The 72089-nt window shown below is 45.8% G+C and overlaps 3 protein-coding genes across 3 annotated transcripts; all 3 read left to right on the top strand.

Moving 5' to 3' along the window:
• The first annotated feature begins 20274 nt into the window (after positions 1–20274).
• LOC110607960 (receptor-like protein 47) lies at positions 20275–21862 on the top strand. Its single transcript, XM_021747138.1, has 3 exons — positions 20275–20494; positions 20747–20916; positions 21185–21862. The coding sequence occupies exons 1-3, from the start codon at positions 20275–20277 to the stop codon at positions 21860–21862; spliced, it is 1068 nt and encodes a 355-aa protein (XP_021602830.1).
• Positions 21863–33800: 11938 nt separating this feature from the next.
• LOC110608372 (receptor-like protein 9DC3) lies at positions 33801–34340 on the top strand. The gene has a single exon (XM_021747592.1). It carries the CDS (start codon positions 33801–33803, stop codon positions 34338–34340), a length of 540 nt encoding a protein of 179 aa, XP_021603284.1.
• A 1007-nt stretch (positions 34341–35347) lies between these two features.
• Positions 35348–36242, top strand: LOC110608370 (receptor-like protein 7). The gene is made up of 2 exons (XM_021747590.1): positions 35348–35488; positions 35595–36242. The coding sequence occupies exons 1-2, from the start codon at positions 35348–35350 to the stop codon at positions 36240–36242; spliced, it is 789 nt and encodes a 262-aa protein (XP_021603282.1).
• The last annotated feature ends 35847 nt before the right edge of the window (positions 36243–72089 follow it).

The following is a 72089-nucleotide window of genomic DNA, read 5'->3' as shown; positions in this document are numbered from 1 at the left end:
GAAACATGCTGTTGTCCGTGCAAGACACACTCCCTTATGCGGCCTTCCACAGCTCACACAGTTGACTCTCCCTCTACCAGAACGTGAACCAACACCATACCCCAGACTAGCCTTTCGTCCCTGCCACAACCTGTCTTTCTTCGCCTTTCGACGGCCTCTACCCTTCTTTTGCTCTCGTTTTGCAGCTGTGCTCAGAATGGAGGGCTCAACTTCTCCTGAACTTGAGGTCTGAGAATCCTTCGTCTGCACATCATCTTCCGAGTTGCCCATCCTTTCTTCATTCATATTCACTTGCACACCTACATCCCTCCTTCGCATATCCATCCTCTCTTCTCGCCTGCTGTCTCCGGACACTCTTCCTTGCTCCAGTCCTTCTTTGTTTCCCTCTCGCAACATCGCAGGGTTCCTTGAGGCTTCCTTACTGCCAACTCCTCCTGACTGCACCCCTGGCAGAACGGGAGAAAAGGTGTCCGTACCTTCCCACTCAGACGGATCTGACTCCACAAACTGACTCGCACTTTGCATCAGCACTCTTCTGAAACACAACAGGCACACAGGCACACATCAGCTTCACCTCATGTGAACAAAACACAAAACACAGGAACCTAGGGTCCATGTAGCAAACACATGAACTCTAAAACATATATCTCATGGATGATCCTGTCACCAAAAGCCCTCAATCTAGCATAACATGTCATGACCAACTGTGCCAAAGGCCATACCTGGTCTCTCAACTCATCTTATATCATAACATAGGCATAGCGAGGACTAAGGGATCAGTCAACAGCCATCATACCAACAGACATGCACATGCATCAAACATGGCAGCGCACATCATCAAGCAAGACATGACTCCTCAGCCTATCCTAGTGGACATGATCTTTCTCTCGATCTTTCTTATTGTGCTTGCCTTCCTAAAGACACAAACCTCTTTCCGATGTGAGATACTGCTCATCCCTGAGCATCTTTGCTCATGACACCGTACTCAACACCGTACTCAAGAGGCCCTATGCTCTGATACCATCTATAACAGCCCGGAAACCGATACCCCTCTGTAACGGCTCCAAACTGCTCGGCGCTAGGATCCAGATCGGCTTAAGGCCGCCTAGACCCGTAGCAAGCCTGCTACTGAACTCTGGGTACCTGCTCAATCCCATACATGAGCCAACTAAACACTAGCTTTGAAAACATTTTCTATAAAACTACCAGGCTTAACCTTAAAATCACAACCTTCAAGGCCGACACCAGTGATCTACTACCACACTCAACCTCTATGCACTATGTCTGAAAACATAGAACCCACTCTCTCAGGGTCAGCATATCACAGGTTAGTCTTGAAGTCTGTTCTGGGTCAAGGGATTTACCCTTTCTTCCCTCTCAGATGGGTCAAGGGATTTTATACCCTTTCTTCCCTGATCACTGGAGTTTTAGAAACACAGCATATGTTAAGCCTAGCTTGACACATTTCTCATCAAGAAACGGAAAACAGGACACATGCAGACACTAGGGATTCAGCACACACTGGGCAAAGCACAATTCTAGACATTATCTCATTATACTCTTTACCACAAGCTCTTTCCATGCATAACCTGTATACACATCATGTCCACAACTATACTATACAACATACAAACATACAGAACATAGCCTATCATCCTTAATCGTTACATCATAAACATATACATCAAGCCTCTTTCATATCTATACATCAAGCTTCTTTACAAGCCACTGTATCAAAACCTAGCTATGCTAGTACAGCCAAACACGGCAACTCATGCTCACTCTGCTTTTCTCATAGCTCACTCTGCTGACTCTGCTTTTCTCATAGCTCACTCTGCTGAACTCTGGCCCTGCAAAACTGGGGTTATGGGAATGGGGTGAGCTACAAGAGCCCAGTGAGTAGAAACCATAAAACAGTTCATTCATTATATGCTTTCATGGAATGTGTCACAACACAAACATCTCACATCTCGGATTAGACATGATCCCAGAACTCCCTCTATCGGTGCCCGGTCCCTACGGACTCCCAGGTCACTACATGTACTAGAGCCCGACCCCTAACTACAGAGCTCCCAAAGGTCTTATCTAGCCATAACAGGTAGCGGGCTACTGAGATCGCCTTGGTCCATCCCATCAACAATAATAATGCAATGCAACATATTCGTGATCTCTAATGCAATACAACCTAGTCTCACATGGCATTCATGATGCGTGTCTCATGCTCATACTGTCATGCGCTGTACTCATTAACTTGAAAACATGCATAGTTAGGTCTACTCACCTGAAGCCAAGCTGTGACTAACTCTGGGCCAACTCTCACACTGGAGCTAAACACCTCGCCTCAGGTCCGAGCCTACACAGGTGGACGTACATGAGGTGCCAAACAATGCTCACATAACTCTAAAACAACTCTTAAACACCTTCCCAAAAACCCCCTAAAAGATCCTAGAACAATCATGCAAAGCATGCAAAAGAAGGCTGGGCAGGACACGTTCGGCGGCAGGTTCAGCGGCCGAATGTCCTCTCCAGAGACGAAACTCGCCTACTTTCGGCGGCCGAATCTCCTCTTTCGGCTGCCGAAGCCTTCGGGGGCAAGGTTCGGGGGCCAAAACATACTCTAGAGACGAAAGTCTCCACCTTCGGCGGCACCTTCGGCGGCCGAACCTCCCCTCCAGAGACGAAAGTCCAATCCTTCGGGGGCAGGTTGAGGCAGCCGAAACCACCTCCTCACCACGTTCGGCGGCCGAACCCTTCTTCGGCGGCCGAAGCTGGGTTCTCCAGTTAGGCAGAACCTAGCTCACCTCATGCACAACTTCCCCCAAACCTCACTCACCATGCATCTCAACACACATAGCAAGCATATACTCAAAGATATGCACAAAGGGGTCCAAAACTACCTAAAAACCCCAACAAACAACACCCATAACACATAAACATACTCATGCAGAAAAACCCTCAAAAACATCCTTTTACACCTCACCATGCAACTCTCCCTTTCCCTCCATAAAACTTGCTTAAAACACTAGAAAACATAAGGATCAACACTTACCTCTTGGCTGGTGTGATCCTCGCTTCAAATCATGGAGAAACCAAGCTCCTCAAGCTTCAAGCTCCACACCTTCCTCTTGTTACTCAAAACCTTCAAACCCAAGTAAAAACTCATGAAAACCTTACAAGATTTGAGAAAAACACCATGAAAACCTCCCAAGAAGAGCATAACCTCACCTTTGACTACCAAGAGAGCTTCCAACACCCTCCATGGCCGGTCAAAGGGGCTTAAATAGGTGGCCAACCGCCTTTCCTTCGGCTGCCGAAACTGCATGCAAAACCATGCAACATTCGGCGGCCTAACGTGACGTTTAGGAAGCCGAACCTATAGCACTTTCGGCGGCCGAACATTACCTTCGGCGGCCGAACCTGCATTCTGCCTCCTTGGTCTTTTCTCTTCAAAACTCATTCCCTTTCCTTTCAAAACCATAAAACATGGAAAAACATGGTAGAAAACCTTGGAGAACACTGCAGTTTACCCTTGCAATACCCCTCCAAAATGAATCCGACATCCGAGATTCCACCGGACGGTAGGAATTCCGATGCCTGCACGAGCCGGGTATTACACTACGGGTCCCGGCGGCCTTAAGTCGACCCGGATCCTAGCGTCGGTAGCGGTCCGATTTTCGGGTCGTTACAGAATGGTATCAGAGCCCTAGGTTCATATGGTCGGACCTAGAGTGTCGGGCTCATAGATGTTATAGAAGGTCAAGCACAATAGGAAAGATCATGTCCACTAGGATAGGATGTGGAGTCCTGTCTTGCATGATGATGTGAAATGCAATGATGATAAGCATGTGCATTAATGATATGCTATGATATGTGATGTATGTGATGCGGGTTCATGTGTGCCCACATGAACCATATGATGCTAATGTTTATGTGTTGTGCATTGTTTTTCAGAAAACAGGATGAGAGGAACTCGTCGATCAGCAAGATTGACTGGAGTACCACCTGAGGATGAGGGCATGAGCGCCCGTCCTCCAGCATTGCCTAGGGCAATGTCTAGTAGGTCTAACCGAGAAAGAGCAGCAAGAGACCCTAGAAGGTCGTTGGATCTGGGTAGAAGTAGATCAGTCAGAGGAACAGTTCAGGGAGGAATGTCTGAGAGCATGGGGGATGATATGGATGTAGAGCAGAGAAGAGATGGCAGTCTGGGAGTTAGCATGTCAGAGGAAGGTATGGGAGAGTCCCAAGGAGGCACTCAGGCCTCGGGATTTGTACAGCCACCTCACTACCCACATTTCTCACAACATCTCGGGTATTCGATGGGAGGTACATCGGATTACCCTAGTTTCACCCCTTATCCCACACAGATGCCATACCCACCATACTACCCACCATACTCCCAGTACCCAATGTATCCACCTCCACCCTACTATCCAAATCCAGCAAATCCTACCTCAGAAAATGTTGCACCTCCTCCTCCTCCAGCAGAACCAGCAGCCCCGGTTACTCAACCTTCTAGACCTAGCTCAGCCAGTGGGAGCAAGGCCAAGATGACCGATTACATGAAACTGGGTGCTCCTCAGTATGAAAAAGGGGATGACCCATTTGTGTATCTTGAAAGGGTTAAAGTAATCACAGATGAGATTGGGGCTGATGACAGTAGAGCCATTCAGATGGCCGGGTTCACGCTTAAGTGCAAGAAGGCACGGGAGTGGTTCAAGAATTATGTGAACCCGAGAGCGGACAGCATGACTTGGGAAGAGTTTGCAAATGAGTTTGCAGGATGGGCTTTTCCCGATAGTTCAAGGGAGCTGAAGATGATAGAGTTTGAACAGTTTAGGCAGACGGATGAAATGAGTGTGGAGGAGTACACCGACAGATTTATGGAGCTGTTGCCTTTTTCTGGGCAGAGTCTGGATACAGATTCGAAGAGGTCAAGGAGGTATGTCATGAAACTTCATTCCAGGTATTCCTCCTTGATTCAGTCAGTGGACAGGGAGAGCTTCCATGCCATAGTGGATATGGCCAGGAAAATGGAGGCCAGTGCCATCGTTCAGGGGACAGTTAAGCAGTCAATGGCATAGTCTTCCGGTTCTAGAACTCCGGGTGGGGGAAGATTAGATCCCTCTATCCTGAGTGCAGCAGCTTCGGGCAGTAAGAGATGGGGTAAGCCCAAGGGTAAGAAGAACAAGTTCTGGAATAAAGTCAAGTCCAGTCTGGGATTTGGGAGTGGCTCAAGCTCTGGTGCGGATAATGCAGTTTGTGCGAGGTGTGGTAAGCCACACAGGGGAGTATGTCGGTTTGGGACGAACGCCTGTTTCAGATGTGGTCAGGAGGGGCATATGGCTCGAGATTGTCCAAGAGCAGTCCCGATGGCTCAGTCCCAGCAGACAGCTTCAGGCAGTGTAGCGCAGCCAGCAGCTCCAGCCATGACTCAGGCCAGTGGCAGAGGCAGAGGGAGAGGAGCAGCCTCTTCTTCAGCGGGTTTCAGAGGTGAAGGTCCATCAGCTCCAGCACGGATCTTCACAATGACACAGCAGGAGGCAGATGCATCTAACACTGTGGTGGCAGGTAACTTAATTATTGGTTGTTCGGATGTGTATGCCTTGATGGACCCTGGTGCATCTCATTCTTTTATTGCTCCGAGAGCCGTGGGGAGGTTAGGTCTGATGACTTCTGGGTTAGAGTGTCCTCTCTGGGTCAGTGGACCCAAGTGTGATCCATCTGTGGCAGAGTCAGTCTGCCAGTGTAGTCCTGTATTTGTTGAGGGAAGATGCTTGTCCGCCGACCTAGTGGTTCTAGATTTGACAGATTTTGATGTCATTCTAGGGATGGACTGGCTATCTACCCATGGTGCTACCTTGGACTGCAGGGACAAGGTAGTCAGGTTCAGAGATCAGGATGGGTTTGAGTTTGTCTTCAGAGGAGACAGGAGGGGTACACCTAGAGGTCTGATATCAGCTCTTCAGGCTCGTAGGTTGCTCAGGAGGGGATGTCAGGGGTATTTGGCTCATGTGAGAGAGCTTAGCAGTCAGGTCAGAGAGCCCGCCTCGGTGCCAGTGGTTAGAGAGTTCTTAGATGTGTTCCCAGACGAGCTGCCAGGTTTACCACCTGCTAGGGAGATAGAGTTCGAGATAGAGTTGGTGCCTGGAACCCGACCGATCTCTATCCCTCCCTACAGGATGGCGCCAGCAGAATTGAAAGAGTTGAAGGAGCAGTTGCAGGAGCTGGTAGACAAGGGCTTCATCCGACCGAGTACCTCACCCTGGGGTGCTCCAGTTTTGTTTGTGAGAAAGAAGGATGGATCCCTTAGGCTTTGTATCGACTACAGGCAGTTGAACAAAGTCACTACCAAGAACAAGTACCCATTGCCAAGGATCGACGATCTATTCGACCAGCTAGCAGGAGCGGGTTGTTTCTCCAAAATAGATCTGAGGTCCGGGTATCATCAGTTGAGGATCAGAGAAGAGGATGTACCAAAGACAGCTTTCAGGACCAGATATGGGCATTTTGAGTTCCTTGTGATGCCGTTCGGGTTAACTAACGGCCCTGCAGCATTCATGGACCTCATGAACCGAGTGTTTAGCCAGTACCTGGATCACTTCGTTATTGTCTTCATAGATGATATCTTGGTGTATTCCAGGAATGCAGAGGAGCATGCCCATCATCTGAGGTTGGTTCTACAGACCTTGAGGGAACATGGCTTGTATGCCAAGTTCTCCAAGTGTGAGTTCTGGCTGAGGAGTATTTCATTCTTGGGGCATGTAGTGTCAGAGAATGGGATAGAGGTAGACCCAAAGAAGGTAGAAGCTGTGGCTAACTGGCCTAGACCCACTTCAGTGACAGAGATCAGGAGTTTCTTGGGTTTGGCTAGTTACTACAGGAGGTTCGTTCAGGACTTCTCAAAGATAGCAGCTCCTCTGACCAGACTAACCAGGAAGAATCAGAAGTTTCTGTGGACCGACCAGTGCGAAGAGAGTTTTGAAGAGCTTAAGAAGAGGTTGACTTCAGCACCAGTTTTAGCTCTGCCATCTAGTGGTGAGGACTTTACAGTCTTTTGTGATGCGTCCCGCGTGGGACTGGGTTGTGTGCTTATGCAGAATGAGAGGGTGATTGCTTATGCTTCTAGACAGCTGAAGAAGCATGAGTTGAATTACCCCACACATGACCTTGAGATGGCAGCAGTAATCTTTGCACTCAAGATGTGGAGGCACTACCTCTATGGGGTTAAATGTGAGATCTTTACAGATCATAAGAGCCTGCAATACATCCTGAGTCAAAGAGACTTGAATTTGAGACAGAGGAGATGGGTAGAGTTGCTGAGTGACTATGATTGCAAGATTCAGTATCATCCGGGTAAGGCGAATGTTGTGGCAGACGCCCTAAGCTGGAAGTCACTAGGCAGTCTATCCCACATCATGGCAGAGAGGAGACCAGTGGTGAAGGAGTTTTACAAGCTCATTAATGAAGGTCTACAGTTGGAGTTGTCTGGTACAGGTGCCTTGGTCGCTCAGATGAAAGTGACACCCGTGTTTCTGGAGCAGGTGGCTCAGAAACAGCATGAGGACCCAGAGTTAGTGAAGATTGCCAGGACTGTTCAGTCAGGCAAGGACAGTGAGTTTAGATTTGACAGTAAGGGGATCCTCCGCTATGGGAGTCGTTTATGTGTACCAGATGACATAGGGCTAAAAGGAGACATTATGAGAGAGGCTCATAATGCAAGATACAGCATTCACCCCGGAGCCACCAAGATGTATCAAGATCTGAAGAAAGTTTACTGGTGGCCAGCTATGAAGAAAGAAGTGGCATAGTTTGTGTCAGCCTGCGAAGTATGTCAGAGGGTGAAGCTGGAACATCAGAAGCCGGCTGGAATGCTTAACCCGCTACCTATTCCAGAGTGGAAATGGGAGAATATAGCTATGGACTTCGTAGTGGGGTTACCGGCGACGTCCAATAGATTGGACTCCATATGGGTGATTGTGGACAGACTCACCAAATCTGCCCACTTCATCCCTGTCAGGAGTGGCTATTCCGTGGACAAGTTGGCGCAGGTGTACAATGATGAGATAGTCAGACTGCATGGGGTTCCTGTTTCTATAGTGTCAGATAGAGGGCCCCAGTTCACCTCCAGGTTTTGGCGGAGTCTGCAAGATGCCATGGGTACCAGGTTAGATTTTAGCACTTCCTTCCATCCACAGACAGATGGACAGTCAGAGAGGACCATCCAGACCATAGAAGATATGCTGAGGATGTGTGTGCTGGACTTTGGCGGTTCTTGGAGGCAACATCTACCCTTGGTGGAGTTTGCCTACAATAACAGCCATCATGCTAGCATCGGGATGGCTCCATATGAAGCTTTATATGGAAGGAAGTGCAGGTCACCTGTTTGCTGGGAAGAAGTTGGAGAAAAGGCCTTGGCAGGGCCTGAGCTAGTAGAGATCACCAGCAGGGTAGTGCCCTTAATCAGAGAAAGAATCAAGACTGCTGCAAGCAGACAGAAGAGTTATGCAGACATCCGCAGAAGGCAAGTAGAGTTTCAGGAGGGGGATCTGGTATTGCTTAAGGTGTCTCCAATGAAAGGAGTGGTTCAGTTCGGGAAGAAAGGTAAGCTGGCTCCGCGGTACATCGGACCCTTTGAAGTCTTGCAAAAGATTGGGAATGTATCGTACAAGCTGGATTTACCTGCTTCAATGGAGAGAATCCATCCGGTTTTCCATGTTTCTATGTTGAGAAAATTCGTGTCAGATCCGGGCAAGGTTCTTAGTGAGCCTGATGTGGAGATCCAAGAGGATCTCACCTATGTTGAGCAGCCAGTACGGATCCTAGACACCCAGATCAGGAAGCTGAGAAACAAGGAAATCCCGATGGTGAAAGTCCTGTGGAACCACCACAATATGGAAGAATGCACCTGGGAGACACGGGAGTCCATGCTCCAGCAGTACCCTTATCTTTTCTAAGGTTAGTTTATTGTGAGTTTATGTGCTTTATGTGTATGATATCTTATATGTATGCCATGCATGTGCTAGTTGAGGAACATTCGGGGACGAATGTTCTTAAGGGGGGGAGAATGTAATGCCCGGCTAGACTCCGGTATCGAAATTCCTACCGTCCGGCGGAATTTCGGATGTCGGGAACCTCTAGAAGGGTAAAAATCATGTTTTTGTAAAATGTTTTCATGAATTTTAATGTTTTAAGTATGAAATTAAATAAGTCTTTGCATGAAAAGTCCTTGGAGGAAAACCCAAGTTCGGCCGCCGAAAGTCAAGTTCGGCCGCCGAACATGCATGCGTTTTGGAGGCACGTTAGGCCCCCGAAAGCATGAGTGAGGGAAGTCCAGGTTCGGCCGCCGAAACTCTAGTTCGGCCTCCGAACATGGCATGCATGCGGAAGCACTTTCGGCCCCCGAACGTGGCCTGGCCAGCCACCTATAAAAGGGTCACTTGACCGAAATGGGCGAGCTTTCTCCCATTTTCGGCCACAGCTAGCTTCCGACCTCCCTCTTCCAAATCTAGTGTTCTTCCTTCAAATCCCCACCATTTTTCTTGAGTTTTAAGCTTTCATTGAAGGTTTTGAACTTTTGAAACAAGTTTTGGAGCTTTGGGAACTCAGGAGCTCATTTTCGTGGATCTCCAAGTTTAGGTCGTCTCCCTCTCGATCTTCAAGAGGTAAGAGCCGATCTTAAGCTCCTTATGTGTTTTAAGTAAGATTTTATGAGTTCTTTGGGTAGAAATGCATGTTAGGGTATATGTTGAGTTATGGGTTAATATTGATATTTTGAACAATGTGTGCTGATTGTGTGTATTTGAAGTGTTGTAGTTGGGGTATATGATTGTTTGAGACCCCTAGGAACTTGTATGCATGTTTTAGTTGAGCTATATGCATGATTTGAGGTTTTGGGAGGCAAGAGGCTCATGTGAACCAAGTTTCTGCCCTTTGGGAAGAAACCAGGTTCGGCAGCCGAAGGAACTTTCGGCCGCCGAACCCCCTTGTGGAGGCAGCATTCGGCTGCCGAAGCTTGCCCCCGAAAGGAGACTTTCGTCTCTGTCGAGCAGTTTCGGCCGCCGAAAGTGCCGCCGAACATGCATGAGTTTCGTCTCTGTCTGGGAGTTTCGGCCGCCGAAGGTGCCGCCGAACCTGCCTGACTTTCGGCTCTGGAGGGACTTTCGGCCGCCGAACCTGCCGCCGAAAGTGCCCTGTCCAAGCCTTCTTTGCATGTTTTTCCATGGTTGTTTCATGATGTTTTAGGGGGTTTTTGGGGAGTAGTTTATAGTTATGTTCAGGTATGTTTGGTCCCTCATTTGAGTCCACCCGTGTAGGTTCGGACCCGAGGAACCGAGTGTAACAGCCCGGAAACCGGTACCCCTCTGTAGCGGCTCCGACCTGCTCGGCGCTAGGATTCAGATCGGCTTAAGGCCGCCGGAACCCGTAGCAAGCCTCTAAACATCCTGAAACTCTAGGTATAATCCCATACATGATCAACATTTTCATAAAACTTAAGCTTTGGTCTCATAAAAACCTTTAAACTTGTTTTCTTTACCTCAGCTTGACCTATGCATGAAAACATAGAACCTCATACCAGATGGGTCATCAAGCTTGCTTTAAAACATATCCGCTTTGGGTCAAGGGATTGGAACCCTTTCTTCCCTCACGGGCCATTCAAAACTCATAACATTTAAAACATTTTCTCAAGATCATGCATAACAAAAAGGGATTTACCAACACTCTAGGCAAAGCACAATTCTATACATCTCATGCTACAACACATGACATATCTATACTTTCTTAACTTGGCTCTATCTCTTTATAACATTACTCTTTACTCTTTCCATTCATCATATTCTTATTATACATAAGGACCATACATCAAGTCCATCTATCATGTCCATATATCATCATGCTCATGTCCACCACTAAACTATACAAGCAAAATAAACATACATAGCATTACATAACATATCATTTCTTTACAACTTACATTACATACTATCTCCATAAACATATACAATAAGCATCTCTCCTTTCTACGAACACATAAACATAACTAAGCTATTACAACCAAACATGGCAACCCATGCTTGAACCTCTTCTATCCCATAGCTTACTCTGACTGAACTCAGGCTACTTACTCTGGCTTGACATACTCTGGCTTACTTACTCTGGCCCTGCAAAACTGGGGGTAAGGGAATGGGGTGAGCTACAAGAGCCCAGTGAGTAGAAACAGAGAAAAACATTTGATTTAGTTCCTCCATTTTTAGGTATATTATTATGCCTTTTATTGTTCCACCCTTTTTATGTATTTTATTATAAAGACATTTTATTCAATTCAATTATTCTTCTTATTCATGCATTCATGAAATGCGTCATATCACAATTATATCACAACAAACATCTCACCCCCGCTTGAGTTCATGCTAGCAAATCTCTTCCTCTTGCGGGTGATTTTTGAGGGTTCACGTAACGTCCTTCCCCTCAGGGTTAGACATGACCCCAACGTTCCCTCTGTCAAAACTTGGCCCCGAAGGAGCTCTCATGGGGCTTTCCTACATGTACTCGCCCGATTGACAAAGACTCATTGACAGACTTGCGGGCTATTGAGGTCGCCTTGGTCCACCCATCACATCATATACATAGCACATTATACAATGCGTCACCTTCGTGAAACTAGTGCAATCATCCTATAACATATAAACATGGTGCATGGGCATGATGAACTAGTGCAAACATCCTATTACATAACATGATGTATGAGTATGCTTTATACATTAAAATTTCTTAAAGTAAAACATTAAGTTTAGTTCTACTCACCTGAAGCCTCTGCTCAACAAACTCAGGGTCAACTAGCACTGAGGCTAGACACCTCTCCTCGGGTCCAATCCTACACAGATGGACTCACATGAGGTACTAAACACATGCTAACAACTCATAAGAAACTCCCCAAAAACCCCTCTAAACATCATAGAAATACGCATAGGAAAACAGCCATGAAAAGGCTGGACAGGCACTTTCGGCGGCACCTTCGGCGGCCGAAAGTCTCCTCCAGAGACGAAACTCGGGTAGGTTCGGCGGCACCTTCGGCGGCCGAACCCTCACTCCAGAGACGAAAGTCAGGCACTTTCGGCGGCCGAACATTACCTTCGGCGGCCGAAAGTCTGCTTTCAAGCCACAACTCCACTTTCGGGGGCAAGGTTAGGCGGCCAAACCTATGCATCCTCAGGCACGTTCGGCGGCCGAAACCACCTTCGGCGGCCGAACCTGAGTTCATCAGAACTCCGCCTTCGTGCATACCAGCCTCCTAAACCTCACAAAACAACCCCAAACCTCACATACTCTCTCCCAAGCATGCATACACACTCCCACAAGCAAAGAGAGCAAAGAAACTAGCTTAAACTCCTCAACACATCATCACATAACATACATTGGGCATCAAACCTATAAAAGCCTAAACATGCATATCTACCCATACTCAACCATATAACCTCCATAAAACTTACTTAAAACTTCTTAAAAACTCAAGGAAACAAAGATCTACACTTACCTCTTGAAGATCGAGGGTTGGTGCGATCCCTAACTCGGAGGTGTGGAGAATCCAAGCTCCAAAAGCTCCAAGCTCCCAAAACTTCTACTTTAGCTTCAAAACTTCAAACCAAGGGTAGATCTTATGAAAACTTGAAGGATTTTGAAGAGAAGACACACAAGCAACCAAGGGAGGGCAGAAACTCACCTGAGTTCGAGAATGGGGAGAAAACTCGCCCATTTCCGATCTGAGGGCCTCTTTATAGGTGGCCTGGTCATCAACCTTCGGCAGCCTAACGTGCCCCCTAAACTCATGCATGTTCGGCGGCCGAACCTCACTTTCGGCGGCCGAACCTTGGCTTGCTCCCACAAGACTTTCGGAGGCCAAAGGCGCTCCCGAAGCCTTCACATGTTCGGCGGCCGAACTTCACTTTCGGCGGCCGAACCTGGCAAATGCCTCCTTGGTCTTTTCTCTTCAAAAACTCAACTCTTTTCTATTTAAAACCATAAAACACGTAAAAACATTTTAGAAAACCTTTTCCTTTACCCTTGCTCTACCCCCCAAAGAGGATCCGACACCCGAAATTCCACCGGACGGTAGGAATTCCGATGTCTGAACGAGCGGGGTCTTACATTCTTCCCCCCTTACAGAACATTCGTCCCCGAATGTTCAAACAAAAACACAAACAAACAATCAAAACCTCAAACTTGCGCTTGAACGCCACAAGCTTCTGCTGCGCTACTCTGATCCTTCTCTCTTCTTTCTTCACTGATCTTACTTTTCTCTTCTGCTTTCTATTCTACTCTTACTCTTCTCTGCTATACTCTTACTCTCTGCAGGTACCATCCCGGAAACCTCTGAACACTCGCTCTATCTATGGCACTAGGGCTGGTTCCTAGACCTGCCTACTCAGCTCACAAACCCGAGCTAGAACTCTCTACTAACCATTCCCATACACTCTACGAGCCTGACAGCTGACATCAAACTTCTAGGCAACCTACTTGGTCCCCTCTGAAGTCTACCTCAGACCCATCCTGCATTTCGATCCTGACCACCTTGCGCTGCAGACGCAAGTATCACCAGCTCCACAAGTAGAAAACCAATCCATCCCCCGGCTGATATCCAGACACTCAAGTCTTGGACCTCATGCTCGGGTGGAAGGCATCTACCCTCATCGGACACTGGCCTGAATCTCAGTCACAGATGGATCCTATCCGGTCTACAAACCCAAAGAGAACACTCTACACCCAGAAGCTATCAACTCAACCTCTCAAAGGCTCCTAGAGCAACAACAGAAAAGGGAAACACACTAGAGCACAAACACACACATCAGAACATGAACAAGTGAGCGTACCTGGCATCACTGCGTTCGATGTGTCTGCTCCCCTTCCTGGAACACTGGCTTGAGCCACATCACCTGCAGCTCGCTGCTGGGACCACACTCTCCTGGGCGCAGTAGGACAATCACGTGCGAAGTGCCCTTCCTGTCCGCACCTGAAGCATGCCGTTGTCCCAACTCGACAAGGCCCTCTGTGCAACCTTCCGCACCTCAAACATCTTGTAGGACCTCGGCCAAAACTCGAGCCATCTTCAGCATCAAGCCTAAACCTCTTCCACAGCCTACCCTTCCTAGTCTTGCCCCATTGCTTAGGGGCTCTGGCTCTTCCCCACTTTCTACCTCTCTTGGTAGCTGTACTCAGCATGGAGGGATCAACTTCTCCTGAACTTGAACTCTTAGAATCCTTAGACTTTTCCATACTTTCCTCATCCATGTTCACTTGCAAACTAACATCCCTCCTCTGCACCATAACTTCTCTGCAGACTTCTACAGACCTTTCAGGGTCTCTTGCTCTGTCTTCTCCACCTGACCTTGCAAGGGGAAAAGGCTCACTTTCCCACTCAGATGGATCTGACTCCATAGAGCTCCTAGCACCTTGCATCTCAGCTTGTCTGAAACACAACAGGCACACAAGCACACATAAGCATCACATCATATCATGTGGTCCATGACAAACACATGAACTCACAACACATAGCATAGCATCATATCATATAGTCCATGTGATAAACACATGACCCCTCAAGCAACATATATCATGGATGAACCTGTCACCTACAGTCTACAACATAGCAGAACATGCCATGACCAACTGTGCCAAGGGCCACACCTGGTCGCTCAGCCCATCTCATATCAGTACATATCATGCTATCTCACAGCTAAGGGACTATCAACATCCATAATACAACATAAATGCACATGCATCACACATGGCATTACACATCATCATACAAGACAGGACTCGACATCCTATCCTAGTGGACATGATCTTACTCTTAATCTTTCTTAATGTGCTTGCCCTCCTAACATCTAGCACAACCTCTTTCCGATGTCTGAGCACCTTCGCATCAAACACCGTACTATTGAGGCCCTATGCTCTGATACCAACTGTAACAGCCCGGAAACCGGTACCCCTCTGTAGCGGCTCCGACCTGCTCGGCGCTAGGATTCAGATCGGCTTAAGGCCGCCGGAACCCGTAGCAAGCCTCTAAACATCCTGAAACTCTAGGTATAATCCCATACATGATCAACATTTTCATAAAACTTAAGCTTTGGTCTCATAAAAACCTTTAAACTTGTTTTCTTTACCTCAGCTTGACCTATGCATGAAAACATAGAACCTCATACCAGATGGGTCATCAAGCTTGCTTTAAAACATATCCGCTTTGGGTCAAGGGATTGGAACCCTTTCTTCCCTCACGGGCCATTCAAAACTCATAACATTTAAAACATTTTCTCAAGATCATGCATAACAAAAAGGGATTTACCAACACTCTAGGCAAAGCACAATTCTATACATCTCATGCTACAACACATGACATATCTATACTTTCTTAACTTGGCTCTATCTCTTTATAACATTACTCTTTACTCTTTCCATTCATCATATTCTTATTATACATAAGGACCATACATCAAGTCCATCTATCATGTCCATATATCATCATGCTCATGTCCACCACTAAACTATACAAGCAAAATAAACATACATAGCATTACATAACATATCATTTCTTTACAACTTACATTACATACTATCTCCATAAACATATACAATAAGCATCTCTCCTTTCTACGAACACATAAACATAACTAAGCTATTACAACCAAACATGGCAACCCATGCTTGAACCTCTTCTATCCCATAGCTTACTCTGACTGAACTCAGGCTACTTACTCTGGCTTGACATACTCTGGCTTACTTACTCTGGCCCTGCAAAACTGGGGGTAAGGGAATGGGGTGAGCTACAAGAGCCCAGTGAGTAGAAACAGAGAAAAACATTTGATTTAGTTCCTCCATTTTTAGGTATATTATTATGCCTTTTATTGTTCCACCCTTTTTATGTATTTTATTATAAAGACATTTTATTCAATTCAATTATTCTTCTTATTCATGCATTCATGAAATGCGTCATATCACAATTATATCACAACAAACATCTCACCCCCGCTTGAGTTCATGCTAGCAAATCTCTTCCTCTTGCGGGTGATTTTTGAGGGTTCACGTAACGTCCTTCCCCTCAGGGTTAGACATGACCCCAACGTTCCCTCTGTCAAAACTTGGCCCCGAAGGAGCTCTCATGGGGCTTTCCTACATGTACTCGCCCGATTGACAAAGACTCATTGACAGACTTGCGGGCTATTGAGGTCGCCTTGGTCCACCCATCACATCATATACATAGCACATTATACAATGCGTCACCTTCGTGAAACTAGTGCAATCATCCTATAACATATAAACATGGTGCATGGGCATGATGAACTAGTGCAAACATCCTATTACATAACATGATGTATGAGTATGCTTTATACATTAAAATTTCTTAAAGTAAAACATTAAGTTTAGTTCTACTCACCTGAAGCCTCTGCTCAACAAACTCAGGGTCAACTAGCACTGAGGCTAGACACCTCTCCTCGGGTCCAATCCTACACAGATGGACTCACATGAGGTACTAAACACATGCTAACAACTCATAAGAAACTCCCCAAAAACCCCTCTAAACATCATAGAAATACGCATAGGAAAACAGCCATGAAAAGGCTGGACAGGCACTTTCGGCGGCACCTTCGGCGGCCGAAAGTCTCCTCCAGAGACGAAACTCGGGTAGGTTCGGCGGCACCTTCGGCGGCCGAACCCTCACTCCAGAGACGAAAGTCAGGCACTTTCGGCGGCCGAACATTACCTTCGGCGGCCGAAAGTCTGCTTTCAAGCCACAACTCCACTTTCGGGGGCAAGGTTAGGCGGCCAAACCTATGCATCCTCAGGCACGTTCGGCGGCCGAAACCACCTTCGGCGGCCGAACCTGAGTTCATCAGAACTCCGCCTTCGTGCATACCAGCCTCCTAAACCTCACAAAACAACCCCAAACCTCACATACTCTCTCCCAAGCATGCATACACACTCCCACAAGCAAAGAGAGCAAAGAAACTAGCTTAAACTCCTCAACACATCATCACATAACATACATTGGGCATCAAACCTATAAAAGCCTAAACATGCATATCTACCCATACTCAACCATATAACCTCCATAAAACTTACTTAAAACTTCTTAAAAACTCAAGGAAACAAAGATCTACACTTACCTCTTGAAGATCGAGGGTTGGTGCGATCCCTAACTCGGAGGTGTGGAGAATCCAAGCTCCAAAAGCTCCAAGCTCCCAAAACTTCTACTTTAGCTTCAAAACTTCAAACCAAGGGTAGATCTTATGAAAACTTGAAGGATTTTGAAGAGAAGACACACAAGCAACCAAGGGAGGGCAGAAACTCACCTGAGTTCGAGAATGGGGAGAAAACTCGCCCATTTCCGATCTGAGGGCCTCTTTATAGGTGGCCTGGTCATCAACCTTCGGCAGCCTAACGTGCCCCCTAAACTCATGCATGTTCGGCGGCCGAACCTCACTTTCGGCGGCCGAACCTTGGCTTGCTCCCACAAGACTTTCGGAGGCCAAAGGCGCTCCCGAAGCCTTCACATGTTCGGCGGCCGAACTTCACTTTCGGCGGCCGAACCTGGCAAATGCCTCCTTGGTCTTTTCTCTTCAAAAACTCAACTCTTTTCTATTTAAAACCATAAAACACGTAAAAACATTTTAGAAAACCTTTTCCTTTACCCTTGCTCTACCCCCCAAAGAGGATCCGACACCCGAAATTCCACCGGACGGTAGGAATTCCGATGTCTGAACGAGCGGGGTCTTACACCGAGGACCCCAGCAGTGAGTTCAGCTGCTTCGGTGTTGTCAGAGTCAGCCAGAGGTGAGTGGAACTAAACTTAATCTTTTAAATTAAATGTTTTATCATGTTTCATGCATCATGATTATGCAATAGGATGATTGCATTAGTATTCACGAATATGCCGCATTGCATCGATTGTTGTTGATGTGGGTGAATGTTGGATGACCCAATTAGTCCATGACAGGAAGACCAGGACCCCATTCTACGGCCTGGCACGGAAATGAAAGACCAGGACCCCATTCTACGACCTGGCACGATTGTGGAACTCGAAGACCAGGAGCCCAGAGGAGGCCCTGGGATAATGGTAAGTAATGTATGTATGACAGGAAGACCAGGACCCCATGCTACGGCCTGGCACAATGTTAGCTTGGACTAATTGGTGACAAGTTCACCCAACCCTTATGTGAATTGTCTGTGTTATGATGCATTTCATAGAGCATAGTGTTAATGTGTTTTAATAGCTCTACTCACTGGGCTTTTAGCTCACCCCTCTCCCTTTACCCCCAGGTTTGCAGGTACAGTATAGTGCGGGAGTCCGAATAGAGTAAAGAAGTCATGCTTATGTAATAGCTAGCAATGGACATGATCAAATTGTAATGTGAAAGTACAGTATAGTCATGTAGTGAGGTTTATGGATGTTAGTGTGTGCTTGACCATAGAATGCTGTATCCCTTTTTATACATGATCTTGGTTATTTTATGTCACTTATGTAAACCAACTCAGCATATGTTTTGTCACCCATTGGGGACACTGATGAGATCCCACAGAGGGATCAATGTTATGTTAATGTTATGCACAGGTTGAGTTTGGTTGATGTTCATGGAAAGAAAAGTTTTAATTTTTAGGCTTGTTGTTGATCATGTATGGGATTATACAGGTTTACAGGTTTTATGTTAGGCTTGCTACGGGTCTCGGCGGCCTTAAGTCGACCCGGATCCTAGCGCCGGTAGCGGTCCGATTTTCGGGTCGTTACAATATCGAGGACTAATGGGTCATCCAACATCCATCCACATCAACATCATAATATGTAATGCAACATATTCGTGGATTCTAATGTAAACAACCTAGTAAATGACATGGTATTCATGATGCATGAACATGCTCAAAACTGATTTAATTTGATACATAAAGATTCATTATACTCACCTCAGGCTGACTCTGAAGCAGCTAGCTCACTGCTGGGGTCCTCGGTTCCTCGGGTCCGAACCTACACAGGTGGGCTCAAAATGAGGGACCAAACATACACTAACATAACTCTAAACTACTCCTTAAAAACCCCCCCTAAAACACCTTAAAACAATCATAGAAAACATGCAAAGGAAGGCTGCACAGGGCACTTTCGGCTGCAGGTTCGGTGGCCGAAAGTCCCTCCAGAGCCGAAACTCAGCCACTTTCGGCGGCACCTTCGGCGGCCGAAAGTCCCTTCCAGAGACAAAACTCATGCATCTTCGGCGGCACCTTCGGCGGCCGAAACTCCCCTCCAGAGCCGAAAGTCCAACTTTCGGGGGCAGGGTTCGGCAGCCAAAAGCTTGCCTCCACAGGCAGGTTCGGCGGCCGAAAGTCCTTCGGCTGCTGAACCTGAGTTCTTCCAGAAGTGGCAGAACTCAGCCCTTATGCACATTTTGCCTCCCAAACCTTCCAAACTCAAACACAACACTCCTAAACATGCATAAACACATTCATAAGCATATAGGGGTCTCAAATTATCCTATACCCCAACAAACATCACATAGCAACACAATAATCATGCATTTCATACTTAACCCATAAAAACCCTAACATTTAACAACTAGCCTAAACATGCATTTCTACCCCATAAACCTTCATAAAACTTGTTTAAATCATCGAAGGAGGCGAGGATCGACGCTTACCTCTTGAAGATCGAGAGAAAACGTGACCCAACTTGGAGATTTGGGGAAAATGGGTTCCGGAGGTCTCCAAGTTTCCAAACTTCGATCTTTGCTCAAAAACTTCAAAACCAAGTTAAAACTTGTTAGAAACTTGTAGGATTTGAAGGAAAACCTCAAAACCAACCATGGAAGGGCATGAACTCACCTTTGCCCAAAAATGGAGGAGAAAACTCGCCCATTTTCGGACATGGGGCCTTTTATAGGTGGCAGGCCAGACCACCTTCAGAAGCCAAAGGTGACTCCAAAACTCCACCAAGTTCGGCGGCCGAACATGAGGTTCGGCGGCCGAACCTGGATTTTCCTCCATGGTGCTTTTCTTTCAAAAACTCAATTTCTTTCTTACTTAAAACGTTAAAACACTTGAAAACATTTTAGAAAAATATATTTTACCCGTCTAGAGGTTTTCGACATCCGAGATTCTGCCGGACGATAGGAATTCTAATGCCGGAGTCTAGCCGGGTATTATAGCTGGGAGCTTTGTTTTAAGTAATGTTCATAATGGGCACAGGCAACACCACCTACACTCCACAAGACAGCCACCGTACAACAGAATTATCTGACAATGAAGTCACCACCTTTGTTCATTCGGTTGCTTTCCTTTCTCATGTTGACGACGTTGTGCCATGCTATATCATTTACGCAGTCTTTTAACTCTTCTATTCAACGATGCCATGATGATGAAAGCTTGGCCTTGCTACAATTCAAAAATAGCTTCAACATCTCTAGCTCTTGTTCTTATTCAAAGCTTAAATCATGGAAGCTAAATCAAGGCATAAGATCAGGTGAGTGTTGATTATGGGATGGTGTGGAGTGCGATGAGAAAACTAATCATGTCGTTAGCCTTGACCTAAGTGAGAGTTGTATTTATGGATCGATCAACTCGAACAACACTCTCTTTCGCCCTGTCCATCTTCAAAGACTTAATCTTGGAAGCAACGACTTCATCCACTCTCAAATCCCATCCGAAATAGGCCAACTCTCGAGGTTAACTCATCTCGACCTTTCTTTTTCTGGCTTTTCTGGCGAAATCCCAGCTGAAATCTCTAATCTTTCAAGCTTGGTTTCCCTTGATCTATCTCGTAATCTTGATTTCATTAGTTATGATGGATTATTGAGGCTCCGTAAGACTAGCTTCAGAGGTCTAGTTCAAAACATGACCAATTTGAAGGAACTTGATCTAGAATACGTGGACATTTCTTCAACGGTACCTAAGGTTCTCACAAATCTTTCATCTTTGGAGTCTCTCCATCTTTGTGGTTGTGAATTGCATGGTGAATTTTCGGCGAGCATTTTCTGGCTTCCGAACTTAAAGATAATCGACTTATGCGAAAATATAAATCTAACAGGTTTTTTTCCTGACTTCCACCCGAGAAGTCACCTTGAAAGATTGAGGCTCTTCTCAACAAGTTTTTATGGAAAAGTACCTCCTTCTATTGGAAACCTTACTAATCTTGTTTAGCTTGACCTCTCAGATACTCTACATAACTCAACTTCTTCACTCTCTTGGATTGGAAGACTCACCCAGCTCACTTATCTGGGGCTTGCTGGTCTCCACATACAATGGCCAGATCCCATCTAGTTTCATGAACCTCACTCAACTTAATATGTTGTTTTTGAAGGAAAATCAACTTACTGGTCCAATCCCACCCCAGATTAACAATCTCACCTCGCTATCTTCGTTGTACCTTTCATCAAATAAATTGCAAGGTTCAATTCCTATCAATTTCTCTCGACTCAATCAACTTGAATTCCTTGATCTTCATTCAAATACTTTAGCTGGGTCATTGGATCTAAGCTCATTCTTTCAGCTCAACCAGTTAACCGAACTGATCTTATCATTTAATAGCTTGTCCGTGCACTCTACAATGGCTACAAATGGCCACCTTCCGTACTTGAGAGCTTTAGGATTGGCTTCTTGCAACCTTACCCAGTTTCCCAACTTCTTGCAGAACCAACATGGCTTGGAATATCTAGACCTTTCTTCAAATAGCTTACAGGCTCAAATCCCTTCATGGATGTGTTCCATAAGTACAAATTCCATGGATTTTTTGAATCTTTCTCGTAACCTTTTAACTGGGTTTGAACAAAATCCTGTTATTTTTCAATGGGCTCAGATTCGAAACCTAGATCTTAGGTCTAATCAGCTCTAAGGATCCCTTCTATTGCCACCACCATCCACCATTTCCTACCTCATTTCACACAACCAATTGACAGGTGAACTTTCTCCGTTGATTTGCAATTTATATTCTCTTGAAATTCTCGACTTATCCTTCAATAATTTAAGCGGTCAACTTCCTCATTGTTTGAGCAATTTCAGTGATCTGTCAGTGTTGGATTTGAGAAGAAACAATTTTCATGGAATTATTCCTGCAGCCTAGAGAGATGATTGTAAATTGAGAATGATTAGCATCAGTTACAATCAATTACAAGGACAAGTTCCAAAATCATTAGCCAATTTTTCATCGTTACAGTTGGTTGATTTTGGTAACAACCAATATCATATTTGGCCCATAGAAGAAAAAAAAAAGAAAGAAGAGAGAAGGCCCATAACTTTTAAATATGTATATATATAATTATTATTAATAAAATAAAATAAAATAAAATAATAAATAAAGAAAATAATAATAATTTAAAAAAAAGGAAAAAAAATATGAAAAGCTATGGTTTCGGGAGCCTTCCCGAAACCAAAGCAAAATTATTTTGGTCCGTTGTCTTCCTCGCAGAGCATTTGCTCTATTAGTTTAAAAAAAAAAAAAAAAAGCTCTTTTAACCCAAATCTCCTTCCCTCAACTCAATCAACCAATAAACTTTCAAAATCCTTCAGCTACATCCTTATTAAACCTATATCCTACTCAAAAATTCAATAATTTCTTCCAGAGGCTCCAAAAATTGGGTAAGTGAGCTTTATCCCTTTTATTCAAATTTTTACGATATAATTTATTTTCTCTACCCTTTTAATAGTAATTTTTGTGATTTATGAATTAAAAGAGATATATTTTAGTAAGATCCAATTAATGAGACTCTATATTTATTTTTGAGATTAATGATTTTCATAGGTTGATCTAAATAATATTTATAGGTTATTGAGTATTTTTGTTGAGTTTGAGTATTTTTGGGAGGTCTAATTATACCGAAATACTGCCGAAATTTTCTTAAAAATATATATAAAAATATATTTAAAATTTCACATTTTTACGTTTTATATTATCATCCTAGAATATTTATTTATTATTTGATATAGTATTTTTTTTAAAATCTAGGAGAGGATCCAGCTTCCAGGATAGATAATAGGGGTGCTCCTGCGATCTAAGTTCTTTTGTTCCTCAAATACTGGTGAGTAGATAAATATATAACATTGATACTTTTCTTAAATATATATATATATATTCATATATGTTATTTTGTTTATTTAAGTTGGGAAAGGATAACGATAATTTATATTTCTTGAATGAATGAAATTGAATTTAAAGTACAGCTGAATAAATAGCCGATTACACTCTGTATATGCACCGAATAGATAACACCTTGATAACAGGTGATTTATTTTCAGCACAATATATATTTACACTGTCTTTGGGACAGCGCTTGATATACAGATAGCCTTTGGGGCGTATGTCAGATGGTCACCCTTGTAATACCCGGCTCGAGTCCGGCATCGGAATTCCTATAGTCCGGTGGAATCTCGGGTGTCGGAACCCTCGAGAAGGGTAATACATATGTTTTTTAAGGTATTTTCACTGGTTTTCATGTTTTGAAGGGTTAAAAGACTTGAGTTTGAAAGAAAAGCAACAAGGGAGAAATGCAAAGGTTCGGTCGCCGAAGGTCACTTTCGGCCGCCGAACATTGCATGGTTGCGGCTTCACGTTCGGCTGCCGAAGGTGGTCTGGCCAGCCACCTATAAAAGGGCCAAGGGTCGGTGGAAGGAGGGTATTTCTCCTCCACTTGCAGCCAGAGGTGAGTTCCAGCCTCTCCTACGTTGACTTTCATGTTTTCCATGATTTTCATCAAATCTTTCAAGAGTTTTAAGAGTTTTGATGATTTATGAAGGTTTTGAGCAAAAGAACCAAGGTTTGAAGCTTGGAGCTTTGGAAGAGCTTTTCTTCATATCTCCACGTTGGGATCCTTCATCCTCAAGTGTTTAAGAGGTAAGTGAAGATCCTGAGCTTCTTTGATGGTTTTGAAAGGTTTTATGAAGTTTGTATGGGTAGTTTGCATGTTTAGGTTTAGGTGAGGTTTTTGGTGATTTGTGGTGGTCAAGCATGTTGAAGTGTTGTGTGTTCTGATTGTTTGGGGTTTTAGAGTAGTTGTAGACCCCTTTTATGCTAGTTGGGAGTAGTTGCTATGCATGTTTGTAGGTTTTTGGGCAAAGTTTGCATGAAACAGAGCAGGGTTCTGTCCTTCGGGCAAAACCAGGTTCGGCCGCCGAAGGAAGGTTCGGCCGCCGAACCCTTTGTGGAGGCAGTTCGGCTGCCAAAGGTTGCCCCCGAAAGCTAGGCTTTCGGTTTAGAAAGGGACTTTCGGCCGCCGAAAGAGGGAGTTCGGCCGCCGAAAGTGTGTGAGTTTCGTCTCTGGACGAGACCTTCGGCCGCCGAATGTGCCGCCGAACATGCATGAGTTTCGTCTCTGGAGTGGGGTTTCGGCCGCCGAACCTGCCGCCGAAAGTGCCCTGTCCAGCTTTCCTTTGCATGTTTTATGTGATGGTTTGAGGATTGTTTAGAGGGGTTTTGGGGAGTTTCGTAGAGATGTTCTTGAGTGCGTTTAGTCCCTCATTTGAGTCCACCTGTGTAGGTACGGACCAGAGGAATCAGGGACATCAGCAGTGAGTCCAGAGTCAGAACCTGCAGAGTCAGTTCAGAGAGAACTACAGGTGAGTGGAAATTAACTTAATGTTTTAATATGAGAACTGATATTTTATCATGCTTCATGCATCATGAATATGCTTTAGGGTGAGTGCATTAGTGTACACAAAGATGATGCATTGCATATATCCTTGTACTTGGCATTGCTCCTTGTACATTGCTTATGTGAGACGGCACGGACTTCGTGAGGATTCATTAGCCCTCAGAGGAAAGACCTGGAACAGCCCTACGGGGACCAGGCACACACAGAAAGACCTGGAACAGCCCTACGGGGACCAGGCACATGGTACTTAGGTACCCCAGATGAGATAGAGGGAGTTTTGATCCGTCCGGCCGAGGTGATGTGATTCTGTGTTGCATTCCATGAGAGCATGTTTTATCACCTGTTATTTACCTATTCTACTCACTGGGCTATCGTAGCTCATCCCTCTCCCCTAACTTCAGTTGTGCAGGTTCAGAGGTCAGAGAGAACTCAGCAGGGGACAGGAAGAGTACAGAGTTTTGTAATAGCTAGTATGGACATGTATATGTATAGAGATAATGTATATCAATGTATAGAATGGTGCTTGATTTATAAGACTTGTAATCCCTTGGAGTCACATGATCAGTTTATGTATGTTTCTTTATTGTTGTATGTTTATGAGTAAAACCAGGCTTAACATTATGAGATTGATCCGCCTAGAGCCATGAGGAGCTCTAGTAGGGATTGGTAGAGCACAGAGAGAGTGCATGCACAGGTTAAGCCTTGGAATAAAGAAAAGTTTTATGTTTTTACAGCAAATGTATGATCATGTATGGGATTTTACAGGTAGACAGACAGGATAGCAGGCTTACTACGGGTCCCGGCGACCTTAAGTCGATCTGGATCCTAGTGCCGGTGGCAGTTCGGTTTTCGGGCTGTTACAGATTGGTATCAGAGCCCTAGGTTCATATGGTCGGACCTATAGAGAGAGAGTTGGGCTCATAGAGAGGTTTAGCAGGTCAAGCACCATAGGAAAACATGTCCATTAGGATAGGATGTCAGTCCTGTCTATATGCTGATGTGCAATGCCATGAGTTATGCATGTGCATTTTTTTTGATGTGTTGCTTATGTTTTATGTGTTTGTTGTTTTCCAGAGAGTGAAGATGCGAGGAACTCGTCGATCTGCGAGATTGACTGGAGTCCCACCCGTAAGTGAGGGTACAGCTGCTCGTCCACCTGCCTTGCCAAGGGCAAGATCGCACAGGTCAAGCAGGGAAGGAACGTCACGAGACCCTAGAAGGTCTTCTGACGAGAGCAGGAGAGGAGTAAGCAGAGGGGGAAGGTCAGTAGAAGAAAGAGGTGTGAGGGAAGAGGATCAGAGTAGAGATGCAAGCATGGATGTAGGAAGGTCAGAAGAAGGTATGGGGGAGTCCCAGGGAGGCGTTCAGGCCTCTGGGTTTGGCTATCCACCCTTTCCACAGGGCCCAGAGTATCCGATGGGAGGCACGTCGGATTACTCCAGCTTTGCCCCATATCCACCCTACATGCCATATATGCCCTATCCTTCCTTTTATCCACCATATCACATGTATCCACCCCCACCTGTTCATCCAAGTCCAGTACAGCCTGAAGTGAGGGAACCAGTTCCTCCACCACCACCTCCTGAACCAGTAGCCCCTGTTGTAGAAGCACAGCAACCCAGTTCGTCAGGGGGAAGTAAGGTAAAGATGACCGAGTACTTAAAGTTGGATGCTCCTAAATTCAATACAGGAGATGATCCCTTTGAGTATCTCAGTGCAGTCAGAATGATAACAAGTGAGTTAGGAGCAGATGATGGTAGAGCCATTGAGATGGCAGGGTTCACGTTAAAGTGTAAGAAAGCTAGAGAATGGTTCAAGAACTATGTGGACCCGAGACTTGAGAGTATGACATGGGAAGAGTTCGCCAACGAATTTGCTGGATGGGCTTTTCCTGACAGTTCTAGGGAACTAAAGGTTGTGGAGTTTGAGCAGTTGAGACAGACGGAGGAGATGAGCGTTGATGACTATACAGATAAGTTCCTGGAATTGTTGCCATATGTCGGTCAGGCATATGATACAGATCAGAAGAAGGCAAAGAGATATGCCACAAGGCTTCATCCTAGGTATTTCTCTTTGATTCTTCATGCGGAGAAGGAAAGTTTCCACTCTATTGTGGATGCTGCTAGAAAGATGGAGGCCAGTGCTATAAGTCAAGGTGTAGTTAAGGCACAGTCTTCTGGTGCTAAACCAGGTTCCTCCTCACAGGGTACAGTAAGTGCAAGTAAGAAGAGATGGGAGAAATTCAGAGGAAAGAGAGGCAAGTTCTGGAATAGGCTTAAGTCGGGTCTGGGAATGAGTAGTGGCTCCAGTTCTGGCGTAGAGTTTCCAGTGTGCAAGAGGTGTGGCAAACAGCATAGAGGAGCTTGTCAATTGGGATCCACAGCCTGCTATAGATGTGGGCAGGAGGGACATTATGCACGGGAATGTCCTCAGGCGACTTTAGTTGCACCATCCCAGCAGATGAGTACGGGCAGTGTAGTTCAGCCCGTAGCTTCAGCCGTACCACCAAGCAGTGGCAGAGGAAGAGGAAGAGGGGTAGCCTCTTCATCAGGGATGGGTTCCCGAGGTGCAGGTCCGTCAGCCCCAGCACGGATTTTCACCCTGACTCAGCAGGAGGCAGACACGTCGAACACGGTGGTGTCAGGTAATCTCATCATTGGGTGTTCCGAGGTGTATGCTTTAATGGACCCCGGTGCTTCTCACTCTTTCATTTCTTCTAGAGCTGCAGAGAGGTTGGGTCTGATGGTGTCTGAGTTAGAGTGTCCTCTATGGGTCAGTGGACCCAAATGTGATCCATCTTTGGCAGAGTCAGTCTGTCGGTTCAGTCCAGTGTGCATAGAGGGTAGATACCTTCCAGCTGACCTGGTGGTTCTAGAGTTGACAGATTTTGATGTCATTCTAGGGATGGACTGGTTATCTACGTATGATGCTACCCTGAACTGTAGAGATAAGGTAGTCAGTGTCAGAGACCAGGATGGGTCAGAGTGTGTCTTCAGAGGAGACAGGAGAGGGACACCTAGGGGTTTGATATCAGCCCTCCAGGCTCGTAGAATGTTAAGGAAGGGGTGTCAGGGGTTCCTAGCTTATGTGAGAGAGCTAGACAGTCAGGTTAGGGAACCAGCCTCAGTACCAGTTGTCAGAGACTTCCCAGATTTGTTTCCTGAAGAGCTTCCAGGATTGCCACCGGATAGGGAAATAGAGTTCGAGATTGAGTTGATGCCCAATGCTAGACCGATCTCTATTCCTCCCTACAGGATGGCACCAGCAGAGTTGCGAGAGTTGAAAGAGCAGTTACAGGATTTGGTAGCTAAGGGTTTCATCCGCCCGAGTACCTCACCCTGGGGTGCTCCAGTATTGTTTGTCAGAAAGAAGGATGGACCTCTTAGACTTTGTGTCGACTACAGACAGTTGAACAAAGTCACTATCAAAAACAAGTATCCTTTACCCAGGATCGATGATCTATTCGACCAGCTGGCAGGAGCAGGTTGTTTTTCGAAAATAGATCTGAGATCCGGATACCACCAGTTGAAGATCAGGGAAGGAGATGTGTCCAAGACTGCTTTCAGAACCAGATATGGGCATTATGAGTTCCTTGTGATGCCGTTCGGGTTGACTAACGCCCCTGCAGCATTCATGGATCTCATGAACAGGGTTTTCAGGGAGTACTTAGATCGTTTTGTGATCGTCTTTATTGATGATATCTTGGTGTACTCCAGGAATGCAGAGGACCATGCCCAGCATCTGCGGATAGTGCTGCAAACCTTGAGAGAGCATGGCTTGTATGCCAAGTTCTCCAAGTGTGAGTTCTGGTTAAGGAGCATTTCCTTTTTGGGACATGTTATATCAGAGGACGGTATAGCAGTAGATCCCAAAAAGGTAGAGGCAGTAGCCAACTGGCCTACACCCACTACAGTGACTGAGATCAAGAGTTTTCTGGGTTTGGCAGGCTACTATCGGAGGTTTGTTCAGGACTTCTCGAAGATAGCTGCTCCTATGACCAAACTGACCAGAAAGAATCAGAAGTTTGTGTGGTCAGAGGATTGTGAGGAGAGTTTTGCAGAGTTGAAGAGACGGTTAACTTCAGCACCGGTGTTAGCGCTGCCGATCAGTGATGAAGATTTCACAGTGTTCTGTGATGCATCCCGAGTGGGATTAGGTTGTGTGTTGATGCAGAATGACAAAGTGATAGCTTATGCTTCTAGACAGCTGAAGAAGCACGAGCTGAATTACCCGACACACGATCTGGAGATGTCAGCTGTTATCTTTGCACTTAAGATGTGGAGGCATTACCTCTATGGGGTAAAATGTGAGATCTATACGGATCATAAGAGCCTGCAGCACATCTTAAGTCAGAGAGAGTTAAACTTGAGGCAGAGACGGTGGGTAGAATTGCTCAGTGATTATGATTGTAAGATCCAGTATCATCCGGGTAAGGCTAATGTTGTAGCTGATGCCTTAAGCCGAAAGTCACTTGGCAGTTTATCCCACATTGCAGTAGAGAGAAGACCGGTGGTGAAGGATTTCTACACGCTCGTGGAAGACGGGTTACAGGTGCAGTTATCTGGTATGGGTGCTTTGATCGCACAGATGAGAGTGACACCAGTGTTTCTAGAGCAAGTGGCTCTGAAACAGCACGAAGACCCCGAGTTAGTGAAGATTGCCAGGACTGTTCAGTCGGGCAACAGTGCAGAGTTCAGATTTGATAGTGAGGGGATTCTTCGGCACGGTAAGAGGTTATGTGTACCAGATGATAGCAGTTTGAAGGCAGACATTATGAGGGAAGCTCATAATGCGCGGTATAGTATTCACCCGGGAGCCACCAAGATGTATCAAGATCTAAGAAGGGTGTATTGGTGGCCAGCAATGAAGAGAGAAGTGGCACAGTTTGTGTCAGCCTGCGAGACATGTCAAAGGGTGAAGCTAGAGCACCAGAAGCCGGCTGGAATGCTTAACCCACTGCCGATTCCAGAATGGAAATGGGAGAACATAGCTATGGATTTTGTAGTGGGGTTACCGGCGACGTCTAACAGACTAGACTCCATCTGGGTGATTGTGGATAGACTCACTAAATCTGCTCACTTCATTCCAGTCAGGAGTAACTACTCTGTGGACAAGTTGGCGCAGGTGTATGTAGACGAGATAGTAAGGTTGCATGGAGTTCCAGTGTCGATAGTATCAGATCGAGGACCTCAGTTCACCTCCAGGTTTTGGCGGAGTCTGCAAAAGGAAATGGGCACAAGGTTGGATTTCAGCACTGCTTTCCATCCACAGACAGACGGTCAGTCAGAGAGAACCATCCAGACCATTGAAGATATGCTGAGAATGTGTGTGTTAGACTTTGGCGGTTCTTGGAGGCAGCATCTACCTCTGGTGGAGTTTGCCTACAACAACAGCCATCATGCTAGCATAGGGATGGCCCCTTATGAAGCTTTGTATGGGAGGAAGTGCCGAACACCTGTTTGCTGGGAAGAGGTAGGAGAGAAAACTCTTGCAGGGCCAGAGTTAGTTGAGATAACCAGCAAGTTAGTGCCTATCATCAGAGAGAGGATCAGAACAACTGTAAGCAGACAGAAAAGCTATGCAGACATCCGTAGGAAGCAGCTAGTGTTCCAGGAGGGGGATATGGTATTGCTTAAGGTGTCTCCGATGAAGGGAGTGGTTCGGTTTGGAAAGAAGGGTAAACTGGCCCCACGGTACATTGGTCCCTTTGAGATCTTGCAGAAGATCGGGCCTGTGTCGTATAAGCTAGATTTACCGGCTTCTATGGAACGAATTCACCCGGTATTCCATGTTTCTATGTTGAGAAAGTTTGTGTCAGATCCAGAGAAGGTTCTGAGTGAACCTGAGGTGGAAATCTTAAGTGATCTCACCTATATAGAGCAGCCAGTGCAGATTCTTGACACCCAGATCAGAAAGCTGAGAAACAAGGAGATACCAATGGTGAAAGTTTTATGGAACCACCACAACCTAGAAGAGTGCACGTGGGAGACTCGGGAGTCCATGCTCCAGCAATACCCATATCTGTTTTAAGGTTAGTTTTTCCCCTTTTCTATGTGTTTATGTTGTGTTAGGAACATTCGGGGACGAATGTTCTTAAGGGGGGGAGAATGTAATACCCGGCTCGAGTCCGGCATCGGAATTCCTATAGTCCGGTGGAATCTCGGGTGTCGGAACCCTCGAGAAGGGTAATACATATGTTTTTTAAGGTATTTTCACTGGTTTTCATGTTTTGAAGGGTTAAAAGACTTGAGTTTGAAAGAAAAGCAACAAGGGAGAAATGCAAAGGTTCGGCCGCCGAAGGTCACTTTCGGCCGCCGAACATTGCATGGTTGCGGCTTCACGTTCGGCTGCCGAAGGTGGTCTGGCCAGCCACCTATAAAAGGGCCAAGGGTCGGTGGAAGGAGGGTATTTCTCCTCCACTTGCAGCCAGAGGTGAGTTCCAGCCTCTCCTACGTTGACTTTCATGTTTTCCATGATTTTCATCAAATCTTTCAAGAGTTTTAAGAGTTTTGATGATTTATGAAGGTTTTGAGCAAAAGAACCAAGGTTTGAAGCTTGGAGCTTTGGAAGAGCTTTTCTTCATATCTCCACGTTGGGATCCTTCATCCTCAAGTGTTTAAGAGGTAAGTGAAGATCCTGAGCTTCTTTGATGGTTTTGAAAGGTTTTATGAAGTTTGTATGGGTAGTTTGCATGTTTAGGTTTAGGTGAGGTTTTTGGTGATTTGTGGTGGTCAAGCATGTTGAAGTGTTGTGTGTTCTGATTGTTTGGGGTTTTAGAGTAGTTGTAGACCCCTTTTATGCTAGTTGGGAGTAGTTGCTATGCATGTTTGTAGGTTTTTGGGCAAAGTTTGCATGAAACAGAGCAGGGTTCTGTCCTTCGGGCAAAACCAGGTTCGGCCGCCGAAGGAAGGTTCGGCCGCCGAACCCTTTGTGGAGGCAGTTCGGCTGCCAAAGGTTGCCCCCGAAAGCTAGGCTTTCGGTTTAGAAAGGGACTTTCGGCCGCCGAAAGAGGGAGTTCGGCCGCCGAAAGTGTGTGAGTTTCGTCTCTGGACGAGACCTTCGGCCGCCGAATGTGCCGCCGAACATGCATGAGTTTCGTCTCTGGAGTGGGGTTTCGGCCGCTGAACCTGCCGCCGAAAGTGCCCTGTCCAGCTTTCCTTTGCATGTTTTATGTGATGGTTTGAGGATTGTTTAGAGGGGTTTTGGGGAGTTTCGTAGAGATGTTCTTGAGTGCGTTTAGTCCCTCATTTGAGTCCACCTGTGTAGGTACGGACCAGAGGAATCAGGGACATCAGCAGTGAGTCCAGAGTCAGAACCTGCAGAGTCAGTTCAGAGAGAACTACAGGTGAGTGGAAATTAACTTAATGTTTTAATATGAGAACTGATATTTTATCATGCTTCATGCATCATGAATATGCTTTAGGGTGAGTGCATTAGTGTACACAAAGATGATGCATTGCATATATCCTTGTACTTGGCATTGCTCCTTGTACATTGCTTATGTGAGACGGCACGGACTTCGTGAGGATTCATTAGCCCTCAGAGGAAAGACCTGGAACAGCCCTACGGGGACCAGGCACACACAGAAAGACCTGGAACAGCCCTACGGGGACCAGGCACATGGTACTTAGGTACCCCAGATGAGATAGAGGGAGTTTTGATCCGTCCGGCCGAGGTGATGTGATTCTGTGTTGCATTCCATGAGAGCATGTTTTATCACCTGTTATTTACCTATTCTACTCACTGGGCTATCGTAGCTCATCCCTCTCCCCTAACTTCAGTTGTGCAGGTTCAGAGGTCAGAGAGAACTCAGTAGGGGACAGGAAGAGTACAGAGTTTTGTAATAGCTAGTATGGACATGTATATGTATAGAGATAATGTATATCAATGTATAGAATGGTGCTTGATTTATAAGACTTGTAATCCCTTGGAGTCACATGATCAGTTTATGTATGTTTCTTTATTGTTGTATGTTTATGAGTAAAACCAGGCTTAACATTATGAGATTGATCCGCCTAGAGCCATGAGGAGCTCTAGTAGGGATTGGTAGAGCACAGAGAGAGTGCATGCACAGGTTAAGCCTTGGAATAAAGAAAAGTTTTATGTTTTTACAGCAAATGTATGATCATGTATGGGATTTTACAGGTAGACAGACAGGATAGCAGGCTTACTACGGGTCCCGGCGACCTTAAGTCGATCTGGATCCTAGTGCCGGTGGCAGTTCGGTTTCCGGGCTGTTACAACCCTTTGGGCCAAATTTGTCATCATAGAGCCTAAGATGCCAGCATTGCTCTCAGGCTGTTATTATTTTATTACACCTGGATGCCAGCATTATTTGCAGGGAACATATTATGAGTGTATGCGAATTCTATTTTTCACAGTTCATTTTATATTAATTGATATACATTGTATTTATTCAGCTGACTTATTTTAACTAAATATTTGGTGCTACTAAGTACTTAAACTTTATCTTTTCCCCTTTGTTATTTATTTATCCGCTCACTGAGTATTTTGTACTCACCCTTATACTTTTAATATTTCAGTTCCTTTTTGGTGATCAGCTCAGCAGTCCTCATCTCTTAGTTTGACCTTCCTTCCACATCGTCCACTCAGAGTCTAGAGGAGGTCGGACCAATCTTAGGTGTTTTTTCATATCTTTTTGTAATTTTGAAAGATCATGTATAGATTGTACATTCCGGTGAGGAACATATTTTGTTTCATATAAATATATTATGAATTGACTAGATCAATCATTAGTTTTCTCTTATATGTTTAATATTTTGAAACTTATAGCAGGTTATATGTAATTATATCTATAATATTAGGGGGAACTCTGTCAGTTTTTCGAGTCATATCCATCTCTACAATTTAGAGAATGGGTGTGACAACCAAATAACTGATACTTTTCCTTCTTGGTTGGGAAATCTTGCAGAGTTGAGAATTCTGATTTTGAGATCTAACCATTTTTATGGTGTGATAGATCAAAAACCCAAAACCAAAGGCTTCCCAAGTCTTCGAATCATCGACTTATTCGGCAATAGTTTCGTCCGAAAGCTGCCATCGGTGTACTTAGACATGTGGGAAACCATGAAAACCATCCAAGCAAACCACATGACATACATGGGGGAAAATTTAAGGCCCAATTTCACAGACGTTGATACTTACTATGGGGAATATGATTAGTCAATGACTATGTTCAACAAAGGAGTGAAACTGGAATACGACAAGATTCAAGATATTTTCCTCGCCATTGATTCCTCCAACAACAGATTTGAAGGAAAAATCCCAGAAATCATTGGAAACCTTAAAGGGCTTAATCTCCTCAACCTTTCAAACAACCTTCTCAAGGGTCACATACCACCATCTTTAGCATGTTTGAGCTCATTAGAGGGATTAGATCTTTCAAAGAACAAGCTTTCAGGAAAGATACCTCCAGAGCTCGCTCAACTCACTTTCCTTGCTTTCTTTAATGTCTCCTACAACGAGCTTGAAGGGCCAATACCCCAAGGGAAACAATTTGATACATTTCAGAGCAATCAATATGAGGGGAACTTGGGATTATGTGGCGCTCCTTTGACAAAGAAATGTGAAGATTTTGGGGACTCACCACCATTTTTTCCAACTTCGGATGATGAAAGCATAGCTCTGGAGTGCAAACCCTCAGATTTACGCAGATGCATTTATTATCAGACTAAATCTGTGAGTGCAAACTCTCAACTATTATGATTTAATAGTATTTCAGAGGATTTCATTTTTTATTGCATTTTTTATAAGTCTACTAGTTTCCACATAATTTTATAATTTAGTTGATATTTATTGTAATAATTTAAATAAATTGATATAAATAATTTTTAAATTCTATAATAACATAATTGAATTGAATTTGAGAGAAAGAATTATTTACACAAAATAAACATAATAATTTTAATTAAATTGAAGGCAATATGAAGCCAATAATAAGTGTATGACTTCATACAATATGATGTTGCAATAAAATATAATTTAAATTATGTGGTTGACTTTTATGGAAAAACCATGTTTTTTTTTTATAGTAAATAATATATTTGAATATCCGGCCATTCAACACCCACGAAAAAGAATAAGGACACAGTGATGACAGTGAAAGATACTTTTTTTCTTTTGCCAAACGATAGTGGAAGACTCGCCGACACGATGGTGACAGTGGAAGACTCTTTTTTTCTTTTGTCAAACGATAGTGGAAGACTCTTTTTTTCTTTTACCAAACGATAGTGGAAGACTCGCCGACATGGTGGTGAGGGATTTGACAAGTCTTTACAAGTAAACCAAAGTAATTGGGAGGTCAAGGGAAGTTGCATCTGCATGATACTCTTTAAATCTTTTAATATTTTACATTTTTCTCTTAAACTAATCATATTTTTCTGTTGAGTCGCATAATTAAACAATGATAAACCAAAACAATCATTTTTTTTAATAAAAATATATCTCTTATGATATTTTTTTTATCTGAATAATAATGTATTGCATGGCTGTTAAATTATTTTGAATAACTTCTTTTATTATCATAATACTAAATTCTTATAGTTGTATTTTATAAATTTAATTAGAAAGATTACTATGAAATAATATTAAAAATATTGATTTTAAATAATAAATTTTATTTACTCATTTATAATTTAAAAAATATAATTAATTTTTTTTAATAAAAATCAAGAATAAAAAAGTTGGGAGCTTTGTTTTAAGTAATGTTTATAATGGGCACAGGCAACACCACCTACACTCCACAAGACAGCCGCCGTACAACAGAATTATCTGACAATGGAGTCACCACCTTTGTTCGTTCGGTTGCTTTCCTTCCACATGTTGACGACGTTGTGCCATGCCATAGCATTTACGTAGTCTTTTAACTCTTCTATTCAACGATGCCATGATGATGAAAGCTTGGCCTTGCTACAATTCAAAAATAGCTTCAACATCTCTAGCTCTTGTTCTTATTCAAAGCTTGAATCATGGAAGCTAAATCAAGGCGTAAGATCAGGTGAGTGTTGCTCATGGCATGGTGTAGAGTGTGATGAGAAAACTAATCATGTCGTTAGCCTTGACCTAAGTGAGAGTTGTATTTATGGGTCGATCAACTCCAACAGTACTCTCTTTCGCCTTGTCCATCTTCAAAGACTTAATCTTGGAAGCAACGACTTCATCCACTCTCAAATCCCATCCGAAATAGGCCAACTCTCGAGGTTAACTCATCTCGACTTTTCTTTTTCTGGCTTTTCTGGCGAAATCCCAGCTGAAATCTCTAATATTTCAAGCTTGGTTTACCTTGATCTATCTCGTAATCTTGATTTCATTAGTTATGATGGATTATTGAAGCTCCGTCAGACTAGCTTCAGAGGTCTAGTTCAAAACATGACCAATTTGAAGGAACTTGATCTAGAATGCATGGACATTTCTTCAACGGTTCTCGCAAATCTTTCATCTTTGGAGTCTCTCCATCTTTGTGGTTGTGAATTGCATGGTGAATTTCCAGCGAGCATTTTCTCGTTTCCGAACTTAAAGATAATCGACTTATGCGAAAATATAAATCTAACATGTTTTTTGCCTGACTTCCACCCGAGAAGTCACCTTGAAAGATTGAGGCTCTTCTGAACAAGTTTTTATGGAAAAGTACCTCCTTCTATTGGAAACCTTACTAATCTTGTTTGGCTTGACCTCTATACTCTACATAACTGTAACGACCCGAAAATCGGACCGCTACCGGCGCTAGGATCCAGATCGGCTTAAGGCCGCCGGGACCCGTAGCAAGCCTGACATCTAACCTGTAAACCTGTATAATCCCATACATGATCAACAACATACATAAAAATTAAAACTTTTCTTTCCATTCATACACCAAGCTCAACCTGTGCATGCACTATATATATAATATAAATCATAAACCTTGATCCCTCTGTGGGATCTCATCAGTGTCCCCCAAATGGGTGACATAACCTGTGTTGAGTTGGTTTGCATAAACGACATAAAAATCCTAGATAACAACATTCTATGGTCAAGCACACCTCTAGAATCCATAAACATCATTACATAACTATACTGTACTTTTACATTACATCGTTCTATGATTTGTCATGTCCACATTCTATCTATTACAAAAAAACAAGCTTTGCTCTAACCGACCTCGTCTTCTATCCTGTACCTGCAAGCCTGGGGGTAAAGGGAGAGGGGTGAGCTAAAAGCCCAGTGAGTAGAACTATAAAACATATTAACACTATGCTCTATGAAATGCATCATAACACAGACAATTCATATAAGGGTTGGGTGAACTTGTCACCAATTAGTCCAAGCTAACTCTGTGCCAGGCCGTAGCATGGGGTTCTGGTCTTCCTGTCATAACATACATTACTTACCATTTCCCAGGGCCTCCTCTGGGCTCCTGGTCTTCGAGTCCCATAACCGTGCCAGGCCGTAAAATGGGGTCCTGGTCTTTCCTTACTCTGTGCCAGGCCGTAGAATGGGGTCCTGGTCTTCCTGTCATGGACTAATTGGGTCATCCAATATTCACCCACATCAACAACAATTGATGCAATGCGGCATATTCGTGAAAACTAATGCAATCATCCTATTATATAATCATGATGCATGAAACATGATAAAACATTTAATTTCTCAATTTAAAAGATTAAGTTTAGTTCCACTCACCTCTGGCTGACTCTGACAACACCGAAGCAGCTGGACTCACTGCTGGGGTCCTCAGTTCCTCGGGTCCGAACCTACACAGGTGGACTCAAATGAGGGACCAAACATACCTAAACATAACTATAAATTACTCCCCAAAAACCCCCTAAAACATCATGGAACAACCATAGAAAAACATGCAAAGGAGGCCTGGACAGGGCACTTTCGACGGCAGGTTCGGCGGCCGAAAGTTCCTCCAGAGCCGAAAGGCAGGCAGGTTCGGCGGCACCTTCGGCGGCCGAAACTCCCAGACAGAGACGAAACTCATGCATGTTCGGCGGCACTTTCGGCGGCCGAAACTGCCAGACAGAGACGAAAGTCTCCTTTCGGGGGCAAGCTTCGGCAGCCGAAAGGCTGCCTCCCCAGCCATGTTCGGCGGCCGAAAGTCCTTCGGCTGCCAAACCTGGTTTCTGCCAAAGGGCAGAAACTTGGCTCTTTTTGCACATTTCGCCTCCAAACCTTCCAAACATGCATCAAACCTATTCTACAACACACAAACACAAGCATACATGTTCCTAGGGGCCTCAAAACAACATAAACCCCATCTACAACACATCAAGCATCCACATTGTTCAAGAACACACATTTATACCCATAAACATAACCATAACCTAAACATGCATTCTAACCCATAGATCTACTTAAAACTTACTTAAAACATGAAACGAGCTTAAGATCGGCTCTTACCTCTTAAAGATCGAGAGAGACGACCAAAAACTCGGAGTTGGGAGAGATTGGGTTCTTGAACCTCCAAGCTCCAAAACTTTGCTCAAAAGCTCAAATCTTCAAAACAAAGTTAAAACAAGTGAAAATCTTGAAAGATCTAGAGGAAGAACATCAAAGATTGGTGAGGGACAGCAGAGAACTCACCTTGGCCTAAAATGGGAAAAAGCTCGTCCGTTTTCGGCTAAGGGACCCTTTTATAGTGGCTGGCCAGACCACGTTCGGGGGCCGAATGTGCCTCCGCATGCATGCCATGTTCGGCGGCCGAACTTGAGGTTCAGCGGCCGAACCTGGACTTCCCTCACTTATGCCCTTCGGGGGCCTAAAGCACTCCCGAAGTGCATGCATGTTCGGCGGCCGAACCTGAGTTTTCCTCCAATGCTATTTTCATGAAAAAAACTCATTTTCTTTCATGCTTAAAACATAAAACACATTAAAAACTTTTATGAAAACATGGTTTTACCCTTTTAGAGGCTTCCGACATCCGAGATTCCACCGGACGGTAGGAATTCCGATACTGGAGTCTAGCCGGGTATTACATTCTCCCCCCCTTAAGAACATTTGTCCCCGAATGTTCCTCAACTAGCACATGCAAGGCATACAACATATCATACACAAAGCACATAAAACTCACAAGGAACTAACCTTAGAAAAGATAAGGGTATTGCTGGAGCATGGACTCCCGTGTCTCCCAAGTGCATTCTTCCAGATTGTGGTGGTTCCAAAGGACTTTCACCATCGGGATTTCCTTGTTTCTTAACTTCCTGATCTGGGTGTCTATGATCCGCACTGGCTGCTCAACATAGGTGAGATCCTCTTGGATCTCCACATCAGGCTCACTAAGAACCTTGCCCGGATCTGACACAAACTTCCTCAACATTGAAACATGGAAAACCGGATGGATTCTTCCCATTAAAGCAGGCAAATCTAGCTTGTACGACACATTCCCAATCTTTTGCAAGACTTCAAAGGGTCCGATGTATCGTGGGGCTAGTTTACCTTTCTTTCCAAAGCGAACCACTCCTTTCATTGGAGACACCTTGAGCAATACCAGATCCCCCTCCTGAAACTCTACTTGCCTTCTGCGGATGTCTGCATAACTCTTCTGTCTGCTTGTAGCCGTCTTGATTCTTTCTCTGATTAAGGGTACCACCCTGCTGGTGATCTCTACTAACTCAGGCCCTGCCAAGGCCTTTTCTCCAACTTCTTCCCAGCAAACAGGTGACCTGCACTTCCTTCCATATAAAGCTTCATATGGAGCCATCCCGATGCTAGCATGATGGCTGTTATTATAAGCAAACTCCACCAAAGGTAGATGCTGCCTCCAAGAACCGCCAAAGTCCAGCACACACATTCTTAGCATATCTTCTATGGTCTGGATGGTCCTCTCTGACTGTCCGTCTGTCTGTGGATGGAAGGCAGTGCTGAAATCCAATCTAGTACCCATGGCATTCTGCAGACTCCGCCAAAACCTGGAGGTGAACTGGGGCCCTCTATCTGACACTATAGAAACAGGAACCCCATGCAGTCTGACTATCTCATCAACATACACCTGCGCCAACTTGTCCACAGAATAGCCACTCCTGACAGGGATGAAGTGAGCAGATTTGGTGAGTCTGTCCACAATCACCCATATGGAGTCCAATCTGTTGGACATCGCCGGTAACCCCACTACGAAGTCCATAGCTATATTCTCCCATTTCCACTCTGGAATAGGTAGCGGGTTAAGCATTCCAGCCGGCTTCTGATGTTCCAGCTTCACCCTCTGACACACTTCGCAGGCTGACACAAACTGTGCCACTTCTCTCTTCATAGCTGGCCACCAATAAACCTTTTTCAGATCCTGATACATCTTGGTGGCCCCGGGGTGAATGCTGTATCTTGCATTATGAGCCTCTCTCATAATGTCTCCTTTTAGCCCTATGTCATCTGGTACACACAATCGACTCCCATAGCGGAGGATCCCCTTATTGTCGAATCTGAACTCACTGTCCTTGCCTGACTGAACAGTCCTGGCAATCTTCACTAACTCTGGGTCCTCATGCTGTTTCTGAGCCACCTGCTCCAGAAACACGGGTGTCACTTTCATCTGAGCAACCAAGGCACCTGTACCAGACAACTCCAACTGTAGACCTTCATCAATGAGCTTATAAAACTCCTTCACCACTGGTCTCCTCTCTGCCGTGATGTGGGATAGACTGCCTAGTGACTTCCGGCTTAGGGCGTCTGCCACGACATTCGCCTTACCCGGATGATACTGAATCTTGCAATCATAGTCACTCAGCAGCTCTACCCATCTCCTCTGTCTCAAGTTCAAATCTCTTTGACTCAGGATGTACTGCAGGCTTTTATGATCGGTGAAGATCTCACATTTTACCCCATAGAGGTAGTGCCTCCACATCTTGAGTGCAAAGATTACTGCCGCCATCTTAAGGTCATGTGTGGGGTAATTCAACTCATGCTTCTTTAGCTGCCTAGAAGCATAAGCAATCACCCTTTCATTCTGCATAAGCACACAACCCAGTCCCACTCGGGATGCATCACAGAAAACCGTGAAGTCCTCATCACTAGATGGCAGAGCTAACACTGGTGCTGAAGTCAACCTCTTCTTAAGCTCTTCAAAACTCTCTTCGCACTGGTCAGTACACATAAACTTCTGATTCTTCCTGGTCAGTCTGGTCAGAGGAGCTGCTATTTTCGAGAAGTCCTGAACGAACCTCCTGTAGTAACCTGCCAAACCCAAGAGACTCCTGATCTCCGTCACTGAAGTGGGTCTAGGCCAGTTAGCCACAGTTTCTGTCTTCTTGGGGTCCACCTCTATCCCATTCTCTGACACTACATGCCCCAAGAACGAAATGCTCCTCAGCCAGAACTCACACTTAGAGAACTTGGCATACAAGCCATGTTCCCTCAAGGTCTGTAGAACCAACCTCAGATGATGGGCATGCTCCTCTGCATTCCTGGAATACACTAAGATATCATCTATGAAGACAATAACGAAGTGATCCAGGTACTGGCTAAACACTCTGTTCATGAGGTCCATGAATGCTGCAGGGGCATTGGTTAACCCGAACGGCATCACAAGGAACCCAAAATGCCCATATCTAGTCCTGAAAGCTATCTTTGGTACGTCTTCTTCTCTGATCCTCAGCTGATGGTACCCTGATCTCAGATCTATTTTGGAGAAACAACCCGCTCCTGCTAGCTGGTCGAATAGATCGTCGATCCTTGGCAATGGGTACTTGTTCTTGGTAGTGACTTTGTTCAACTGCCTGTAGTCGATACAAAGTCTAAGGGATCCATCCTTCTTCTCACAAACAAAACTGGAGCACCCCAGGGTGAGGTACTCGGTCGGATGAAGCCCTTGTCTACCATCTCCTGTAACTGCTCCTTCAACTCTTTCAATTCTGCTGGCGCCATCCTGTAGGGAGGGATAGAGATCGGTCGGGTTCCAGGCATCAGTTCTATCTCGAACTCTATCTCCCTAGCAGGTGGTAAACCTGGCAGCTCGTCTGAGAACACATCTAAGAACTCTCTAACCACTAGCACCGAGGCGGGTTCTCTAACCTGACTGCTAAGCTTTCTCACATGAGCCAAATACCCCTGACATCCCCTCCTGAGCAACCTACGAGCCTGAAGAGCTGATATCAGACCTCTAGGTGTACCCCTCCTGTCTCCTCTGAAGACAACCTCAGACCCATCCTGACCTCTGAACCTGACTACCTTGTCCCTGCAGTCCAAGGTAGCACCATGGGTAGATAACCAGTCCATCCCTAGAATGACGTCAAAATCTGTCAAATCTAGAACCACTAGGTCGGCGGACAAGCATCTTCCCTCAACAAACACAGGACTACATTGGCAGACTGACTCTGCTACTGATGGATCACCCTTGGGTCCACTGACCCAGAGAGGACACTCTAACCCAGAAGTCATCAGACCCAACCTCCCCACGGCTCTCGGAGCAATAAAAGAATGAGATGCACCAGGGTCCATCAAGGCATACACATCTGAACAACCAATGATTAAGTTACCTGCCACTACGGTGTTAGATGCATCTGCCTCCTGCTGTGTCATTGTGAAGATCCGTGCTGGAGCTGATGGACCTTCACCTCTGAAACCCGCTGAAGAAGAGGCTGCCCCTCTCCCTCTGCCTCTGCCACTGGCCTGAGTCATGGCTGGAGCTGCTGGCTGCGCTACACTGCCTGAGGCTGTCTGCTGGGACTGAGCCATCGGGACTGCTCTTGGACATTCTCGAGCCATATGCCCCTCCTGACCACATCTGAAGCAGGCGTTCGTCCCAAACCGACATACTCCCTTGTGTGGCCTACCACACTTCGCACAAACTGCATTATCCGCACCAGAGCTTGAGCCACTTCCAAATCCCAGACTAGACTTAACCTTGTTCCAGAACTTATTCTTCTTACCCTTGGGCTTACCCCATCTCTTACTGCCTGAAGCTGCTGCATTAAGGGTAGAGGGATCTAACCTTCCCCCACCCGGAGTGTAATACCCGGCTAGACTCCGGTATCGGAATCCCTACCGTCCGGTGGGATCTCGAACGTCGGAAATCTCTAGAAGGGTAAGAACATGTTTTTATAAAATGTTTTCATGTATTTCAATGTTTTAAGTATGAAAGAAAATGAGTTTTTACATGAAAATAGCATTGGAGGAAAACCCAGGTTCGGCCGCCGAACATGCACGCGTTTTGGAGGCACGTTAGGCCCCCGAAAGCATAGGCGAGGGAAGTCCAGGTTCGACCGCCGAAACTCACGTTCGGCCGCCGAACATTGCATGGATGCGGAGGCACATTCGGCCCCCGAACGTGGCCTGGCCAGCCACCTATAAAAGGGGCACTTAGCCGAAATGGGCGAGCTTTCTCCCATTTTCGGCCACAGCAAGCTTCCGACCTTCCCTTTACAAATATTGTGCTCTTCCTCCAAATCTCTTCCATTTTTCTTGAGTTTTAAACTCACATTGCAAGTTTTGAGCATTCAAACCAAGTTTTGGAGCTTTGGGAACTCAGGAGCTCATTTTCGTGGATCTCCAAGTTTAGGTCGTCTCCCTCTCGATCTTCAAGAGGTAAGAGCCGATCTTAAGCTCCTTATGTGTTTTAACTAAGTTTTATGCAAGATCTATGGGTAGAAATGCATGTTAGGGTATATGTTGAGTTTATGGGTTAATATTGATGTTTTGAACAATGTGGCTTGCTTGAGTATGTTTGAAGTGTTGTAGATGGGGTATATGATGGTTTGAGACCCCTAGGTGTGATGTATGATGAGTATGCATGTTGTAGAGCAAGTTTTTGCATGATTTGAGCTTGGGAGGCAAAATGTGCATAGAAGAGCTGAGTTTCTGCCCTTTTGCAGAAACCAGGTTCAGCCGCCGAAGGGAGTTTCGGCCGCCGAACCCCCCTTTGTGGAGGCAGCATTCGGCTGCCGAAGTTGCCCCTGAAAAGAGACTTTCGTCTCTGTCTGGGACTTTCGGCCGCCGAAGGTGCCGCCGAAAGTGCCTGACTTTCGGATCTGTCCAGGACTTTCGGCCGCCGAAGGTGCCGCCGAAAGTGCCCTGTTCAGCCATTTCATGCATATTTTTATGTAATGTTTCAGGATGTTTTAGGGGGGTTTTTGGGGAAGTTTATTAGAGTTATGTTTATATATGTTTGGTCCCTCATTGGAGTCCACCTGTGTAGGTTCGGACCCGAGGAACCGAGGACCTCAGCAGTGAGATAGCTGCTTCAGAGTCTGTAGAGCTTCAGCCAGAGGTGAGTGGAATGAACCTTAAGTTTTTAAATAAATGAAATATAACTTTTTGGAGCATGTTCATGCATCATATATGCCATGATATATTTTAGGTTGTTTGCATTAGTATTCACGAATATGTTGCATTGCATAATATGATGTGGATGCGGATTGGCTATTGGATGATCCTCTAGTCCTCCTATGGTATGATATGATGATGATACGGTATGGATTGCCAGTGAGGCCCATTCTACGCCCCTGGACTATGTTAAGAGAAAGACCAGTGAGGCCCATTCTACGCCCCTGGCATATTGGAATGTTATGTTATGTTATGTATGTAAGAGAAAGACCAGTGAGGCCCATTCTACGCCCCTGGCACGATTGGACTATGTTGAGGACTATAGGTGACAATACCATCCTTATGTGATATGTTTGTGATGTGTTGCATTTCATGGAAGCATGAAATATTTAATATATGTTTTCTCTATTCTGCTCACTGGGCTTTATAGCTCACCCCTCTCCCCTAACCCCAGATGTGCAGGTACAGGGTAGACCAGGAGGTTAGCCAGAGTATGAAGTGATGTTATGTAATAGTTAGATTGTGGACATGAAAATTGTATTATGATGTAATGTAAAAGAGTTTTAAGTTATGTTATGTAATTTGAATATTGAGGATAGAGTTGTGCTTGACCAATACAGATTGTTAATCCCACTTGTATGTACATGGTCTTTATGATATGAGATATGAGGTTATGTTTCAACCAAGCTGATGTATGATGAGATACCCCATTGGAGCATTTGATGAGGGCTCCAGTGGAGGTTTATGTTATGTTTATGCTTATGTACAGGTTGAGCTTGGTTGTTATATGAAAATGTTTACAGGTTTATGAGTATCGTTGATCATGTATGGGATTAAGAAGGATTACAGGTTATGTCAGGCTTTCTACGGTTCCCGGCGGCCTTATGCCGATCTGGATCCTAGCGCCGGTAGTGGTCCGGATTTTCGGGCTGTTACAGAATGGTATCAGAGCCCTAGGTTCATATGGTCGGACCTAGAGTGTCGGGCTCATAGATGTATAGAAGGTCAAGCACAATAGGAAAGGTCATGTCCACTAGGATAGGATGTAGAGTCCTGTCTTGAATGATGATGTGATATGCCATGATTATATACATGTGCATAAATGATATGCTATGCTATGTGATGTTTGTGATGAGGATTCATGTGTGGCCACATGAACCATATTATGCTGATGTTTGTGCTATGCGTGGTTTTTCAGAAGACAGGATGAGAGGAACTCGTCGATCTGCAAGATTGACTGGAGTGCCACCTGAGGATGAGGGCATGAGCGCCCGTCCTCCAGCATTGCCTAGGGCAATGTCTAGCAGGTCCAACAGGGACAGAGTAGCAAGAGACCCTAGAAGGTCTCTGGATCTGGGTAGGAGCAGATCAGTCAGAGGGACAGTTCAGGGAGGAGCGTCAGAGGATATGGGGGATGATATGGACGTAGAACAGAGGAGGGATGGCAGTTTGGGAGTCAATATGTCAGAGGAAGGTATGGGAGAGTCCCAAGGAGGCACTCAGGCCTCGGGATTTGTACAGCCACCTCACTACCCACATTTCTCACAACATCCCGGGTATTCGATGGGAGGTACATCGGATTACCCTAGTTTCACCCCTTATCCCACACAGATGCCATACCCACCATACTACCCACCATACTCTCAGTACCCAATGTATCCACCTCCACCCTACTATCCAAATCCAGAAAACCCTACCACAGAAAATGTTGCCCCACCTCCACCACCTACAGAACCAGCAGCCCCAGTTACTCAACCTCCTAACCCTAGCTCATCCAGAGGGAGCAAGGTCAAGATGACCGACTACATGAAGCTGGGTGCTCCCCAATATGATAGTGGTGATGACCCATTTGTGTATCTGGAAAGGGTCAAAATGATAACAGACGAGATAGGGGCGGATGACAGTAGAGCCATTCAGATGGCTGGGTTCACCCTAAAATGCAAGAAGGCCCGTGAGTGGTTCAAGAACTACATCAAACCGAGGGTGGACAGTCTTCCATGGGAGGATTTCGCAAATGAGTTTGCAGGATGGGCTTTCCCTGATAGTTCAAGGGAATTGAAGATAATAGAATTCGAGCAGTTGAGGCAGACTGATGACATGAGTGTAGACGAATATACTGACAGGTTTATGGAGTTGCTGCCATTTGCTGGGCAGGACCTTAGCACAGACCAGAAGAAGTCGAGGAGGTATATCATGAAGCTCCATCCCAGGTACTCCTCCTTGGTACAGTCAGCAGATAGAGAGAGTTTTCACACCATAGTCGATATGGCTAGGAGAATGGAGGCTAGTGCTATCATCGAGGGAAAAGTCAAGCAGTCAGTGGCACAGCCTTCCGGTTCCAAAACCCCAGGTAGGGGAAAAGTGGATCCTTCTTCCTTAAGTTCAGGTAGTAAGAGGTGGAGCAGTACCACCAAGAAGCAGAAGAAGAACAAGTTCTGGAGCAAGATCAAGTCAGGTCTGGGATTAGGAAGTGGCTCGAGCTCAGGTGCAGACAATGTAGCATGTGTGAAGTGTGGTAAGCCACACAGGGGAGTGTGCCTCTATGGGTCCAGAGCCTGCTTCAGATGTGGGCAAGAGGGACATATGGCTCGGGATTGTCCTAGAGCAGCTGTTATGGCACAGTCCCAGCAGACAGGTTCAGGCAGTGTAGCTCAGCCAGTAGCTCCAGCACCAACTCAAGCCAGTGGCAGAGGTAGAGGGAGAGGAGCAGCCTCTTCTTCAGCGGGTTTCAGAGGTGAAGGTCCGTCAGCTCCAGCGAGGATCTTCACAATGACACAGCAAGAGGCGAACACATCCAACACCGTGGTGGCAGGTAATCTCATCATTGGTTGTTCTGATGTGTATGCATTGATGGACCCTGGTGCATCTCATTCTTTCATCGCTCCGAGAGCCGTGCTGAGGTTAGGGTTGATGGTCTCTGAGTTAGAGTGTCCCCTCTGGGTCAGTGGACCCAAGTGTGACCCGTCAGTGGCAGAGTCAGTCTGCCAATGTAGTCCAGTTTTTGTGGAGGGAAGATGCATGTCCGCCGACCTTGTGGTTCTAGAGTTGACTGATTTTGACGTCATTCTAGGGATGGACTGGTTATCTACCCATGGCGCTACCTTGGACTGCAGGGACAAGGTAGTTAAGTTCAGATGTCAGGATGGGTCAGAAGTCGTCTTCAAAGGAGACAGAAGGGGTACACCTAGAGGTATGATATCGGCCCTACAGGCTCGTAGGCTGCTCAGGAGGGGTTGTCAGGGTTATCTAGCTCACGTGAGAGAGCTAGACAGTCAGGTTGGAGAGCCCGCCTCAGTGCCAGTGGTCAGAGAGTTCTTAGACGTGTTCCCAGACGAACTGCCAGGTTTACCACCTGCTAGGGAGATAGAGTTCGAGATAGAACTGATGCCTGGAACCCGACCGATCTCTATCCCTCCCTACAGGATGGCGCCAGCAGAATTGAAAGAGTTGAAGGAGCAATTACAGGAGTTGGTAGACAAGGGCTTCATCCGACCGAGTACCTCACCCTGGGGTGCTCCAGTGCTGTTTGTGAGAAAGAAGGATGGATCCCTTAGACTTTGTATCGACTACAGGCAGTTGAACAAAGTCACTACCAAGAATAAGTACCCATTGCCAAGGATCGATGATCTATTCGACCAGCTAGCAGGAGCGGGTTGCTTCTCCAAAATAGATCTGAGATCGGGGTACCATCAGTTGAGGATCAGGGAAGAGGACGTACCAAAGACAGCTTTCAGGACCAGATATGGGCATTTTGAGTTCCTTGTGATGCCGTTCGGGTTAACTAACGCCCCTGCAGCATTCATGGACCTCATGAACAGAGTGTTTAGCCAGTACCTGGATCACTTCGTTATTGTCTTCATAGATGATATCTTGGTGTATTCCAGGAATGCAGAGGAGCATGCCCATCATCTGAGGTTGGTTCTACAGACCTTGAGGGAACATGGCTTGTATGCCAAGTTCTCCAAGTGTGAGTTCTGGCTAAGGAGCATTTCGTTCTTGGGGCACGTAGTATCAGAGAATGGAATTGAGGTGGACCCCAAGAAGACAGAAACTGTGGCTAACTGGCCTAGACCCACTTCAGTAACAGAGATCAGGAGTTTCTTGGGTTTGGCAGGTTACTACAGGAGGTTCGTTCAGGACTTCTCAAAGATAGCAGCTCCTCTGACCAGACTAACCAGGAAGAATCAGAAGTTTCTGTGGACCGACCAGTGCGAGGAGAGTTTTGAAGAGCTCAAGAAGAGGTTGACTTCAGCACCAGTTTTAGCTCTGCCAGCTAGTGATGAAGACTTTACAGTCTTTTGTGATGCGTCCCGTGTGGGACTGGGTTGTGTGCTTATGCAGAATGAGAGGGTGATTGCTTATGCTTCTAGGCAGCTGAAGAAGCATGAGTTGAATTACCCCACACATGACCTTGAGATGGCAGCAGTAATCTTTGCACTCAAGATGTGGAGGCACTACCTCTACGGGGTTAAATGTGAGATCTTTACGGATCATAAGAGCCTGCAATACATCTTGAGTCAAAGAGATTTGAATTTGAGACAGAGGAGGTGGGTAGAGCTGCTAAGTGACTATGATTGCAAGATTCAGTATCATCCGGGTAAGGCGAATGTTGTGGCAGACGCCCTAAGCCGGAAGTCACTAGGCAGTCTATCCCACATCACGGCAGAGAGGAGACCAGTGGTGAAGGAGTTTTACAAGCTCATCGAGGAAGGTCTACAGTTGGAGTTATCTGGTACAGGTGCCTTGGTTGCTCAGATGAAAGTGACACCCGTGTTTCTGGAGCAGGTGGCTCAGAAACAGCATGAGGACCCGGAGTTAGTGAAGATTGCCAGGACTGTTCAGTCAGGCAAAAATGAAGAGTTTAGGTTTGACAGTAAGGGGATCCTCCGCATGGGAACAGATTATGTGTACCAGATGACATAGGGCTAAAAGGAGACATTATGAGAGAGGCTCATAATGCAAGATACAGCATTCACCCCGGAGCCACCAAGATGTATCAAGATCTGAAGAAGGTTTATTGGTGGCCAGCGATGAAGAAAGAAGTGGCACAGTTTGTGTCCGCCTGCGAAGTATGTCAGAGGGTGAAGCTGGAACATCAGAAGCCGGCTGGAATGCTTAACCCGCTACCTATTCCAGAATGGAAATGGGAGAATATAGCTATGGACTTCGTAGTGGGGTTACCGGCAGCGTCCAACAGATTGGACTCCATATGGGTGATTGTGGACAGACTCACCAAATCTGCTCACTTCATCCCTGTCAGGAGTGGCTATTCTGTGGACAAGTTGGCGCAGGTATATGTAGATGAGATAGTCAGACTGCATGGGGTTCCTGTTTCAATAGTGTCAGATAGAGGGCCCCAGTTCACCTCCAGGTTTTGGCGGAGTCTGCAGGATGCCATGGGTACCAGGTTGGATTTCAGTACTGCCTTCCATCCACAGACGGACGGACAGTCAGAAAGGACCATCCAGACCATAGAGGATATGCTCAGAATGTGTGTGTTGGACTTTGGCGGTTCTTGGAGGCAGCATCTACCTTTGGTGGAGTTTGCCTACAATAACAGCCATCATGCTAGCATCGGGATGGCTCCATATGAAGCTTTGTATGGAAGGAAGTGCAGGTCCCCTGTTTGCTGGGAGGAAGTTGGAGAGAAGGCTTTAGCAGGGCCTGAGTTAGTTGAGATCACCAGCAGGGTGGTACCCATCATCAGAGAGAGAATCAAGACTGCTGCAAGCAGACAGAAGAGTTATGCAGACGTCCGCAGGAGACAGTTAGAGTTTCAGGAGGGGGATCTGGTATTGCTCAAGGTGTCTCCAATGAAGGGAGTGGTTCGCTTCGGAAAGAAAGGTAAACTAGCTGTAACAGCCCGGAAACCGAACTGCCACCGGCACTAGGATCCAGATCGACTTAAGGTCGCCGGGACCCGTAGTAAGCCTGCTATCCTGTCTGTCTAGCTGTAAAATCCCATACATGATCATACATTTGCTGTAAAAACATAAAACTTTTCTTCATTCCAAGGCTTAATCTGTGCATGCACTCTCTCTGTGCTCTCCTAATCCCTACTAGAGCTCCTCATGGCTCTAGGCGGATCAAACTCATAATGTTAAGCCTGGTTTTGCTCATAAACATACAACAACAAAGAAACATACATAAACTGATCATGTGACTCCAAGGGATTACAAGTCTTATAAATCAAGCACCATTCTATACACTATACATATACATTATCTCTATCCATATACATGTCCATACTAGCTATTACAAGACTCTGACCTCTTCCTGTACCCTGCTGAATTCTCTCTGACCTCTGAACCTGCACAACTGAAGTTAGGGGAGAGGGATGAGCTACGATAGCCCAGTGAGTAGAATAGGCAAATACAGGTGATAAAACATGCTCTCATGGAATGCAACACATAATCACATAACCTCGGCCGGACGGATCAAAACTCCCTCTATCTCATCTGGGGTACCTAAGTACCATGTGCCTGGTCCCCGTAGGGCTGTTCCAGGTCTTTATGCCTGGTCCTCGTAAGGCTGTTCCAGGTCTTTCCTCTGAGGGCTAATGAATCCTCACGAAGTCCGTGCCGTCTCACATAAGCAATGTACAAGGAGCAATGCCAAGTACAAGGATAAAATGCAATGCATCATCTTCGTGTACACTAATGCACTCACCCTAGAGCATATTCATGATGCATGAAGCATGATAAAATATTCAGTTCTCATATTAAAACATTAAGTTAAATTCCACTCACCTGTAGTTCTCTCTGAACTGACTCTGCAGGTTCTGACTCTGGACTCACTGCTGATGTCCCTGATTCCTCTGGTCCGTACCTACACAGGTGGACTCAAATGAGGGACTAACCTCACTCAAGAACATCTCTAAGAAACTCCCCAAAACCCCTCTAAACAATCCTCAACCCATCACATAAAACATGAAAAAGGAAGCTGGACAGGGCACTTTCGGCGGCAGGTTCGGCGGCCGAAACCCCACTCCAGAGACGAAACTCATGCATGTTCGGCGGCACCTTCGGCGGCCGAAGGTCTCGTCCAGAGACGAAACTCACACACTTTCGGCGGCCGAACGCCCTCTTTCGGCGGCCGAAAGTCCCTTTCTAAACCGAAAGCCTAGCTTTCGGGGGCAACCTTTGGCAGCCGAACTGCCTCCACAAAGGGTTCGGCGGCCGAACCTTCCTTCGGCGGCCGAACCTGGTTTTGCCCGAAGGACAGAACCCTGCTCTGTTTCATGCAAACTTTGCCCAAAAACCTACAAACATGCATAGCAACTACTCCCAACTAGCATATACACATATATATGCACAAAGGGGTCTAAAACTACCCTAAAACCCCAAACAAACATAACACACAACACTTAATCATGCTGGAACACCACAAATCACCAAAAACCTCACCTAAACCTAAACATGCATACTACCCATACAAACTTCATAAAACCTTTCAAAATCATCAAAGAAGCTCAGGATCTTCACTTACCTCTTAAAAAACTTGAGGATGAAGGATCCCAACGTGGAGATATGAAGAAAAGCTCTTCCAAAGTTCCAAGCTTCAAAACTTGGTTCTTTTGCTCAAAACCTTCACAAATCACCAAAACTCTTAAAACTCTTGAAAGATTTGATGAAAATCATGGAAAACATGAAAGTCAACGTAGGAGAGGCTGAAACTCACCTCTGGCTGCAAGTGGAGGAGAAATAACCTCCTTCCACCGACCCTTGGCCCTTTTATAGGTGGCTGGCCAGACCACCTTCGGCAGCCGAACGTGAAGCCGCAACCATGCAATGTTCGGCGGCCGAAAGTGCCCTTCGGCGGCCAAACCTTTGCATTTCTCCCTTGTTGCTTTTCTGTCAAAATTCAAGTCTTTTAACCCTTCAAAACATGAAAACCAGTGAAAATACCTTAAAAAACATATGTATTACCCTTCTCGAGAGTTCCGACACCCGAGATTCCACCGGACTACAGGAATTCCGATGCCGGACTCGAGCCGGGTATTACATTCTCCCCCCCTTAAGAACATTCGTCCCCGAATGTCCCTAACACAACAGAAACACATAGAAAAGGGGAAAAACTAACCTTAAAACAGATATGGGTATTGCTGGAGCATGGACTCCCGAGTCTCCCAAGTGCACTCTTCTAGGTTGTGGTGGTTCCACAAAACTTTCACCATTGGTATCTCCTTGTTTCTCAACTTTCTGATCTGGGTGTCAAGGATCCGCACTGGCTGCTCTACATAGGTGAGATCACTGAAGATTTCCACCTCAGGTTCACTAAGAACCTTCTCTGGATCTGACACAAATTTTCTCAACATAGAAACATGGAATACCGGGTGAATTCGTTCCATAGAAGCCGGTAAATCTAGCTTATACGATACAGGCCCGATCTTCTGCAAGATCTCAAAGGGACCAATGTACCGTGGGGCCAATTTACCCTTCTTTCCAAACCGAACCACTCCCTTCATCGGAGACACCTTAAGCAATACCATATCCCCCTCCTGGAACTCTATCTGCTTCCTACGGATGTCTGCATAACTTTTCTGTCTGCTTACAGCTGTTCTGATCCTCTCTCTGATGATAGGCACTAACTTGCTGGTTATCTCAACTAACTCTGGCCCTGCAAGAGTTTTCTCTCCTACCTCTTCCCAGCAAACAGGTGTTCGGCACTCCCTCCCATACAAAGCTTCATAAGGAGCCATCCCTATGCTAGCATGATGGCTGTTGTTGTAGGCAAACTCCACCAGAGGTAGATGCTGCCTCCAAGAACCGCCAAAGTCTAACACACACATTCTCAGCATATCTTCAATGGTCTGGATGGTCCTCTCTGACTGACCGTCTGTCTGTGGATGGAAAGCAGTGCTGAAATCCAACCTTGTGCCCATTTCATTTTGCAGACTCCGCCAAAACCTGGAGGTGAACTGAGGTCCTCGATCTGATACTATCGACACTGGAACTCCATGCAACCTTACTATCTCGTCTACATACACCTGCGCCAACTTGTCCACAGAGTAGTTACTCCTGACTGGAATGAAGTGAGCAGATTTAGTGAGTCTATCCACAATCACCCAGATGGAGTCTAGTCTGTTAGACGTCGCCGGTAAGCCCACTACAAAATCCATAGCTATGTTTTCCCATTTCCATTCTGGAATCGGCAGTGGGTTAAGCATTCCAGCCGGCTTCTGGTGCTCTAGCTTCACCCTTTGACATGTCTCGCAGGCTGACACGAACTGTGCCACTTCTCTCTTCATTGCTGGCCACCAATACACCCTTCTCAGATCTTGATACATCTTGGTGGCTCCCGGGTGAATGCTATACCTCGCATTATGAGCTTCCCTCATAATGTCTTCCTTTAACCTGCTATCATCTGGTACACATAACCTCTTACCGTGCCGAAGAATCCCCGCATCGTCAAATCTGAACTCTGCACTGGTGCCCGACTGAACAGTCCTGGCAATCTTCACTAACTCGGGGTCTTCGTGCTGTTTCAGAGCCACTTGCTCTAGAAACACTGGTGTCACTCTCATCTGTGCAATCAAAGCACCTGTACCAGATAACTGCAACTGTAACCCGTCTTCCACGAGCTTGTAGAAAGCCTTCACCACCGGTCTTCTCTCTACTGCAATGTGGGATAAACTGCCAAGTGACTTTCGGCTTAAGGCATCAGCTACAACATTCGCCTTGCCTGGATGATACTGGATCTTGCAATCATAATCACTGAGCAATTCTACCCACCGTCTCTGCCTCAAGTTTAACTCTCTCTGACTTAAGATGTGCTGCAGGCTCTTATGATCCGTATAGATCTCACATTTTACCCCATAGAGGTAATGCCTCCACATCTTAAGTGCAAAGATAACAGCTGCCATCTCCAGATCGTGTGTCGGGTAATTCAGCTCGTGCTTCTTCAGCTGTCTAGAAGCATAAGCTATCACTTTGTCATTCTGCATCAACACACAACCTAACCCCACTCGGGATGCATCACAGAACACTGTGAAATCTTCATCACTGATCGGCAGAGCTAACACCGGTGCTGAAGTTAATCGTCTCTTCACCTCTGCAAAACTCTCCTCACATTCCTCTGACCACACAAACTTCTGATTCTTTCTGGTCAGTCTGGTCATAGGAGCAGCTATCTTCGAGAAGTCCTGAACAAACCTCCGATAGTAGCCTGCCAAACCCAGAAAACTCTTGATCTCTGTCACCGTAGTGGGTGTAGGCCAGTTGGCTACTGCCTCTACCTTTTTGGGATCTACTGCTATACCTTCCTCTGATACAACATGTCCCAAAAAGGAAATGCTCCTTAGCCAGAACTCACACTTGGAGAACTTGGCATACAAGCCATGCTCTCTCAAGGTTTGCAGCACTATCCGCAGATGCTGGGCATGGTCCTCTGCATTCCTGGAGTACACCAAGATATCATCAATAAAGACGATCACAAAACGATCTAAGTACTCCCTGAAAACCCTGTTCATGAGATCCATGAATGCTGCAGGGGCGTTAGTCAACCCGAACGGCATCACAAGGAACTCATAATGCCCATATCTGGTTCGGAAAGCAGTCTTGGATACATCTCCTTCCCTGATCTTCAACTGGTGGTATCCGGATCTCAGATCTATTTTAGAAAAACAACCTGCTCCTGCCAGCTGGTCGAATAGATCATCGATCCTGGGTAAAGGATACTTGTTTTTGATAGTGACTTTGTTCAACTGTCTATAGTCGACACAAAGTCTAAGAGGTCCATCCTTCTTTCTGACAAACAATACTGGAGCACCCCAGGGTGAGGTACTCGGGCGGATGAAACCCTTAGCTACCAAATCCTGTAACTGCTCTTTCAACTCTCGCAACTCTGCTGGTGCCATCCTATAGGGAGGAATAGAGATCGGTCTGGCATTGGGCATCAACTCAATCTCGAACTCTATTTCCCTATCCGGTGGTAGTCCTGGAAGCTCTTCAGGAAACAAATCTAGGAAGTCTCTGACAACTGGTACTGAGGCTGGTTTCCTAACCTGACTGTCTAGCTCTCTCACATAAGCTAGGAACCCCTGACACCCCTTCCTTAACATTCTACGAGCCTGGAGGGCTGATATCAAACCCCTAGGTGTCCCTCTCCTGTCTCCTCTGAAGACACACTCTGACCCATCCTGGTCTCTAACACTGACTACCTTGTCTCTACAGTTCAGGGTAGCATCATACGTAGATAACCAGTCCATCCCTAGAATGACATCAAAATCTGTCAACTCTAGAACCACCAGGTCAGCTGGAAGGTATCTACTCTCTATGCACACTGGACTGAACCGACAGACTGACTCTGCCAAAGATGGATCACATTTGGGTCCACTGACCCATAGAGGACACTCTAACTCAGACACCATCAGACCCAACCTCTCTGCAGCTCTAGAAGAAATGAAAGAGTGAGAAGCACCGGGGTCCATTAAAGCATACACCTCTGAACACCCAATGATGAGATTACCTGACACCACCGTGTTCGACGTGTCTGCCTCCTGCTGAGTCAGGGTGAAAATCCGTGCTGGGGCTGACGGACCTGCACCTCGGGAACCCATCCCTGATGAAGAGGTTGCCCCTCTTCCTCTTCCTCTGCCACTGCTTGGTGGTATGGCTGAAGCTACTGGCTGTACTACACTGCCCGAACTCATCTGCTGGGATGGTACAACTAAAGTCGCCTGAGGACATTCCCGTGCATAATGTCCCTCCTGCCCACACCTATAGCAGGCTGTGGATCCCAACTGACAAGCTCCTCTATGCTGTTTGCCACACCTCTTGCACACTGGAAAATCTGTGCCAGAACTGGAGCCACTACTCAGTCCTAGACCTGACGTAAGCCTGTTCCAGAACTTGCCTCTCTTTCCTCTAAATTTCTCCCATCTCCGCTTACTTGCACTTGTTGTACCCTGTGAGGAGGAACCTGGTTTAACACCAGAAGATTGTGCTTTGACTACACCTTGACTGATGGCACTGGCCTCCATCTTTCTAGCAGCATCCACAATAGAGTGGAAACTTTCCTTCTCCGCATGAAGAATCAAAGAGAAATACCTAGGATGAAGCCTTGTGGCATATCTCTTTGCCTTCTTCTGATCTGTATCATATGCTTGACCGACATATGGCAACAATTCCAGGAACTTATCTGTATACGCATCAACACTCATCTCCTCCGTCTGTCGCAACTGCTCAAACTCCACAACCTTTAGTTCCCTGGAACTGTCAGGAAAAGCCCATCCAGCAAATTCGTTGGCGAACTCTTCCCATGTCATACTCTCAAGTCTCGGGTCCACATAGTTCTTGAACCATTCTCTAGCTTTCTTGCACTTTAACGTGAACCCTGCCATCTCAATGGCTCTACCATCATCTGCTCCCAACTCACTTGTTATCATTCTGACTGCACTGAGATACTCAAAGGGATCATCTCCTGTATTGAATTTCGGAGCATCCAACTTTAAGTACTCGGTCATCTTCACCTTATTTCCCCCTGAAGAACTGGGTTGCTGTGCTTCCACAACAGGGGCTACTGGTTCAGGAGGTGGTGGTGGAGGAACTGGTTTCCTCACTTCAGGCTGTACTGGACTTGGATGAACAGGTGGGGGTGGATACATGTGATATGGTGGATAAAAAGCAGGATAGGGCATATATGGCATGTAGGGTGGATATGGGGCAAAACTGGAGTAATCCGACATGCCTCCCATCGGATACTCTGGGCCCTGTGGAAAGGGTGAATAGCCAAACCCCGAGGCCTGAACGCCTCCCTGGGACTCCCCCATACCTTCTTCTGACCTTCCTACACCCATGCTTGCATCTCTACTCTGATCCTCTTCCAGCACACCTCTTTCTTCTACTGACCTTCCCCCTCTGCTTACTCCTCTCCTGCTCTCGTCAGAAGACCTTCTAGGGTCTCGTGACGTTCCTTCCCTGCTTGACCTATGAGATCTTGCCCTTGGCAAGGCAGGTGGACGAGCAGCTGTACCCTCACTTACGGGTGGGACTCCAGTCAATCTCGCGGATCGACGAGTTCCTCGCATCTTCACTCTCTGGAAAACAACAAACACATAAAACATAAGCAACACATCAAAAACATGCACATGCATAACTCAGGGCATAGCACATCAGCATATAGACAGGACTGACATCCTATCCTAGTGGACATGTTTTCCTATGGTGCTTGACCTGCTAAACCTCTCTATGAGCCCAACTCTCTCTCTATAGGTCCGACCATATGAACCTAGGGCTCTGATACCAATCTGTAACAGCCCGGAAACCGAACTGCCACCGGCACTAGGATCCAGATCGACTTAAGGTCGCCGGGACCCGTAGTAAGCCTGCTATCCTGTCTGTCTACCTGTAAAATCCCATACATGATCATACATTTGCTGTAAAAACATAAAACTTTTCTTCATTCCAAGGCTTAATCTGTGCATGCACTCTCTCTGTGCTCTCCTAATCCCTACTAGAGCTCCTCATGGCTCTAGGCGGATCAAACTCATAATGTTAAGCCTGGTTTTGCTCATAAACATACAACAACAAAGAAACATACATAAACTGATCATGTGACTCCAAGGGATTACAAGTCTTATAAATCAAGCACCATTCTATACACTATACATATACATTATCTCTATCCATATACATGTCCATACTAGCTATTACAAGACTCTGACCTCTTCCTGTACCCTGCTGAATTCTCTCTGACCTCTGAACCTGCACAACTGAAGTTAGGGGAGAGGGATGAGCTACGATAGCCCAGTGAGTAGAATAGGCAAATACAGGTGATAAAACATGCTCTCATGGAATGCAACACATAATCACATAACCTCGGCCGGACGGATCAAAACTCCCTCTATCTCATCTGGGGTACCTAAGTACCATGTGCCTGGTCCCCGTAGGGCTGTTCCAGGTCTTTATGCCTGGTCCTCGTAAGGCTGTTCCAGGTCTTTCCTCTGAGGGCTAATGAATCCTCACGAAGTCCGTGCCGTCTCACATAAGCAATGTACAAGGAGCAATGCCAAGTACAAGGATAAAATGCAATGCATCATCTTCGTGTACACTAATGCACTCACCCTAGAGCATATTCATGATGCATGAAGCATGATAAAATATTCAGTTCTCATATTAAAACATTAAGTTAAATTCCACTCACCTGTAGTTCTCTCTGAACTGACTCTGCAGGTTCTGACTCTGGACTCACTGCTGATGTCCCTGATTCCTCTGGTCCGTACCTACACAGGTGGACTCAAATGAGGGACTAACCTCACTCAAGAACATCTCTAAGAAACTCCCCAAAACCCCTCTAAACAATCCTCAACCCATCACATAAAACATGAAAAAGGAAGCTGGACAGGGCACTTTCGGCGGCAGGTTCGGCGGCCGAAACCCCACTCCAGAGACGAAACTCATGCATGTTCGGCGGCACCTTCGGCGGCCGAAGGTCTCGTCCAGAGACGAAACTCACACACTTTCGGCGGCCGAACGCCCTCTTTCGGCGGCCGAAAGTCCCTTTCTAAACCGAAAGCCTAGCTTTCGGGGGCAACCTTTGGCAGCCGAACTGCCTCCACAAAGGGTTCGGCGGCCGAACCTTCCTTCGGCGGCCGAACCTGGTTTTGCCCGAAGGACAGAACCCTGCTCTGTTTCATGCAAACTTTGCCCAAAAACCTACAAACATGCATAGCAACTACTCCCAACTAGCATATACACATATATATGCACAAAGGGGTCTAAAACTACCCTAAAACCCCAAACAAACATAACACACAACACTTAATCATGCTGGAACACCACAAATCACCAAAAACCTCACCTAAACCTAAACATGCATACTACCCATACAAACTTCATAAAACCTTTCAAAATCATCAAAGAAGCTCAGGATCTTCACTTACCTCTTAAAAAACTTGAGGATGAAGGATCCCAACGTGGAGATATGAAGAAAAGCTCTTCCAAAGTTCCAAGCTTCAAAACTTGGTTCTTTTGCTCAAAACCTTCACAAATCACCAAAACTCTTAAAACTCTTGAAAGATTTGATGAAAATCATGGAAAACATGAAAGTCAACGTAGGAGAGGCTGAAACTCACCTCTGGCTGCAAGTGGAGGAGAAATAACCTCCTTCCACCGACCCTTGGCCCTTTTATAGGTGGCTGGCCAGACCACCTTCGGCAGCCGAACGTGAAGCCGCAACCATGCAATGTTCGGCGGCCGAAAGTGCCCTTCGGCGGCCGAACCTTTGCATTTCTCCCTTGTTGCTTTTCTGTCAAAATTCAAGTCTTTTAACCCTTCAAAACATGAAAACCAGTGAAAATACCTTAAAAAACATATGTATTACCCTTCTCGAGAGTTCCGACACCCGAGATTCCACCGGACTACAGGAATTCCGATGCCGGACTCGAGCCGGGTATCTAGCCCACGATACATCGGACCCTTTGAAATCTTGCAAAAGATTGGGAATGTGTCGTACAAGCTGGACTTACCTGCTACTATGGCAAGAATCCATCCGGTTTTCCATGTTTCTATGTTGAGGAAGTTTGTGTCAGATCCGAGCAAGGTTCTTAGTGAGCCTGATGTAGAGATCCAAGAGGATCTCACCTATGTTGAACAGCCAGTACGGATCATAGACACCCAGATCAGAAAGTTAAGAAACAAGGAAATCCCGATGGTGAAAGTCCTGTGGAACCACCACAATTTGGAGGAATGTACCTGGGAGACACGGGAGTCCATGCTCCAGCAATATCCCCACCTCTTTTAAGGTTAGTCCCTATGTGTTTTATATGTATGTATGTATGTTATGTTGTTTGTTATGCTATGTACTAGTCGAGGAACATTCGGGGACGAATGTTCTTAAGGGGGGGAGAATGTAATACCCGGCTAGACTCCGGTATCGGAATCCCTACCGTCCGGTGGGATCTCGAACGTCGGAAATCTCTAGAAGGGTAAGAACATGTTTTTATAAAATGTTTTCATGTATTTCAATGTTTTAAGTATGAAAGAAAATGAGTTTTTACATGAAAATAGCATTGGAGGAAAACCCAGGTTCGGCCGCCGAAAGGCAAGTTCGGCCGCCGAACATGCATGCGTTTTGGAGGCACGTTAGGCCCCCGAAAGCATAGGCGAGGGAAGTCCAGGTTCGGCCACCGAAACTCACGTTCGGCCGCCGAACATTGCATGGATGCGGAGGCACATTCGGCCCCCGAACGTGGCCTAGCCAGCCACCTATAAAAGGGGCACTTAGCCGAAATGGGCGAGCTTTCTCCCATTTTCGGCCACAGCAAGCTTCCGACCTTCCCTTTACAAATCTTGTGCTCTTCCTCCAAATCTCTTCCATTTTTCTTGAGTTTTAAACTCACATTGCATGTTTTGAGCATTCAAACCAAGTTTTGGAGCTTTGGGAACTCAGGAGCTCATTTTCGTAGATCTCCAAGTTTAGGTCGTCTCCCTCTCGATCTTCAAGAGGTAAGAGCCGATCTTAAGCTCCTTATGTGTTTTAACTAAGTTTTATGCAAGATCTATGGGTAGAAATGCATGTTAGGGTATATGTTGAGTTTATGGGTTAATATTGATGTTTTGAACAATGTGGCTTGCTTGAGTATGTTTGAAGTGTTGTAGATGGGGTATATGATGGTTTGAGACCCCTAGGTGTGATGTATGATGAGTATGCATGTTGTAGAGCAAGTTTTTGCATGATTTGAGCTTGGGAGGCAAAATGTGCATAGAAGAGCTGAGTTTCTACCCTTTTGCAGAAACCAGGTTCGGCCGCCGAAGGGAGTTTCGGCCGCCGAACCCCCCTTTGTGGAGGCAGCATTCGGCTGCCGAAGTTGCCCCCGAAAAGAGACTTTCGTCTCTGTCTGGGACTTTCGGCCGCCGAAGGTGCCGCCGAAAGTGCCTGACTTTCGGATCTGTCCAGGACTTTCGGCCGCCGAAGGTGCCGCCGAAAGTGCCCTGTTCAGCCATTTCATGCATATTTTTATGTAATGTTTCAGGATGTTTTAGGGGGGTTTTTGGGGAAGTTTATTAGAGTTATGTTTATATATGTTTGGTCCCTCATTGGAGTCCACCTGTGTAGGTTCGGACCCGAGGAACCGAGGGCCTCAGCAGTGAGATAGCTGCTTCAGAGTCTGTAGAGCTTCAGCCAGAGGTGAGTGGAATGAACCTTAAGTTTTTAAATAAATGAAATATAACTTTTTGGAGCATGTTCATGCATCATATATGCCATGATATATTTTAGGTTGTTTGCATTAGTATTCACGAATATGTTGCATTGCATAATATGATGTGGATGCGGATTGGCTATTGGATGATCCTCTAGTCCTCCTATGGTATGATATGATGATGATACGGTATGGATTGCCAGTGAGGCCCATTCTACGCCCCTGGACTATGTTAAGAGAAAGACCAGTGAGGCCCATTCTACGCCCCTGGCATATTGGAATGTTATGTTATGTTATGTATGTAAGAGAAAGACCAGTGAGGCCCATTCTACGCCCCTGGCACGATTGGACTATGTTGAGGACTATAGGTGACAATACCATCCTTATGTGATATGTTTGTGATGTGTTGCATTTCATGGAAGCATGAAATATTTAATATATGTTTTCTCTATTCTGCTCACTGAGCTTTATAGCTCACCCCTCTCCCCTAACCCCAGATGTGCAGGTACAGGGTAGACCAGGAGGTTAGCCAGAGTATGAAGTGATGTTATGTAATAGTTAGATTGTGGACATGAAAATTGTATTATGATGTAATGTAAAAGAGTTTTAAGTTATGTTATGTAATTTGAATATTGAGGATAGAGTTGTGCTTGACCAATACAGATTGTTAATCCCACTTGTATGTACATGGTCTTTATGATATGAGATATGAGGTTATGTTTCAACCAAGCTGATGTATGATGAGATACCCCATTGGAGCATTTGATGAGGGCTCCAGTGGAGGTTTATGTTATGTTTATTCTTATGTACAGGTTGAGCTTGGTTGTTATATGAAAATGTTTACAGGTTTATGAGTATCGTTGATCATGTCTGGGATTAAGCAGGATTACAGGTTATGTCAGGCTTGCTACGGTTCCCGGCGGCCTTATGCCGATATGGATCCTAGCGCCGGTAGCGGTCCGGATTTTCGGGCTGTTACACGGAGTTTTAGAACCAGAAGATTGTGCCACTGTCTGCTTAACTGTCCCCTGAACGATGGCACTGGCCTCCATTTTTCTGGCCATATCTACTATGGCATGGAAGCTCTCCCTGTCCACGGACTGAATCAAGGAGGAATACCTGGAATGGAGTTTCATGACATACCTCCTTGACCTCTTTGAATATGTATCCAGACTCTGCCCAGCAAAAGGCAACAGCTCCAAAAATCTGTCGGTGTACTCCTCTACACTCATTTCATCCGTCTGCCTCAACTGTTCAAACTCTATCATCTTCAGCTCCCTTGAACTATCGGGAAAAGCCCATCCTGCAAACTCGTTTGCAAACTCCTCCCAAGACATGCTGTCCACTCTCGGGTTCACATAATTCTTGAACCACTCCCGTGCGTTCTTGCACTTAAGCGTGAACCCGGCCATTTGAATGGCTCTACTTTCATCAGCCCCAATCTCCTCTGTGATCACTTTAACCCTTTCAAGATACACAAATGGGTCATCCCCTTTCTCAAACTGAGGAGCACCCAATTTCATGTAGTCAGTCATCTTAACCTTGCTCCCACTGGCTGAGCTAGGTCTGGATGGCTGAGCAACTGGGGCTGCTGGTTCTGTAGGTGGTGGAGGTGGTACAACATTTTCTGAGGTAGGGTTTTCTGGATTTGGATAGTAAGGTGGAGGTGGATACATTGAGTATTGTGAATATGGTGGGTAGTATGGTGGGTATGGCATCTGTGTAGGATAAGGGGTGAAGCTAGGGTAATCCGATATACCTCCCATCGAATACCCGGGATGTTGTGAGAAGTGTGGGTAGTGTGGTGGTTGAACAAATCCCGAGGCCTGAGTGCCTCTTTGGGATTCTCCCATTCCTTCTTCTGACATGCTAACTCCCAGACTGCCATCCCTCCTCTGCTCTACATCCATATCATCCCCCATGTCCTCTGACGCTCCTCCCTGAACTGTTCCTCTGACTGATCTGCTCCTACCCAGATCCAAAGACCTTCTAGGGTCTCTTACTGCTCTGTCTCTGCTAGACCTACTAGACATTCCCTAGGCAATGCTGGAGGACGGGCGCTCGTGCCCTCATCCTCAGGTGGTACTCCAGTCAATCTTGCTGATCGATGAGTTCCTCTCATCCTGTTTTCTGAAAAACAGTGCACAACACATAAACATTAGCATCATATGGTTCATGTGGGCACACATGAACCCGCATCACACATCATAGCATATCATTAATGCACATGCATATAATCATGGCATTTCACATCATCATGTAAGACAGGACTCCACATCCTATCCTAGTGGACATGATCTTTCCTATTGTGCTTGACCTTCTAACACAACTATGAGCCCGACACTTCTAGGTCCGACCATATGAACCTAGGGCTCTGATACCATTTTGTAACGACCCGAAAATCGGACCGCTACCGGCGCTAGGATCCAGATCGGCTTAAGGCCGCCGGGACCCGTAGCAAGCCTGACATCTAACCTGTAAACCTGTATAATCCCATACATGATCAACAACATACATAAAAATTAAAACTTTTCTTTCCATTCATACACCAAGCTCAACCTGTGCATGCACTATATATATAATATAAATCATAAACCTTGATCCCTCTGTGGGATCTCATCAGTGTCCCCCAAATGGGTGACATAACCTGTGTTGAGTTGGTTTGCATAAACGACATAAAAATCCAAGATCATGTATTAAAAGGGATAACAACATTCTATGGTCAAACACACCTCTAGAATCCATAAACATCATTACATAACTATACTGTACTTTTACATTACATCGTTCTATGATTTGTCATGTCCACATTCTATCTATTACAAAAAAACAAGCTTTACTCTAACCGACCTCCTCTTCTATCCTGTACCTGCAAGCCTGGGGGTAAAGGGAGAGGGGTGAGCTAAAAGCCCAGTGAGTAGAACTATAAAACATATTAACACTATGCTTTATGAAATGCATCATAACACAGACAATTCACATAAGGGTTAGGTGAACTTGTCACCAATTAGTCCAAGCTAACTCTGTGCCAGGCCGTAGCATGGGGTCCTGGTCTTCCTGTCATAACATACATTACTTACCATTTCCTAGGGCCTCCTCTGGGCTCCTGGTCTTCGAGTCCCATAACTGTGCCAGGCCGTAGAATGGGGTCCTGGTCTTTCCTTACTCTGTGCCAGGCCGTAGAATGGGGTCCTGGTCTTCCTGTCATGGACTAATTGGGTCATCCAATATTCACCCACATCAACAACAATTGATGCAATGCGGCATATTCGTGAAAACTAATGCAATCATCCTATTATATAATCATGATGCATGAAACATGATAAAACATTTAATTTCTCAATTTAAAAGATTAAGTTTAGTTCCACTCACCTCTGGCTGACTCTGACAACACCGAAGCAGCTGGACTCACTGCTGGGGTCCTCGGTTCCTTGGGTCTGAACCTACACAGGTGGACTCAAATGAGGGACCAAACATACCTAAACAGGTGGACTCCAATGGGGTATCTCATCATACATCAGCTTGGTTGAAACATAACCTCATATCTCATATCATAAAGACCATGTACATACAAGTGGGATTAACAATCTGTATTGGTCAAGCACAACTCTATCCTCAATATTCAAATTACATAACATAACTTAAAACTCTTTTACATTACATCATAATACAATTTTCATGTCCACAATCTAACTATTACATAACATCACTTCATACTCTGGCTAACCTCCTGGTCTACCCTGTACCTGCACATCTGGGGTTAGGGGAGAGGGGTGAGCTATAAAGCCCAGTGAGCAGAATAGAGAAAACATATATTAAATATTTCATGCTTCCATGAAATGCAACACATCACAAACATATCACATAAGGATGGTATTGTCACCTATAGTCCTCAACATAGTCCAATCGTGCCAGGGGCGTAGAATGGGCCTCACTGGTCTTTCTCTTACATACATAACATAACATAACATTCCAATATGCCAGGGGCGTAGAATGGGCCTCACTGGTCTTTCTCTTAACATAGTCCAGGGGCGTAGAATGGGCCTCACTGGCAATCCATACCGTATCATCATCATATCATACCATAGGAGGACTAGAGGATCATCCAATAGCCAATCCGCATCCACATCATATTATGCAATGCAACATATTCGTGAATACTAATGCAAACAACCTAAAATATATCATGGCATATATGATGCATGAACATGCTCCAAAAAGTTATATTTCATTTATTTAAAAACTTAAGGTTCATTCCACTCACCTCTGGCTGAAGCTCTACAGACTCTGAAGCAGCTATCTCACTGCTGAGGTCCTCGGTTCCTCGGGTCCGAACCTACACAGGTGGACTCCAATGAGGGACCAAACATATATAAACATAACTCTAATAAACTTCCCCAAAAACCCCCTAAAACATCCTGAAACATTACATAAAAATATGCATGAAATGGCTGAACAGGGCACTTTCGGCGGCACCTTCGGCGGCCGAAAGTCCCAGACAGAGACGAAAGTCTCCTTTCGGGGGCAACTTCGGCAGCCGAATGCTGCCTCCACAAAGGGGGGTTCGGCGGCCGAAACTCCCTTCGGCGGCCGAACCTGGTTTCTGCAAAAGGGCAGAAACTCAGCTCTTCTATGCACATTTTGCCTCCCAAGCTCAAATCATGCAAAAACTTGCTCTACAACATGCATACTCATCATACATCACACCTAGGGGTCTCAAACCATCATATACCCCATCTACAACACTTCAAACATACTCAAGCAAGCCACATTGTTCAAAACATCAATATTAACCCATAAACTCAACATATACCCTAACATGCATTTCTACCCATAGATCTTGCATAAAACTTAGTTAAAACACATAAGGAGCTTAAGATCGGCTCTTACCTCTTGAAGATCGAGAGGGAGACGACCTAAACTTGGAGATCCACGAAAATGAGCTCATGAGTTCCCAAAGCTCCAAAACTTGGTTTGAATGCTCAAAACTTGCAATGTGAGTTTAAAACTCAAGAAAAATGGAAGAGATTTGGAGGAAGAGCATAAGATTTGTAAAGGGAAGGTTGGAAGCTTGCTGTGGCAAAAAATGGGAGAAAGCTCACCCATTTCGGCTAAGTGCCCCTTTTATAGGTGGCTGGCCAGGCCACGTTCGGGGGCCGAACATGCCTCCGCATCCATGCAATGTTCGGCGGCCGAACGTGAGTTTCGGCGGCCGAACCTGGACTTCCCTCGCCTATGCTTTCGGGGGCCTAACGTGCCTCCAAAACACATGCATGTTCGGCGGCCGAACTTGCCTTTCGGCGGCCGAACCTGGGTTTTCCTCCAATGCTATTTTCATGTAAAAACTCATTTTCTTTTATACTTAAAACATTAAAATACATGAAAACATTTTATAAAACATGTTCTTACCCTTCTAGAGATTTCCGACGTTCGAGATCCCACCGGATGGTAGGGATTCCGATACCGGAGTCTAGCCGGGTATTACATTCTCCCCCCCTTAAGAACATTCGTCCCCGAATGTTCCTCGACTAGTACATAGCATAACAAACAACATAACATACATACATACATATAAAACACATAGGGACTAACCTTAAAAGAGGTGGGGATATTGCTGGAGCATGGACTCCCGTGTCTCCCAGGTACATTCCTCCAAATTGTGGTGGTTCCACAGGACTTTCACCATCGGGATTTCCTTGTTTCTTAACTTTCTGATCTGGGTGTCTATGATCCGTACTGGCTGTTCAACATAGGTGAGATCCTCTTGGATCTCTACATCAGGCTTACTAAGAACCTTGCTCGGATCTGACACAAACTTCCTCAACATAGAAACATGGAAAACCGGATGGATTCTTGCCATAGTAGCAGGTAAGTCCAGCTTGTACGACACATTCCCAATCTTTTGCAAGATTTCAAAGGGTCCGATGTATCGTGGGGCTAGTTTACCTTTCTTTCCGAAGCGAACCACTCCCTTCATTGGAGACACCTTGAGCAATACCAGATCCCCCTCCTGAAACTCTAACTGTCTCCTGCGGACGTCTGCATAACTCTTCTGTCTGCTTGCAGCAGTCTTGATTCTCTCTCTGATGATGGGTACCACCCTGCTGGTGATCTCAATTAACTCTGGCCCTGCTAAAGCCTTCTCTCCAACTTCCTCCCAGCAAACAGGGGACCTGCACTTCCTTCCATACAAAGCTTCATATGGAGCCATCCCGATGCTAGCATGATGGCTGTTATTGTAGGCAAACTCCACCAGAGGTAGATGCTGCCTCCAAGAACCGCCAAAGTCCAACACACACATTCTGAGCATATCCTCTATGGTCTGGATGGTCCTTTCTGACTGTGCGTCCGTCTGTGGATGGAAGGCAGTACTGAAATCCAACCTGGTACCCATGGCATCCTGCAGACTCCGCCAAAACCTGGAGGTGAACTGGGGCCCTCTATCTGACACTATTGAAACAGGAACCCCATGCAGTCTGACTATCTCATCTACATATACCTGCGCCAACTTGTCCACAGAATAGCCACTCCTGACAGGGATGAAGTGAGCAGATTTGGTGAGTCTGTCCACAATCACCCATATGGAGTCCAATCTGTTGGACGTCGCCGGTAACCCCACTACGAAGTCCATAGCTATATTCTCCCATTTCCACTCTGGAATAGGTAGCGGGTTAAGCATTCCAGCCGGCTTCTGATGTTCCAGCTTCACCCTCTGACATATTTCGCAGGCTGACACAAACTGTGCCACTTCTCTCTTCATAGCTGGCCACCAATAAACTTTCTTAAGATCTTGATACATCTTGGTGGCTCCGGGGTGAATGCTGTATCTTGCATTATGAGCCTCTCTCATAATGTCTCCTTTTAGTCCTATGTCATCTGGTACACATAATCTGTTCCCATAGCGGAGGATCCCCTTACTGTCAAACCTAAACTCTTCATTTTTGCCTGACTGAACAGTCCTGGCAATCTTCACTAACTCCGGGTCCTCATGCTGTTTCTGAGCCACCTGCTCCAGAAACACGGGTGTCACTTTCATCTGAGCAACCAAGGCACCTGTACCAGATAACTCCAACTGTAGACCTTCCTCGATGAGCTTGTAAAACTCCTTCACCACTGGTCTCCTCTCTGCCGTGATGTGGGATAGACTGCCTAGTGACTTCCGGCTTAGGGCGTCTGCCACAACATTCGCCTTACCCGGATGATACTGAATCTTGCAATCATAGTCACTTAGCAGCTCTACCCACCTCCTCTGTCTCAAATTCAAATCTCTTTGACTCAAGATGTATTGCAGGCTCTTATGATCCGTAAAGATCTCACATTTTACCCCGTAGAGGTAGTGCCTCCACATCTTGAGTGCAAAGATGACCGCTGCCATTTCAAGATCGTGTGTGGGGTAATTCAACTCATGCCTCTTCAGCTGTCTAGAAGCATAAGCGATCGCCTTGCCATTCTGCATCAACACACAACCCAAACCTACTCTGGATGCATCACAGAACACTGTGAAGTCCTCATTGCTAGTTGGCAGAGCTAACACTGGTGCTGAAGTCAACCTCTTCTTAAGCTCTTCGAAACTCTCTTCACACTGATCGGTCCACAGAAACTTCTGATTCTTCCTGGTCAATCTGGTTAGAGGAGCTGCAATCTTTGAGAAGTCCTGAACGAACCTCCTGTAATAACCAGCCAAACCCAAGAAACTTCTGATCTCAGTCACTGTGGTGGGTCTAGGCCAGTTAGTCACAGCTTCTATCTTCTTGGGGTCTACTTCAATCCCATTCTCTGACACTACATGCCCCAAGAACGAGATGCTCCTCAACCAGAATTCACACTTGGAGAACTTGGCATACAAGCCATGTTCCCTCAAGGTCTGCAGAACTATCCTCAGATGATGGGCATGCTCCTCTGCATTCCTGGAATACACTAAGATATCGTCTATGAAGACAATAACGAAGTGATCCAGGTACTGGCTAAACACTCTGTTCATGAGGTCCATGAATGCTGCAGGGGCGTTAGTTAACCCGAACGGCATCACAAGGAACTCAAAATGCCCATATCTGGTCTTGAAGGCTGTCTTTGGTACATCCTCTTCCCTGATCCTCAACTGATGGTACCCCGATCTCAGATCTATTTTGGAGAAGCAACCCGCTCCTGCTAGCTGGTCGAATAGATCGTCGATCCTTGGCAATGGGTACTTATTCTTGGTAGTGACTTTATTCAACTGTCTGTAGTCGATACAAAGTCTAAGGGATCCATCCTTCTTCTTTACAAAGAGTACTGGAGCACCCCAAGGTGAGGTACTCGGTCGGATGAAGCCCTTGTCTACTAGATCTTGCAACTGTTCTTTCAACTCTTTCAACTCAGCTGGGGCCATCCTGTAGGGAGGGATAGAGATCGGTCTCGTTCCAGGCATTAACTCTATCTCGAACTCTATCTCCCTAGCAGGTGGTAAACCTGGAAGCTCGTCTGGGAACACGTCTAAGAACTCTCTGACCACTGGCACTGAGGCGGGCTCTCCAACCTGACTGTCTAGCTCTCTCACGTGAGCTAGATAACCCTGACAACCCCTCCTGAGCAGCCTACGAGCCTGTAGGGCCGATATCATACCTCTAGGTGTACCCCTTCTGTCTCCTTTGAAGACGACTTCTGACCCATCCTAACATCTGAACTTAACTACCTTGTCCCTGCAGTCCAAGGTAGCGCCATGGGTAGATAACCAGTCCATCCCTAGAATGACATCAAAATCAGTCAACTCTAGAACCACAAGGTCGGCGGACATGCATCTTCCCTCCACAAAAACTGGACTACATTGGCAGACTGACTCTGCCACTGACGGGTCACACTTGGGTCCACTGACCCAGAGGAGACACTCTAACTCAGAGACCATCAACCCTAACCTCAGCACGGCTCTCGGAGCGATGAAAGAATGAGATGCACCAGGGTCCATCAATGCATACACATCAGAACAACCAATGATGAGATTACCTGCCACCACGGTGTTGGATGTGTTCGCCTCTTGCTGTGTCATTGTGAAGATCCTCGCTGGAGCTGACGGACCTTCACCTCTGAAACCCGCTGAAGAAGAGGCTGCTCCTCTCCCTCTACCTCTGCCACTGGCTTGAGTTGGTGCTGGAGCTACTGGCTGAGCTACACTGCCTGAACCTGTCTGCTGGGACTGTGCCATAACAGCTGCTCTAGGACAATCCCGAGCCATATGTCCCTCTTGCCCACATCTGAAGCAGGCTCTGGACCCATAGAGGCACACTCCCCTGTGTGGCTTACCACACTTCACACATGCTACATTGTCTGCACCTGAGCTCGAGCCACTTCCTAATCCCAGACCTGACTTGATCTTGCTCCAGAACTTGTTCTTCTTCTGCTTCTTGGTGGTACTGCTCCACCTCTTACTACCTGAACTTAAGGAAGAAGGATCCACTTTTCCCCTACCTGGGGTTTTGGAACCGGAAGGCTGTGCCACTGACTGCTTGACTTTTCCCTCGATGATAGCACTAGCCTCCATTCTCCTAGCCATATCGACTATGGTGTGAAAACTCTCTCTATCTGCTGACTGTACCAAGGAGGAGTACCTGGGATGGAGCTTCATGATATACCTCCTCGACTTCTTCTGGTCTGTGCTAAGGTCCTGCCCAGCAAATGGCAGCAACTCCATAAACCTGTCAGTATATTCGTCTACACTCATGTCATCAGTCTGCCTCAACTGCTCGAATTCTATTATCTTCAATTCCCTTGAACTATCAGGGAAAGCCCATCCTGCAAACTCATTTGCGAAATCCTCCCATGGAAGACTGTCCACCCTCGGTTTGATGTAGTTCTTGAACCACTCACGGGCCTTCTTGCATTTTAGGGTGAACCCAGCCATCTGAATGGCTCTACTGTCATCCGCCCCTATCTCGTCTGTTATCATTTTGACCCTTTCCAGATACACAAATGGGTCATCTCCATTATCATATTGGGGAGCACCCAGCTTCATGTAGTCGGTCATCTTGACCTTGCTCCCTTTGGATGAGCTAGGGTTAGGAGGTTGAGTAACTGGGGCTGCTGGTTCTGTAGGTGGTGGAGGAGGTGCAACATTTTCTGTGGTAGGGTTTTCTGGATTTGGGTGATAGGGTGGTGGTGGATACATAGGATACTGTGGGTATGGTGGGTAGTATGGTGGGTATGGCATCTGTGTGGGGTAAGGGCTAAAACTAGGGTAATCCGACGTGCCTCCCATCGAATACCCGGGGTGTTGCGAGAAATGTGGGTAGTGGGGTGGCTGAACAACTCCCGAGGCCTGAGTGCCTCCTTGGGACTCTCCCATTCCCTCTTCTGACATACTCATCCCAAAACTGCCATCCCTCCTCTGGTCCACATCCATGTCATCTCCCACATCTTCTGACATACCACCTTGAACTGTTCCTCGTACTGATCTACTTCTTCCCAGATCTAAAGACCTTCTAGGGTCTCTCACTGCTCGGTCCCTGTTGGACCTGCTAGACATTGCCCTAGGCAATGCTGGAGGACGAGCGCTCATGCCCTCATCCTCAGGTGGCACTCCAGTCAATCTTGCTGATCGACGAGTTCCTCTCATCCTGTCTTCTGAAAAACCACGCATAGTACAAACATCAGCATCATATGGTTCATGTGGCCACACATGAATCCTCATCACAAACATCACATAGCATAGCATATCATTTATGCACATGTATATATAATCATGGCATATCACATCATCATTCAAGACAGGATTCTACATCCTATCCTAGTGGACATGACCTTTCCTATTGTGCTTGACCTTCTATACATCTATGAGCCCGACACTCTAGGTCCGACCATATGAACCTAGGGCTCTGATACCATTCTGTAACGATCCGAAAATCCGGACCGCTACCGGCGCTAGGATCCAGATCGGCATAAGGCCGCCGGGAACCGTAGCAAGCCTGACATAACCTGTAATCCTGCTTAATCCCATACATGATCAACAATACTCATAAACCTGTAAACATTTTCATATAACAACCAAGCTCAACCTGTACATAAGAATAAACATAACATAAACCTCCACTGGAGCCCTCATCAAATGC

Source organism: Manihot esculenta, chromosome 13 (assembly GCF_001659605.2).
Source record: "Manihot esculenta cultivar AM560-2 chromosome 13, M.esculenta_v8, whole genome shotgun sequence".
Classification (NCBI taxonomy): domain Eukaryota; kingdom Viridiplantae; phylum Streptophyta; class Magnoliopsida; order Malpighiales; family Euphorbiaceae; genus Manihot; species Manihot esculenta.
Note: the sequence above shows the minus strand (reverse complement) of the source record. Positions and strands in the feature narration are given on the sequence as shown.

What these genes read in the sequence shown, in the direction of transcription:
- LOC110607960 (XM_021747138.1), top strand. Translation starts at nt 20,275, where the DNA reads ATGAAGTCACCACCTTTGTTCATTCGGTTGCTTTCCTTTCTCATGTTG. An exon ending in AAATCAAGGCATAAGATCAG is followed by an intron (nt 20,495 to 20,746) that starts GTGAGTGTTGAT and finishes GCGAAATCCCAG; the next exon opens with CTGAAATCTCTAATCTTTCA. An exon ending in ACGTGGACATTTCTTCAACG is followed by an intron (nt 20,917 to 21,184) that starts GTACCTAAGGTT and finishes TTGACCTCTCAG; the next exon opens with ATACTCTACATAACTCAACT.
- LOC110608372 (XM_021747592.1), top strand. Translation starts at nt 33,801, where the DNA reads ATGACTATGTTCAACAAAGGAGTGAAACTGGAATACGACAAGATTCAA.
- LOC110608370 (XM_021747590.1), top strand. Translation starts at nt 35,348, where the DNA reads ATGGGCACAGGCAACACCACCTACACTCCACAAGACAGCCGCCGTACA. An exon ending in TGCCATGCCATAGCATTTAC is followed by an intron (nt 35,489 to 35,594) that starts GTAGTCTTTTAA and finishes TCTTATTCAAAG; the next exon opens with CTTGAATCATGGAAGCTAAA.